We start from the raw sequence: 70,727 nt of genomic DNA on the forward strand, positions 1-70,727 counted from the left end.
CCTATTGCGTGGAAGCATAGACACTGGGACACAATTGACAGATAAGTTACTTTGGTCTGAATTGTGCACAGGAATTAAGTTTCGCTCTGGTTGCAGAAAGAAGGTTTTGAAAAATGTAAAAAGACATATTGTTGCTTTTTGGGCATAAATACAGGTTGTTGAAGAAGAGAGGGGTTTCATTTTGTTAGAGAGGAGGTTTAGCTTCCTTTCTTTATAATCACTGTTGCTGTGAAATGACAAACTCTAGTAAAGTAATTAGAATAATCGAGATTATTCTTACCGTCTCCCTGGTCTAGTTATCCAAAGAAAATCCTTCTTGGACAAAATGTTGAGACATCCAGATGGTTTGACTGATTGGAGCTGTGAGATCTTAGCTTTAATGATGGTGCTGTTAGCTTTCTGACTGCGTGACCTTGAGAAAGGCAAATGTACAGTGTCAAACTTTTGCAGCCATTGGAAAGCATTACCCCAAATTGGTAACCATGCCTTCATTTTTTGTCAGATCTGAAAGGAACCCAAACGCAGACTGGATGAGTGCGGTGAAAATCAATTTAATATGAGTGTAGTCGTGGGCAAGCAGAGGTTCGGTACACGGGCTGGCGGCAGAGGTACAGACAGGGAGTAAGCAGAGTAGTCGTGGGCAAGCAGAGGTTCGGTACACGGGCTGGCGGCAGAGGTACAGACAGGGAGTAAGCAGAGTAGTCGTGGGCAAGCAGAGGTTCGGTACACGGGCTGGCGGCGGAGGTACAGACAGGGAGTAGGCTGAGTAGTCTTGGACAGGCAGGAGGTCGATACACGGGCTGGTAAAGGTTGTCAGGAGATTCCTACAAACACAGGGAAACAGAATTAGCAGGATCGACACGCAAGTATCTCAGGGATTTGGTTGTGAGCCGTGACACATACGGATGTGGATCAATGATCCGGCATGGACGGTTCGTCAGGGCTCCTCAGATATACAGCCGGTGATGAGTCAAGCGGGAACAGGTGTGTGATTGGGGATAGGGAACAGCTGGTACCGGCTCTATTCAAAAGAGTGACGCCACGCCCCTTAATGCGTTGCCCTGACAACCTGGAGCAATCCAAGACAGAGCACCTCAGGGAAGGGAGGACATGACAGTACCCCCCGCCGACGGACGCCCCCCAGGCGGACCACCCGGCGCACCAGGATGGCGCAGGTAAAAGGCGCGCAGCAACCCGGGGTCCAGGATCTGGCGCCGAGGCAACCAACACCGCTCCTCCGGCCCATACCCCTCCCAATCAACAAGGTACTGGAAGCCCCGCCCCCGCCGGCGGGCCTCCAGGATCCGGCGCACCGTGTAGACTGGACCCCCATCGACCCACCGAGGGGGGGGCGGACGAGGAGGAGGAGGCAGCAGAGGACTGAGGAGGACCGGCTTCAAGCAGGACACGTGAAACGCAGGATGGACCCTGAGGGACCGAGGCAACTTGAGCCGAACCACTGCGGGGTTGATGACCTTACCAACCACAAAGGGGCCGATGTATCTGGGCGACAACTTCTTGGAGTCGGTCTTCAGTGGCAGGTTCTTGGTCGAGAGCCATACCTTATCACCCACGGCGTAGGCGGGCGCTGGGATGCGGTGGCGGTTGGCATGCCATTGGTACTGACCCACCGCACGGAGAAGTGCCGCCCGGGCCCTATGCCAGGTCATATGTGATGCTGGACGGATGGAACGGCCAGGTCCTTCTCATGGGAGGGAAACAGAGGCGGTTGATAGCCATAGAGACACTGGAAGGGGGACATACCTGTGGCGGCCGTAGGGAGAGTGTTGTGGGCATATTCCACCCACGGCAGCTGGGCTGCCCAAGAGGTCAGGTTGGTAGAGACCAGACAACGTAACGTGGCTTCCAGCTTCTGATTCGCCCGTTCGGCCTGACCATTGGTCTGGGGGTGGAACCCGGAGGATAGACTGACCGTGGCTCCGATTGCGGTGCAGAAGGCTTTCCAAACGGCCGAGGTGAACTGGGGACCCCGATCGGAGACGACGTCACAAGGCAACCCATGGATGCGGAAGACCTCCCGGACGAGCAGGGACGCGGTCTCCTTGGCTGTGGGGAGTTTAGGCAGGGGAAGGAAGTGGGTGAATTTACTGAAACGATCGACCACGGTAAGTATGACGGTATTACCCTCAGAGGCCGGAAGGCCGGTGACAAAATCCAGCGCCAGGTGCGACCAGGGACGACGAGGAGTGGGCAGAGGACGCAGGAGGCCCGCACTGGGCCTGTTGGAGCCCTTGTTCCGCAAGCATGTGGGGCATGCTGCAACGTACTGCAGAGTGTCCTTCCCCATCGAGGGCCACCAGAATCTCCGTCTAAGGAAGGACATGGTCCGTGCCGTATCGGGGTGACAGGTCAGCCGGGAGGCGTGTGCCCATTGCAGCACCGTCGGGCGTACGGTGTCAGGGACAAAGAGGCGGTCAGGAGGACCGCTGCCCGGACCCGGGTCGGTCCGAAGAGCAGCCAGCACATCCTCCTCCACCTTCCAAAGCACTGCCCCGATTACGCGTCCCTCGGGCACAATGGTGTCGACCGGAGCGTCAGCATCCTCCCTTTCCTCAGTGAATGCGCGAGACAGAGCATCAGGCTTCACATTCCGAGAGCCGGGCCTGTAGGACAGCGTGAAATTAAAACGTTCAAAGAACAAAGCCCACCTGGCCTGACGGGAATTGAGGCGTTTTGCCGTTCTCACGTATTCCAGGTTTTTGTGGTCCGTCCATACCACAAACGGATGCTCCGCCCCTTCCAACCAATGCCGCCACTCCTCCAAGGTGAGCTTAACGGCGAGCAGCTCCCGATTGCCCACATCGTAATTAGCCTCTGCGGGGGAAAGCCGACGAGACAAAAAGGCACAAGGGTGAAGCTTACCGTCCTCAGCCGTTCGTTGGGATAGGACAGCCCCCGCCCCCACGTCCGACGCGTCTACCTCCACCACGAATTGCCGGGACGGGTCAGGTTGGGACAGCACGGGTGCCGTGGTGAACCGGTTCTTGAGATCCCGAAACGCTAGTTCGGCCTCAGGGGTCCAGACGAAGGACCTGGCGCTGAGGTGAGAGCGGTTAGGGGGGCAGCCACACGACTGTAGTTCCGGATGAAACGTTGGTAAAAGTTGGCGAACCCCAAGAATCGCTGCAGTTGTTTCCTGGTCTCAGGTCTTGGCCACTCCAGCACGGCATCAACTTTTGTCTTATCCATCCTCACCTGTCCCTTTGACACAACGTATCCCAGAAAGGTGACGGTGCGGGCATGGAATTCGCACTTCTCTGCCTTACAGAAAAGCTTATTCTCCAGGAGTCGCTGGAGGACCTGCCGGACGTGCTGGACGTGTTCGGCAGGTGTTTTGGAGAATATCAGGATGTCGTCCAGGTAGACGAACACAAAACGCCCCAGCATGTCCCCCAGCACGTCGTTAACCAGGCATTGGAACACTGCAGGCGCGTTGGTCAATCCGAAGGGCATAACCAAATATTCAAAGTGACCAAGGGGGGTGTTGAATCCCGTCAACCATTCATCCCCCTCCCTGATCCTGACCAAATGGTAGGCGTTACGCAGGTCCAATTTGGTGAAGACTGCTGACTCCTGGAGCAGGTCGAAGGCAGTGTTCATCAGGGGCAAGGGGTATTTGTTCCTCACGGTGATGTTATTCAGCCCTCTGTAGTCAATGCAAGGCCTAAGGCCTCCATCCTTCTTGCCTACGAAAAAGAACCCTGCGCCCAGGGGGGATGAGGAGGTACGGATGAGCCCGGCTTCCAGGGATTCCCTGATGTATTTTTCCTGCGCCTCCCTTTCAGCCTTGGAAATGCTGTACAGACGGCCTCGAGGGTAGGTGACGCCGGGCAGTAGCTCAATTGCGCAGTCATAGGGTCGGTGAGGAGGAAGAGAGAGAGCCTGTTGTTTGCTGAATACTTCGCTCAAATCGTGGTACTCTGCGGGAACTCGGGACAGATCTGGGGGCTGTGCATCTTTCCCCGGCGGGCGCTTTGACGGGGGACAAGCCGACCGGAGGCATTCGGAGTAACACGCCGTGCCCCAGGCGGTCACCTTCCTTGCCCTCCAATCGATGGTTGGGTTGTGCCGTACTAACCAGGTGTGCCCCCGGATCAAGGGGATCCGGGGGGAGTGGATGACGAGGAACCCGATGTCCTCAAGATGGTTGCCGGATAAACGGAGACGCACGGGCCTGGTCCTGTGCGTAACCCGTGCCAATAACCGGCCATCCAAGGTGGTTGCGTCAATGACCTCCTCCAAACGGACAGTCGATAGCCCCAGCTGAATCAATCAGGGCCTGGTATTGGCACGTGTGGCCACCGACGGTAAGGGTTGCGTGGAAGAGTGTGCGTGGTTTGTGGCCTGGGAGGTCGTTGTTCGTGTGGCTCGCTTGGACGCCTCCTATGTCTAGCGAGCCCGTCGGTTTGACGGCCGCTGGGGACAGGAGGCGAGGTAATGACCTGAACGACCGCAGTACAGGCAGCTGTTGCTGTCCCTCCGTCGCTGTTGTTCTTCCTTGTCTATGTGGTAGCGCCCCAACTGCATCGGTTTGGGTTCCGCCGGCGTCGCCTCCCTCTCCATGCCCGGAACTGCTGGTGGGCCGTTACGCCTCTCCTCTTCGGGGTGTCTGGAGAGTGGTTGCAGGGGACGGCCGCCCCGCTTTCTTTCTCTCCTCCGTTCCCTGATCCGATTGTCCACCCGCATGGCCAGGGAAATAGTGTCATCCAATCCCATGGTCTCGGGATATGAGAGGAGTTCATCCTTTAGTTGTTCACTGAGGGCGTTGTAGAACCCAGCTTGCAGTGCTTCTCCATTCCATCTGCTTTCCTCAGCCAGCGTACGGAATTCAACCGCGTACTCCGCCACACTGCGGACCCCCTGATGGAGCGAGTACAGCCGTTTGGAGGCATCCCTGCCACGGACTGGGTGGTCGAACACTTTCCTCATCTCGCTTGTGAAGTCGCTGTAGGTCTGGGTGTACGGACTCTGTCGTTCCCAGATGGCTGACGCCCATTTCAGCGCGTCGCCTCGGAGTAAGCCTATCACAAAGGCGATCCTGGACTTCTCCGTGGGGTAGGTGCGGGGTTGTTGATCGAATACGAGGCCGCATTGCAACAGAAAGGAACGACAGAGCCCCATATCTCCGTCATATCTTTCGGGCGTGGGAACCCATGGTTCCCTATCAGGGCATGGAGCAGGTGCTGGCGCCGGGGGTTCTGGTGCGGGTGCTGAAGCAGGGGCCGGGGGCGGCTATCCAGGAGTCGCTCCTGGATAGCCGCCACGCTGGTAGACAGGCTTTGCAGGCCAGTCATTATCTCCTGAAGCGAGGTGCTGTGGTGTCCTAATAGGGTGCCCTGCATCGACACAGCCTGACGGACGGCATCCAGATCCGCTGGGTTCATGATGGCCGGATCGTTCTGTCAGATCTGAAAGGAACCCAAACGCAGACTGGATGAGTGCGGTGAAAATCAATTTAATATGAGGGTTGTCGTGGGCAAGCAGAGGTTCGGTACACGGGCTGGCGGCAGAGGTACAGACAGGGAGTAAGCAGAGTAGTCGTGGGCAAGCAGAGGTTCGGTACACGGGCTGGCGGCAGAGGTACAGACAGGGAGTAGGCAGAGTAGTCTTGGACAGGCAGGAGGTCGATACATGGGCTGGTAAAGGTTGTCAGGAGATTCCTACAAACACAGGGAAACAGAATTAGCAGGATCGACACGCAAGTATCTCAGGGATTTGGTTGTGAGCCGTGACACATACGGATGTGGATCAACGATCCGGCAGGGACGGTTCGTCAGGGCTCCTCAGATATACAGCCGGTGATGAGTCAAGCGGGAACAGGTGTGTGATTGGGGATAGGGAACAGCTGGTACCGGCTCTATTCAAAAGAGTGACGCCACGCCCCTTAATGCGTTGCCCTGACAACCTGGAGCAACCCAAGACAGAGCACCTCAGGGAAGGGAGGACATGACATTATTTTCTTTTTTACATTGAAGCACTTTTATCTCTCCTTCTAATGCTAGAAGCTTTGGACTTTTCCTTCTGTTTTGTTTGACAGGCAGAACCTGGATACTGTTAAAAATGCTTTCACTCATTCAAAACACTGTTCTCCTCAACCCAGTCACATGACTGGTGAGTCCATACTAATTCACAGTAATCAGTGAGCATTGCACAGATCATCTGACCTATAAATCACCTCTGACTTCAAAGCAAATGGGCTTGAACGGGTCCTTAGAATATAAACATTGGCAAATCTTTGGTCACCTAGCTCAGCTTGTCCACACTAGCCAGCATTCTGGCTTGACAAGAGTTACTTCAGCTCAGGCTTCATCCTAAATGTCTCTGTTCTTTGTGTAGTGCAATGCTTTTCTATACCTCTGCACACATCTACTGTGTCCTAGAGGAACTTAGAACCAAGAGATTAGAACTTTTATTAGGCCTCTATCTCTTCTATTATGATCTCCCTTCACCTTTCCTCTCTTCCTCTATAATCTTTTCTAACACAAATAACATATGTGACTTTAGATGCTAAACAAAATGTAATCCAGTTCTCCCACTATCCAGAATCCTATCTCCTAACAAAATGTTCTCTGTTTGACCTAAGCCCCAGGTAAAAAGCAATATTGTTTTTTCTTGCTATTCCTATGACTCAGCCAATTCTGAGAAATTTGGTAATAATCTTTTTGTTTTGGAATGATTTCAAGATAACGTTGACATAAACAATTACTTTATCTAAAATATCATTAAATCATTGTATTGTCTATTCTATGCCTTGATTTTTATATAGAAACATTGTGTAAAGTATAACCAAATGAATGAAACTGGATGGTGGGAAAACCCAGACAGAAAGCATGCAGTTACAGATCAAAGCCAAGCACAGTGAAGCAGGGAAGTTTCCATTTTAGGGAGAGAGAGAGAGAAGCCAGTAGAGGGATGCGATGTCTCTCAACACTTCACTTAGCATGCCAGAACAGACAAACAGTCTCCAGTGTCCCTATTGGTGCAGAAAAAAGAGAGCTTGAATGTTCTCCTGCTTTTTTCCTTCTGCAATCTGCCCGTCATCTGCTCACAGACTGACAGCGATGGGAGGCAAAAACGGTGATGACGCACACTAGCTGGCCTATCAAACGTGGTGGTGAAACCGATACGGCTATGCTACCCCAAAAAAATATACTAAATGTTCCAGAACATCAGCTACTTCATTACTTTTTTTGGACATCAGTATAAATTGCACTTAAAACCAGATTATTACAACATTGTTACATACCCTCAGTGTTCTAATTCTGGTCGTGGCCTTCTGACAATGCCCTGGGGTTTGTCAAACTGTCTGTACACCATCTGTGCGGTTGGGGGATGGATGTCAGAAAGGGTTTCATTGTTTTGTTGCACTCTTAGATGTTGAACCGGTTGAACGCCTTCAAACGTATCCGTGGAAAATGTTGTCAAATTTAGGTGACTACTACCATGTAACGCCAAATGATACAACCCAAATCATCAGTTATAAACACTTGCTTTTCTGTTTTGGAATGCACTGAGGCTGAAAAAACAGCTTTGCTGGCTGGTGTTTTACCGGGCCATGGCTTGTGCTGGTCTGCCAAAAAACATTGTCTAAATCTGTCCTATTCTGTCCACAAACAGTACTAACGGCCTTCAAGCCAACTTAAAAAAACTGAGGATAACATGAAGGAAGTAACTTTTTATTTTACTCTATTAATCTTGTAAATGTGTCCATGATGGCAACATCTGAATGCGAGATAAGACTATGAAGTAGGATTCCATACATCACCTTTCGTATGGCATCAAGTTTCGTATGCACAAATGTTTATTTGGTAGCACCTACAAATTAAACAGTATGGACTCTTAAGTCTAAGTTTGGTATTTAGGCACAAATACCCATAGTTAGATTTACGTAGATACAATTTGTAGGTATCAGCATACTGTAGCATACCGAGGTCCTAAAAGTACTTTTTATTTTAAGCTAACTTATTCAGTTACTCTTGAATGATCATAAGATGGATCATTTAACAATTGTACTGTATTTTATGAATTGGTCTGATTTGGTCTGTGTGGAGAAATATAGATATTCAAAATATGTATCATAAAAAATTAAGTTAACGCGTCTTTCCAATATCAGGCCACAATTACATATACACTAGGAATACCATACTAATACTGTGTTTGATTCAACAAGGTGCTGAAAGCATTCTTTAGAAATGTTGGCCCATATTGATAGGATAGCATCTTGCAGTTGATGGAGATTTGTGGGATGCACATCCAGGGCACGAAGCTCCCGTTCCACCACATCCTAAAGATGCTCTATTGAGTTGAGATCTGGTGACTGTGGGGGCCATTTCAGTACAGTGAACTCATTGTCATGTTCAAGAAACCAATTTGAAATGATTCGAGCTTTGTGACATGATGCATTATCCTGCTGGAAGTAGCCATCAGAGGACGGGTACATGGTGGTCATAACGGGATGGACATGGTCAGAAACCATGCTCAGGTAGGCCGTGGCATTTAAACGATGCCCAATTGGCACTAAGGGGCCTAAAGTGTGCCAAGAAAACATCCCCCACACCATTACACCACCACCAGCAGCCTGCACAGTGGTAACAAGGCATGATGGATCCATGTTCTCATTCTGTTTACGCCAAATTCTGACTCTACCATCTGAATGTCTCAACAGAAATCGAGACTCATCAGACAAGGCAACATTCTTCCAGTCTTCAACTGTCCAATTTGGTGAGCTTGTGCAAATTGTAGCCTCTTTTTCCTATTTGTGGAGATGAGTGGTACCCGGTGGGGTCTTCTGCTGTTGTAGCCCATCCGCCTCAAGGTTGTGCGTGTTGTGGCTTCACAAATGCTTTGCTGCATACCTCGGTTGTAACGAGTGGTTATTTCAGTCAAAGTTGCTCTTCTATCAGCTTGAATCAGTCGGCCCATTCTCCTCTGACCTCTGGCATCAACAAGGCATTTTCGCCCACAGGACTGGCGCATACTGGATGTTTTTCCGTTTTCACACCATTCTTTGTAAACCCTAAAAATGGTTGTGCGTGAAAATCCCAGGACTTGTGGCCTTCAAATGACTGCTCTAAAACTTGTGTGCATCACAAAGAAAGGACCAACACCTCTGAGATTTGAAGATTCTTCTGAGTGTAACTGGTGTGGCAATATGTTTGTGGCCCAAACTGTTTGATGTGCACAGTCAGTTTTGTAAGAAGATGGACTTAGGACGAAAGTCGATGGCGTCCAGAGATTACATTTGATCTCACAAAGTCAATGAAAATTACAAAACAAACAACTACTAGACTCTGCTTTCTTTTTATCTCACATGCTTTGGGTTTTAAAAACAATTTAATTTCTGGAATATTTTACTTTGATAAACCACTGCAATTTGCAGCTGGCATCAAGGCTATGTGCAAATGCTTGATACCAACAGGTATTTTAGTGAGACAGTCAAATGAATGGTCACTGAATCTAGTCTCTTAGCCAACTAAGTAAAAAAAAAAATATTAAACCAAGCAAGCCAGTTAACATTAACTGCCCCAAGGTCAATGCTATAAATGAGAATGTGTTCTTAGCATATATAATTGGTCAAATAAAACCCAAACAGAACTACATAACAGAATTCATAGTCAGTTTGACAACTTCAATGGATGGTAACTTCATAGCTGTAGACTTCAGAAACTGCACTAACGAAGTTATTAGGCAATTGAGCAACAAAAACCAAACGGTTCCCTAAGGTAACCTTGACAAATTCTTCCACAATAATGCTTTTAGATAAATACAGGTTAACAATCGTCTTCCCATGTCCCTACAAGTTTTCTACAGGTTCCCTACATTTCTATGCCACTAGAGGATGCAATTGTATTGCAATATGCAAAGTTGTGTATAACCAAATTGAGTCGTGTCAATGGAGGTCATTACATTACAAAGAAACACTTTACTACAGCACAGGAAAGTTTCTGGGAACGAGAATGAAAATAATATGACAGTAAATTATTTGAGCTAAATAATACAGTAGCTTTAATAAGCTTCGATGCGTTGCTAAACACAAAACATTCAATACGTTTCACGTTATGGCCAATTTTCCACTCTATTTAAAAATAAAAATATATTTGTTAACATTTTTGTATAAGTTTTCTAAGCATTGTTGTGCGGGATTTTTTATACTTGAGATTTGAAACTTGAAACACAAAAAACGCCCAGATAGATGTTTTAGTTATCCAATCGGAGATTATTATGACAATGGTGGCATCTTACCAATCATAGCAAAGGGGTTGGTACCTCGAGTCAGGGGCGCGAAGAGTTTGAGAAAAGAAGGAAAATGGCGTATCTTTAAATTAAATGTTATGGAAGAAATAAAGTTTTAAAGATAATGAAAACAACAACCGTGTAACCATTTTGGGATATATCGACTTATTCTGCACGTTGTACCTGTGTCGACGCTGGCGTCTGCTCATTCCTAAACCTTTATGGTAAACAATAAACTTCATAAACAAAGTGTTTGCGTTAGCTTGAACCAGCTAGCAGCTACGGTTAGCAGCTGTTGTCTCTGAATTTAGCATTAACCTAGCCGGTTTACGTTCTACAAGCTACTGTGGCTAAGACGGTAAAGAATTAATTGGCATTTGTGACAACTATACTTGCGGAACAGTTATATGCTGTGTTTTTTGGTGTCGATGGAGCAGAGGACCCTTTCCAGCTAAAGTTATGGCGTTGTATAACTTAGTTTTTGTCATTGATGTGGATTATTTGCCAGCAGCAGGACACGATTGTGTAAAGAATCTCCCACTAAAACAGGGCATTCTTCGAATTCTACTCCATTTCGGATATAAGTATGGCTTCGAGAAAGTTCGATGGGGTTACAAATTCTGTCAGTCAAGAACTGCGCGCAATGCCAATCTCATATCCAGGGGCTCTGATTTTAAAGAACTGAGAGACAAAACTTTTGAAGACTTCGAAGTGGAACTTCAGTCAAAGTTGGATGGAAGAGAAGCTTCAATTCAGGCAAAGAATCCATCCTCCAGTCCTGCTGTTTCCATACATAATGCATTAAAAGAAGCTCTGTTGGACTTCCAGTGGGACAGACCAGATATCACCTCTCCCACAAAACTGGCACTGAGACCGAGGAAAGGTCAAGCTGGTAGAGGTGCCCCTCCACCAGATGATGAACTGTCAGCTTCGGGGAAAAATGTGCTATTCCTCCTTTCAAACTGTCCACACTCCAGGGCAGATTTAGGAGAATACTTGACCCTCAGTGGTGACAATCACTCAGACGTTTCGGACCGTATCCTACCCAAGGGACTCGTTGAAATGATGGCACAAAGACAAGTTGTCCTTCACTGGCTCGACAGCACTTCATATTTCCAGGTAAATAGTGACACTTTCAACCAATTGGACACTCCACCAATGTCACTGTGAATTTGCTCTGAGTTGACTGGCTGTCCTGTTTTTATTGCAGGTGATGAAAGGTGAGGAGTACTCTGGCTCAGAAAGGCTTTCTGAGGTGTTGAGGCAGGTGGGCGGTAGAGTGATCCCCATGCAAGCCCTGCTGAACCTGTGCTGTCCTCACAAGACGTCCTCAACTCAGATCGTTTCGGACTCTGGCCTCTGTTCCCCTCCTGCTCCTATAATGCAGCGTGAGGTGTTTCCACTCGACTCCAGCATCGAATACCTGTTTTCCTCAGAGCGACTGTACCGCCAGTCTTTTCCACTCCTGGGGGGCGTTCTACGATGGTGGCAAGGTTTGTGACACATACTGGACTTCAAGTTTCAAATTTCCCTTTGGACTTTGAATCAGGCTAGTGTGTTTACACCTCTTTTACCAAATAAAAAAAAAAGGACACTTGCAATGTAGTTGGGAATTTTGGGGCAGATGGGCCAGTAACTGGAAGGTGGCTAGTTGAAATCTCTGGCCTCGAAGAAAAAAATAGTTGTGCTTTAAATGGGAGCTTATGTGAAATGACTGAATTATGTTTGTCATTGATATTGTAGTTTAACTGTGTTTAACTTGGACAAGCTATATTTTTCCCCTCTGTTACACACCCAGGTGAAGCGTCACAGAACTGCCTTGTGTCCTTGGAGCCGGTGGCCCGCGGACAGAGGCTCCTGCCGGCCCCTGTGGAGGTGTGTCTGAAGGGAGTGTTACACAGCTGGGATGGCCACTCACTCACCGAAGGTTTTTCCTCCTGGTTGCTGCAATGTCCCGATGACAACCCTACAGGCCAAAGCCCGGCTGCCTTCCAACAACTGCTGAGTGAGCTCTCTGCCCAGGCTCTTCACATGGTAAAGCTCTCTTACTCAGGGAGGGAAGCAAGTCACCTTTCCTTGAAATTCACTGTTTTGATCTTGAAATAGGCCGTCCATGTGAATCGTGTAGACCTGAAGAGAGAATGTGTGTGGGTTGGGGTGGGGCAGGGTCTATACAGGAGTATTTCAGAGTTCTGAACATGGTGCCAGATACATATCAAAGTGCATTGACTTTTATGTGGGATTCATCCACCTAAACACACAGACGGGGTCTGTCACCGTCACACACCCCTAAACAGCACAGCTTCAGCATGAAGCCAAACATCTCGCTAACCCTAATACCTTGGCTACTCTCTCTTTAGATTCACACATGCATTACAGATATAGCGATGTTTCATTTTGTCAAAATATCTTGTTACGTTATTAATTAACCATAATGCCGTTTTTTGGGATGAAGGAGCCTGCACTCCGACACACTCTTATGTCACTGTCTTTATTGCATTGGTAACCCATTTATAATGGCAACTGAACACCTTAGTGGTACATGGCTAATAAAACAGTTAAGGGCGATGCATCATTTCAAAGAGCGGCTTTGAGTCAGGGTATGTTGGCCAAATACCCCACCCCCAATGTATCCCCATTTACCAGGCTGATAAGTATCATAACAATGAAAACGTTAATGATTCTGAATATTATTACTGTTCTGCCTTTTCTTCAGTTTGCAGAGGTTAGTGACGGAGGAGACCTGCCACGCTCTGCTGTCCTGTCACCCCTCTCAGCCCTCACAGCTCTGCTCACCATCCTCGATCCCGCCATCACTCACAGCAGCTCCTGCATGAACTTGTATGGGCCGGCCGAAGCAGCGGCGGACACGTTGTCAGGCCTGCCTGAGGTGGTCAGCAGCGTCCTGGGGTTGGCTTATGACGTGATGGAGGAGATGCGAGATGAGGGGAGTGCAGGTGAGATTCTTTCTCATTCTTTGTGTACTCCAACTTGACACTTCTAAGGCTTGTTTGTCACTGTTGGTAGCAGTAGGAAGAACAGCTCCAGCTTGTAGCTTTTGAGCTGTGTCCTTGTTGTAAGCTTTTCAACCAGGTCTTGACTTTTTAAACGAAAAACCAAAGTTTTAATGTACCTGCTAATATTATTTATTTTACGTTTAAGTCGTTGCACTTATCCAGAGCAACTTACCGAAGGGGACTACATACATTTTTATAGGTTTTGGAACTTTTTAATAAAGATGCATGGGGGAGTATGTGAGTGTTGGGCACTATTTTCCATAGGTCAAATTATTGGAATTGACTGGCTCTGTGGTATGTGTTTCGTACTTCCAACCTGGCTATTGCTTTGCCCCATGTTGCAGTGTTATTGTAAAAGAGATCTATCTTCCTTGCTCCAGCTGAGCCTCCTCTTCCTGAATGGGCACAACAAGAGCTTACCCATCGGTCCACCCAGCTGACCACTGGACTTGTGGAGGGTTGGTTCCCCCATGCTGACCAATCAGGAATCAGCTCCCATCTAATGGAGTCCATTAGGTAATATTTGCCTTTCAACATTAACTGACATTTATGAAATTTAGCAGTACAACCCCTTAACAGCTGTGAGTGCAAACATTTCATACTGATTGATCTGATTTTCCACTATGCTTTGCCAGCGTTCCTAGAAGTCTTACAGTGTGGTGCAACCAGGTTTAAAAACATTATGGCTCAACCACATCACCTCGACCTTTAAACCATTTCTCACTCTGTCTCTGTGTGGGTGTGTGTCCAGGCTGATTCATGCTGTGTCAGAGGAGGAGGAGGATCAAGGAGAGGACTTGTTGGGCCCCCAACAGGACCTGGTCAGCAGCTTGGCAGAGCTCTACCAGGGAATGACCTCACAGGCCAGCAGCAACAAGACGAGGAAGAAACGTAAGGCACATTCCCCAAATATAGTTTTTCCCTCCTTTAAATCGGGTGCTTCACGTCAGCTAATTTAGTTTGGAATGTATTTACTCAAAGGCTCACGGCTCTAACATGTGACATGTACACCACTTACAGTAATTAAACGTAATTACAGTAGTTACTAAACTCCCCCACTGAATGTCCGTCCACCCCTCCCGTCTGCAGGTGGAGCCCAGCGCACGCCGGTGAGGCAGAAGATGAAGACAATGAGCCGCTCGCTCCAGATGCTGAACGTTGCCCGTCTAAACGTGAAGGCCCAGAAGAACCAGGCCGGGGAGACGGAGGGGTTTCCATCCCTGGGGGCCGAGGGCAGCCGGGGACAGGAGAGGCTGGGGAAGAGACGCTCAGGGGACCGGGCCAAGGCTGGACTCGATGGACAACGTGAGTGTATGACCCTACATCTGCCTAACTCTCACCACCAGTATAGTAGTTACAGTTCTCATAAAGTAGTTATGTAACTTAGTTACTTTAAGATAAGTCTTTTGAGTGTATGTTGGTCACATTTAATGGGTTATCATATAATTACATCGTCAGTGTCAGTCACCAGCATATAACATTAGCAATCATTATACAGCAAGAGTGACCGTTCCTGTTATCTCAAGTAATCATAGACCATAATGAGAAACAATATTTACATTTAGTTGTTTAATTAAGAATCTCTTAAAAATCTGTAAATAATTTTTGTATTGCAAGTGCCTCCACATTTTCAGACCAGGCTTATTCAACAGCCTTCAATAGTAGATAGATCCATTGCCGTGAACAGCGAAGAACATAAAAAGCTGTAGCCTTCTGATAAACATACCTTCTAAGAAATGCTGTAAGGCACTTTGCAATTTGAAATCTCTTTGCAATAATGCTCATAATCCAATAATGTTTGACTATTCAGAGGTGAAAAATTACTAAATCTGTTTTGAAATGATTCAGAATAATCACGTTTAGAAACAGAACGTGTATTTAGATGTTCATTTCCGACCAACTTTACACTTAATGGCCCTCATTTATCATACTTGCGTAGAAACGGGCGTATATGTTGGCGTAAGATTTTGCTTACACTCCTCTCACCGCCTGATTTATGAAGCTGTGCGTACCTTTAAAATCCAGGTGTACGCAATACCTGCCCTTGATAAATGCAGTGGCTGCAAACGATCGTCATTAGAATAACACGCCCCTATATATTCAAGTCTCCGCTTCCCCCACACCCTCATTTTACACCATGGACACACGGAAGACGGCAAAAAAGAGAAACTTCTCTGACGTGGAGATTGAGACCATCACCAGGGAGGTAGAAATAAATACAATTGTTTTATTTGGCAGTTTAAAAAGCGGAATAAAAGATGATGTGATGTGGAGTACCATTCATTCACATTAATAATTGCATGACAATTTGTAATATTCGTCTTATTATTTTATGATATTTATTATTAATGACGTTTATTGTTATTTAGAAGAAGAATGTCATTATTTCTATTATTATTATTATCGCATCTGAAGGAATACATATAAATCAAATGCTTTGGTAAAGTCACACAAATTAAACATTGAATTCCATGTAGCACAAAAATAAACACTGAAGTTTATAATTATGTTTTTTTTTTTTACAGTGGGTCATAATATATCTTATCTTTTAGTTTGTCAGTGCGTTAGGATTTTTTTTTCTGCGCATTTCCGCACTAACTCAAAACGTGCGTACACGACCTCCTGAGCTGGCGTAGGATTTGAGAGTGCCGTACGCCAACGTCCATATTGATAAATCTCAAAGTCACCGTAGTTTTGGGTGTACGCCAGGTGTACGCTGGAAATTTGGTGTAAGCACTTTTGATAAATGAGGGCCAATGGGAGCTGGGCGCATGACTTTTGTAGGTGTATCATATGTTTTAGCAGGAAGTGCTGGTGCTGCCGCCTTTGCGTCCTTTGGTTGCCACTTCCTACAGGAGAGAATAAACGCTACGTGAAGCTATGGTGGTTGCACTGAGGGAAATTGAGTAACGTGTTGTTTATTTAAAAGATTAACTAGTAAGGGATTGCTTAAATTAAATAACTTACCCACAAAAACAGCACAGTGCTGGCTGTTGTTCATGGTGTGTTAAACCCCTGTCTGATTCATGCCCTCCTCAGGCTGATGCATTGCTTGCTGGGAAAAGGTGCTGCATCATAAAAAGCCAGGTGTATGCTGGGCCTTTGGACCATGATTCATTTTATTTCCACAGTTTTTGTGTTCAAATTTGACAATTACTCTGAATTCACTTTCCCCAACAAGCTTGATCTCATTAGAATCTGACTTTCATCCATTGAAGAAGGGAGAGACATTTAAAAAGCATTGTATGTACATTTATAATGGACTATTATCATAATTGGCCCAAATATGTGAATTTGGACACACTGACTCAATAGTGGATTGAAGGACAGAGGATTCAGAGTTGTTTATTATATAAAACAGATTTGTTTCTCAGTCTTGTAGCAAAGGGAACTTTGTTTTTGTCTTTGACGTTTCTGAACATTGCATCACACGCCTCAATGCATTTTGTCCTGTTAGACTTCAAGAGCGAAGCGGAGCTGCTGTCCCACCTGAATGCCTGCTATGAGAAGGCAGTGGTGGAAAAAGACTTCTCTCTTCTCACAGGGGCCCAGCACCTCCTCTCTGTTGTCAAGACCTTCTTAACACCCAACACAGATCTGGAGGTAAGACAGAGGCCCTGTAACAATGAGACAATCTCATTTTCATACTCCTCACATTCTCTCTCTGCAACCCAAACAATGAGAAACCCAGAAGCCCCTGCCCTCTGACCTTCTCCTTCAGTGGATCTTAAGAGGATGCACTGAGTATGAAATTGAGCATTCTCTCCTTTTTCTCTTCCTTAGATCTGTATGTGATTGGATAGAAAACACTACTCTAATTCACAATCCAGAATGTAGAAACATTGTTTTTCAGGAAGGTTTACAGACATGTCAGAGAAGAATATGTCAGCCAGAATATGCTTAAAGGGGCCCTGAAGAAACGTCCCTCTAAAGTTAACTGAATTTAAACAATAACACGACTGGTTTCCTCTTTTACCGAATGAGATCAGAATAGTATGAGTTAGTTCTAGGGGTGAGAACAAATGGCAAATGACAAGTTTGGCATTTATCGACAAGTTAATCTAATTTTCGAAAGGTAAAAAAAATCTGTACTACTGCTTGACTTACTTGCTGTCAGTAATGACGGGATGTATTTTATAGACTAAACAAATCTGGCTAACGGCCAAGTACAGGACATTATCACGACTAGCGTAAGCATACCTGTGCATCCCGGTAACATCTGTACAGGCTGAAAAGGTTTTCTTGCCTGTGGACATGTAAGCCTACTCGTCGACTCCCGGAGGACGTGGACAATTTTTCTAAACAATACTTAATTATCATAATAATATAGATGTTGCCTAATGATTCTTAGGCAATGGGTGAGGTCAACTATTTGATGACATGCTGAGGAAGTATCTGTAGTGAAAACTTGTCATGCTCATCCCTAGCTAGTTCGGGGGGGACTAAATGTCAATGCATAATGGTAGATGGACCTACGAGAAAGCGTTAATGGGGAATATCTTGCACATGGCCGCTTTAAAATCAAACATATGGGACATTTAATTTGTGACGTTGTTTAACGTTGTTCTGGCTTGTACTTGACAGGCGCAGGTATTAATTTTCATCCAGAAGAACTTGCTTAAGTCCAGCAAATGCATCCGTCAGTTCTACAGCAACGCCTCCAACACAGATGGTAAAGTCAGAGAGTGAGTACTATTTACTGATAGAGCATTCTAGTCTGTGGCTTCAAACTAACACTATTTTGAATGAGTTCAAAATAAAAAATGTATTGATGAATTTAATTATGTTCAGGATTTTGCCAATGAAGCCCTTTACCTACAGGTTTTTTTTTCTCCAAAACTAGCATTGTATCAGTGGTTATGTTCTACATGGAACCAAAATTTTTTGTAAACAATGCACTACCCCAGAACATCTGTAAACTTCTGCACTCGAGCTAACAGCGCTGTGTGTGGGAGCGGTGCTTTATAAAAACACAGTTGAACTACGGATCTCGTTGGAATTTACTAGCTAGCAACAATCAGAATTAGTGGGAATTTATCACAATGGTTTGACCATGTGTGGTTCCCAATTGTGATAATGAAATGAAATCTAGCTCAAGGATCACTTAACAGGATCCGTTCTCCGACCCTGAATGTATGAGACTTTTGCTCATCATCCTCCAGATTGATGTAAACACTCCAGTCGAACAACTTCGCCTGGCTGACCATCGGATTTGCGGGGAACATTTTGCTATTTCTGACTTCACTAAGAATATTCAACAAAAAGGGAATACTAAACATAGTTGTTTTTAAATATACGCCTGTTCCGCATGTTGGACCTGCAGCCGAACCAAACAACCCTGGAGTATAGTTATCTGGGGCCAAATCCTATTCATTACCCTACTATGAAATTAAACCTACTTTGGGAAGGCAACATTTTATTTTCATTCATTGCACTTATCAGAGGAGCCCAAGGTTTTTCGAAACACTGTAGGAAAATAACTGACATGGCCGTTCCTAACAGGAGAAACCGTGCTAATGCTAGGTAGTAGTCATCATTTCAGTACCTCCACATACCAGTGCCTCAGGACAGGGCTTATGACAGTATTATCCAAATCGCTATTAAATGTCTACTTACAGATTTGAGAGTTGTCCGTTTGGTCCCTCCAGCCTCTGCCTCTCCTTCCAATCTATTTTGGGAACGTGGAAGAAGGTTTCCAAAACAAAGTCGTTGCCATTTGCTGTGCACGCTGCAGCCGATTGAGACTCATCCACAGACACATCTAGGTTCTCGATGGCATTAGGTAGCATCAAACCTGTAGGCATTGCTGTCAAAATAGTGGGCTTCTTCAGGCATGCTGTCTTCTTTGTGATCCATCATTCGTCAAACAAAAATGACAAGTTGTATTAGTTGCTGGTAAACAGACGCGAATAGATTACTAGCTAATGTGAGCCAGATATAGCCTCCTCGCAATCACATTCATCTGCGCGGCATTAGCAAATGCAATACATTATCCAGAAACAATAAGCTGCAATAACCATTGATAAAATGCTTGTTTTGGCACAAATAGTTTTTTGAGAACATACGGAGAGCTATGTCAATATAGTTCCCGTTTAGGAAAAACTAATATATAATTTTTTAACACTATTCACTTCCATTGTAGCCCAGAGAGAGGCTTCCTTAAAAAAAATGTTTTACCCAAAACTGTATTCATGAAATGTCTCTACAGTCCAGGATTATGCTAGACATTCTGAATTAAGCCCCCTATTAAAAAATAGCAAACATTTCCTTTAAGCTCCAGAGAGACTTTCAGAAACACTCAGTTTAGTTAGCTTATCAAGTTATTTTACCCCAGTGCCCCTTGCTGAACACAGCTCATGACCAGTATTGATGGTCGCTCTGAGAACATCATCCCTGGCATGGATACTCAGTGGACCAGGACGGCTGCCCTTTCCAAATGACCAGGTCAGACATCTGTAAAGCCCTAAAAAGGATTAACACCCGCAAGGCTCCTGAACCAGACAGCATCTCAGGCCGTGTTCTCAAGGTCTGTGCTGACCAACTGGCTGATGTCTTTACTGATATCTTCAACCTATCGCTACATCAGTCAGTGGTCCCCACTTGCTTCAAAAAGTCCATCATTGTTCCTGTGCCAAAAAAGCAAAAAGTCCTCTGCGTGAATGACTACCGCCCTGTAGCACTAACACCAATCATCATGAAGTGCTTTGAATGGCTACTTAAAACTCACATCACAGACTCCATGCCTGCAACACTTGACCCGCTACAGTTTACCAACAGACAAAACAGATCCACAGAGGACGCCATCCCTCTGACCCTCCACTCTGCACTCTCTCTCTCATTTGGACAAAAGGAACACATGTTAGAATGCTGTTCATTGACTACAGCTCAGCCTTCAACACCATTGTGCCCTACAATCTGGCGGTGAAGCTCAGGGATCTGGGTCTCGACCCCACTATGTGCAGAAGGATCCTGAACTTCCTGATGGCCAGACCCAGGTGGTGCAGATGGGCAACGCCACCTCCTCCTCACTGACTCTCAGTACTGGTTCCCCCCAGGGCTGTGTGTTGAGCCTGCTCCTGTACTCTCTCTCTTTACCCACGACTGCCTGGCAATTCGCGTCTCCAACACCATCGTTAAATTTGACACCACCATCATATGGCTGATCTCTGACAATGACGAGTCAGCCTATAGAGATGAGGTAAGGTCACTGACATCATGGTGTCAGGGTAACAACCTCCAGCTCAATATCAGCAAAACAAAGGAGATGATTGTTGATCACAGGAAGCAGCGGCGGGGAGACCACGCCCCCATACACATCAATGGGTCTGTAGTAGAGAGAGTTCACAACATCAGGTTCCTTGGTGTCAACATCAGCGATGACTTGACCTGGTCTCATCACTCTAACGTTGTGGTGAAGGAGGCCAGGAAACAGCTCTACTTCCTACGCAGATTAAGGAGATTTGGGATGGATTCCAGGACACCAATGTCTACAGATGCACTATCAAGAGCATGCTGTCCGGCTGTGTCACCGCCTGGTATGGCAGCTGCACCGCACTAGACAGCAAAGCATTTCAGAGGGTGATTAAAACAGCAGAGAGCATCACAAGGTCTGACCTTCCATCCCTGCAGGATCTCTACACAGAGAGGTCTAGGAGGAGGAGCAAACGGATCATTACAGATCCCAGCCACCCATGCCACGGACTGTTTACCAAGCTGCTGTCAGGCAGAAGGTACAGGAGTATTCAGTCCAAAGCAAAGAGGCTACGGGACAGCTTCTTTCCACAGGCTGTAAGGCTGCTCAATTCAGAAACCATCCATAGTTCATGCACACCTGTCACTTTATATCATGCTCATCTACCAATTATATCATGCACACCTGTCACTTTTAACTTGCACTACGGTTGTGTGGTTGTATAGTTATTATTATTGATGTGTGTTTTTGTGTAGTGCTATTCATGATTGATTGGATCTTCTTATTTTTTTTAATTATAATTACTGTTTCTTTTTAACCTTTAACTGCACTGTTGGGAGTAGGAAAACCAAGCATTTGATTGCCGTAACTTGTTATTGCAAGTGACAAATAAACCTTTGATAAATTGAAAATGGATACAAATTGTGTCTCAGGTGCCAGCTGCAGGCAGTGCTCCGGTTGGAGATGTGCCGACTCCACCCCAATGCACAGCAGGCAGACACATTGGACATGGAGCAGATTGTGGAGGAGGTAGGAGACTGGATAATGCCTTATTAAAGCCACCTCCAAAGTCTGTGAATGTTGTACCTCCGTGTGGGTCTAAAAATAAGTAATTGAGAGACCTTGGTTTGTTTCCCTTGGCACAGGTGGCTGACATGTTGAGGATCATCTCTCTCACCAAAGACCCGGTGTACCTGGCCAATTTCCTTGAAGACGAGGTTCTCACCGGGTGAGTTTCTTCCCCTGGCTTCTTTCTGAAAGCTTCAAGGCTGTTTGCTGTTTAAGGAAGTGGATGAGAATTCCGCTGTTCCCCAAGGTCTTCATACTAAACGATGTGGTGGTGGTGTGCTGTGGTCAGGTTCCTGGCGGACATCCCTAGGGTCCTAGCAGAGGTCTACCATAGCCTTGGCACCCAGTTGCCTGCCGCCCTATCAGCCGTGCTGCCCTCTGACTTCTTCAGTGATGAGTCAGTGACCAAGGACAGCGGCTCCCCCTCGCCTCCCCTATCTACAGCCCTCAGCATGGCCTCCGACTGCGGAGAGCGACTACAGGAACTCCGCGACCGCTCCGCCAGCAAGAGGAGGTGAGTTTAACCAGGCTTTATCTGCTGTGTCCACACAATAGAATAACCATCCCAAGTTGTCTCCTTGGTAATATAGTAATAATAGATGCCACTCATTTACCACAGGACCACAGTAGCTTTGTTAGAATATATTGTACTTGTTGTTTAGGGTTGTGAGGGGTGTTGGTTAGTGTTTGCCTTGTTAAATGGTTGAATGCATGTTTGTTATTAGCCTTCCACCCTGCCCTCCTCAGGTAAACCCTGTTGTGTTTCAGGAGCGGGAGGCTCACTCGCCATCGCAGCATGACTGAAGCATCACAGTGTCTTCGCCAGATCGAGATGCCCAGGAAGTCAACCAGAACAGTAACATAGATTTCTTTTAAAATTATTTTATAACCACTGTAGTCTGATTTTAAAAGGGTTCAGAAATAATTACATCCAACACTATGGCTTCATTCACTGGGGCAGTTTAGTATATATCTTGTGTTAGTCTGTACATTGTACTGTACTTGTACTGTTCAATGACAAAGTTGAATCTAATCTGGTCTAATCAGTCTGTTGCGCAAAGCAGTATGAAATTACTTATCACCCAAAACTCCATCTTTGTTTTGCTTGAACAGGCCAAGCCGAAGCTCTGCGTTCCAGTGGAGAAACCAGCTGCTGAACCGTCCCCACCCAAAAAGCAGACTGCACAAGGTAGTTTCAAATAGATGTTAAACGATTAATCGGCCTGGCAGGTTAATTAGGACTGATTTGAGGTTTTCAAAATAATCAGTGATCAGCGTTGTTGTGTGCTGATTATGGCCGATACTTTTTGGGGGAATGCATGCATGTGTTCAAATGACTTCTTTTTTTACGTATTTGTCTAAAAGACACATCTTAGCAGGCAGTATTAACAAGGGACATTATATCAATTCTCTGGAATAAAGGCTGGCACTTTTGGTGGTGTAAAGAATTTACATTCATAATTATGAAATACAAAAGCAGTCTGTACTGGATGATAGTCGTCTAACTGGAATGTTCATTGGCAAAATGTCTAAGTCTTATTCATTGTGAGCCATAACAACCCACACTTTGAAATATGAAAATGATTAAAGATGTTGGGGATTGTTACAATGTGAATTTCCTGTGGAAAATATAAAGTTATGCTTACTCTGCTTTTGTCAGGCAAAACCAAAGAAATTAAGCAAGTGCTTTCTGGTAATTAAGCTGGATATGCGTGCACTGCCTTTCTGCACCAAAACCAATTCGTCATTAATCGATTTTGTGTGTTGGTGTTCATTGTTCATTCAGTAATGTTGTGCATTTTTTATAATGAATGCATTAATCGGTATCAGCTTTTTTAGTCTCCCAATAATCTGTATCGTGTTGCAAATTAATAGTAGGTCAACTTCTAATTTCCCTGCCTTCCTCTGAATCCTTTATTTAATTAACAAAATCTTGTCTCATGTTGGGATTGTCAAATTATGATAATAAATAATTTGGTCCACAGAGGTCACAAAAGTCAGGAGGAACCTGTTCAACCAGGAGATGATTTCCCCCTCTAAGAAGGCCAAGATGCCCAGGAGCCAGTCTGTCTCAGCTGTGGAGGGACTGAAGCGAAAACGCACCGAGACAACAGAAGGTGGTGGTAAAGAGACACTCCATTAGTGCTCAATTAGTGCTGCACACGGCTGCTAGAATCCTAACTAGAACAAAAAAAATTGAACACATTACTCCTGTCCTAGCGTCCTTATACTGGCTGCCTGTTAGGGATATAGGCTGATTTTAAGGTTTTGCTTTTAACCTATAAATCAATACATGGACTTGCTCCTACTTACCTTGCTGAAATGATCCAGCCATACATACCTACACGTAACCTACGATCGCAAGATGCAGGCCTTTTAATTGTACCTAGAATTTCTAAACAAACAGCCAGAGGCAGGGCCTTTTCTCATAGAGCTCCACTCCTGTGGAATGAACTGCCAATTAAGGTTAGAAATGCAAACTCAGTGCAAACTTTCTGTGTACTAAAAACTCATCTCTACAGCACGGTTTATAATTAGGTGTAGCCTGGCCTGGGGGCGTGAAGGTGACCAGTAGGCTTGATACTGTCCACCCTTGCTGTCTTGCCAGGTGGGCTCTCGTCGCCACTGGGATGCCCTCCCTCCAATGCCTTTCGGGGGAAGAGTCACTGGCTTGTAGTTGACTCTCTGTTGCGCACTTGTGCAATTGGGCTGTAGGCTGCTAGCAATACTCTGCCCTCATTCAGGGGGGTTGCGGTTGGTGGATGTCCCTTTGGTTGATGCCTGGCAATGTGGGTGGATTGATTTCCTGCCTGTTGGGCCCTGTCCGGGGCCTCCCCCATCTCAGTTTCAAGGTCTTATGCTGCTATACTATTGTGCTGGGGGATTGGGTCAGTTCTCCTTCCCCACTAAGTTCTCCTTCTCCACTATAAATCGTTGTTGATATGAGGAATGTATTTTCTGAATTTTCCCAGTCTTCTCCCGTTTTAAACTTTTAGAGGACATGAGGTCCTGGTCCACACCTGCAGAGTACCTGGTTTGGGGGTCCCGTTGCTGTCTCTGTCCTTGTCCATCTGGTCATACTTCTAAATTTAAATAGACTCTGGATTTAGCCCAGATAAATGTATTAATTATTCAAATTGGACTCTTAATATCTCACCTGGCATAGCCAGAAGAGGGCTGGTCACCCCTCTGAGCCTGGGTCCTCTCTAGGTTTCTTCCTAAAATTCGGCCTTCTAGGGAGTTTTTCCTAACCACTGAAATTCAACACTACTGTTGTTTGCTCTTTGGGGTTTAAGGCCAGGTGTCTCTGTAAAAGCACTGTGTGACAACTGCTCTTGTAAAAAGGTCTTTATAAATAAATTTGATTGATTTACTTAGATGAGCAACATTTAAATGGAGGTTGTATTTGGTTGCTGGTATATGACAAAGTTTCCTGTGTTCTGCCTTGCAAGCATGGATTGCCCTTATTCTGGAATGTTTGCAAACACAAGGGTAAAGAGCGTTTTATTTATCTTGGAAAAGGCACTTTAGGTTTGATACCTATTTTACAAGGGGGTCTAGCAAGATGTCAAAAGGAAGAAGTCAGCATGTACATCCAACTCTACAAAACAGTAAAAATAATAAATAAATAAAGTATTTTGTAGTTTTTTTTCCAGGACTAAAGTGCATTATAGGAAAAGGATTGTTTCCCAGTTACTGTCATTGCCTGTGAAACTGCTTAACTAACTAGGGTAAAGGTTTTGTTAGCACTTTCACTGAACGGAAATCTGCTGCCCTTACAGATCGACATGCCCTCCTGACCAAAAAGGTGACGGAAACACCCATACACAAACAGGTGTCTAATCGTCTCTTGCACAGGCAAAAGATGGGCAGGTGAGTTGGACATGATCTTTAGTTATAAGATCTTTAATAAAAATATTTTGATTTGTCACATTTTAAGAACTGTCATCTTTAATTTATTCAGAATCATATGAAAAATGAGAAATTCACCTAATTTACCTTAAAGTATGTAATTGTTTTGTTTTACATTATAATTTAAAGTTATTGCAACTAACTGAAGTTAACGCAGTTCACCATAGGGGGGGGGTAAAGGATTAGAACATTCTGAAAGTTTGACTGATTTGTCAGGAGGTCTGTCCCGGTGGAGGAGAGCATTGTTGAGGAGTCGCCAGTGAAGCCCCCAGAAGGTGAACATTTGAGATACTAATTTTCAACTACTATCCAACAAAATTATATGTATAGGTTGGTCAATTGAGGATTTATTTTAGTTTTAAAATCACTGTGAATGACCAGAAATATTCTTTCTTGCAGACTTAAGGAGGAGCCCAAGGTTGAAGAATTTTGCCAGAAGACATTCCAGCTTCTACTCGAGCTCCCAGCCTCGCTCCCGCAACCTGGACAGAGCTCTATCCTCCTCCCAGCTTCCACTCAGCGACAGCAAAAAAGGTAGGCGGAGTAAACCCATCACGAACAGTATCACAGTAGCTATAACCAATCTCTGTTCTATGGCTTTCAACTTCTATGTTTTGATTATGCAATTGTTGTATTTGCAGTAAACCTGCAGTCAGTACAGTCTCCGGTACGACTTCTGTTTGGAGCTACTCAGTCCCCTACTACCAGGTCCAGCCGGAGGCAGCTCTCGAATAACTCAGTCTTTGAGGTACCTGGTTTCCTTTTTGAATTTCTTTTATGACATTGATTATATTTGATTTCCCATGCTAAGAATAGCAATGCTGATTAGTTTGGTACTCACTGGAAATATTTGAATGGTTTTCCCTTCAGAGTCCAAAGAACATTCCTAAAATGTCACCCGGTAGACACAGTAGGTCTGTTCATGGGAACCGAACCCTCAGAAGTCCTCAAACCCCCAGAACACCCAAGACCCCCAGGTCATCCAGTATCCAGGGCTACTCTGTTACAGACAGCCCGGTGGCAGGACCCTGTCTTACGACTGGCAGCATAGCTTCAGTCAGATCACCAGCTAGGAGGAGCCTGGTGCTTGATACACCACCCCAAAAAGTGAGCCCTCTGAAGGGCATCCTGAGGACCCCAGTCAAGACCTTACCGGAGTGTTTGTCTCCCGCCGGAGCTCGCCTGCTTCAGAGCCCGCCGAGCTCCAGAACACCCAGGAAAAGCGTCACCTGGTCACCTTCTCCAATGAAACCTAGAGACAAAGAGACTAATACATCATTCAAGGTGCCAGAGTCACCTCACCGTACCACCCGAAGCTCTCCAAGGCTGTTAATAAATACATCCAGAAAGTTCTGCAGTCCGCTGAAGAGTCCTAACTGCAAACAGATTATATCTAAGAATTCAGAAAGCATTGTCCTGATGATGCAGAAAAATTCCCCCCAAGTGAATCTGTTCAGGATCCTGGAAAATCATTCTGTGGGTGGCGCTGAGATGACAACCCCCGAAAAAAGGTCTTCTGGGTCGCTTGTTGAAAAGTTCAACACAGCTTTTAAGGCTGAGCAGGACCTTGCTGATAGTCCCCCGAAACCGCCCTGTTCTGCGTTCACACCGCCACCTCTCCACTTTTCTCCAAGCACTCCCACCAGTAAAACCCCCAGGAAATCTCTAAGCCCTGCCCGTGGCATGCTCACTCATTTTGCAGGAACACCTGTTAAAGACTCTCTCTCCATTTTTCCACACCAAAGTATGCTCACACCAACAAAAGGCACCTCAATATTATCAAGGACTGAAATGTCACCAAAGGCTCCTGTTACCACCCATTTGAATAACATAACAGATGCCACCTCTCCAGCTAAACGTTCATCCAGAACTAGCTCTCGTCCTGATGTCCCAACCAAAACCAGACACAACTTAAGATCCCAGTCAAATGAAAGTTTAACTTTTTCTGACCAGGGTTTGCCAACTAGGGTTAAGAAGAACCCGAGATCCCAGTCCAATGAGAGTTTAACTGCATTTGCAATGGATGTTATGAGTGAGGAAACTGGCGATACCATGTCCAGTGGAAATGTGCCATTAGACTTTCAGGAAAGGGAGGCATCGTTTGAATCTTCCAACTCCCAGGCCATGGTCAAGACCAAGCTCACCGAAGGTCTTAAGATGAACATCTCCTTTTCTAGGAAACCCTCTAAATCCGGTGTTTTCCAGTTCACCGGATCTTCCCCAAAACCACCAATGCCGGCTGAAATAACCACACCTGGGAAAAGCTACGGTTTTCGTCGGACCCCTGACCGCCAGCAGAGGGAGGCAGCAGCCCGTTTGGGGTACTCCACTGAACCATGCCGGTCTACCCCCAGGTCTTCCGGAACCTTTACCAGTCGCAAGAAGGGGCTCGTCGATCACAAGCCCCTCACATACCAAGTTGAGCTGGAGATGCAGGCGTCTGGTCTGCCAAAGCTAAAATTCAAGCGCACAGACTCCTTCAGTTCAGGAGATTGTGCTATAGGATCCCTGACTCCCACTTCCAGTATGAAACCCCCCTTGGTGGACAGCCCTCTCTCCCTCTGCTCCAAACATAGAGACACCGTTTGCGTCTCACCATCGCTATGTGCCCACGGCACTCCTGCCAAGGGTACACCAGGGAAAGGTGGCTTCCAGACGTTCATCTGCCAGTCCTACACCCCCACGCGCCACCCCACAGGGACCATGTCACCCCTGGGTACAGCAGACCTCATCCCCTTGACCCCTTCCCCACAGAGAATAGGGAGGTCTGCCCCAGACAGCCTCAACAGCTGGCCCCGCAGAAAGAGGGCTCTGCCTGGGGTATTGGTTGGCAAGGAGCGGGGCCTAAAGGAAGAGCGCCTGTTAGAGGAGGCAGAACTAGAGGGAGTCTACAGGCTGCAAGAGACTGAAGAGACTGATGCCCTTCCAGCCAGCAAATTTCCTCTGGACCAGCTGGAGGACATGGAATGGATGGAGAGCATGGTTCCACTGGATGATAGTGCTGAGCCTCTAAATGGGGAAGGCTCTATCTGGGCCAGTGGATCTGTTCACTCAGGTGAGTCTGTATTAAGTCAAAAGACTTAACATTTTCCCCTTGTGACACTAATGTTTTCCAGTTGGTTCTTATCATCCACAAGTAATGTGAAAAGCCTTATTTTCAGGGTTTGAAATTAACACTCGCCAAGCTTCAAATGCGGGTAGATTTTAGGTTTGGCGAGTAAATCTCAGAAGGCTATCCGCTGCTACAGTGCGGGGTAAATGTTGGTACCCAATGTTTCCCTGTTATTGTAATCAAAGCAGCGCTGCTAAGTTGTGATGCGCTGCAACAGAAAAATAATATTTTTATGACACGTTTTTTTGTTTAACCAAGCTTAGCGCTGTTTCCACTGCGCGTAGTTTACTATCGCATGGGCATCAGAGCTAGTGAGTGAGGTCAGAGCAAAGTAACTGGCTGTGTCTGGGCACGCGCACGTTTGTGTTGAACTGTCAGTAAGTGGCTGTTGATGAAAAGGTGTTCAGCGACCACCCAAGGTAAAAATCTAGCTAGATAACTGTCACAACTCGATAGCTACAATTGATTAGCTTCATGCCGGGCAATATTAGAGATTCAGCAGCAACATTAAGAGCTCCGGTTTTATATTTTGCCTTCAAAATATGTCTGCGGTGAAACGTTATAGACCGAATAGTCGACGCGCCATAATCCTCATAAAACCTAGCGGGTACTGATATACTGGCTAGTTTCCGGTTCGTTTCGCATTTTCCCCATTTTTCCCACAACATTTTAGAATCGCTTCAATTAAGGTATGTATTTCGTGTAGACTTACACCACCTTGTCGTTTTGATAACCATTTAAGTCTTGTCAGAACAAGGTGACGAATGTCAACGTATTTGCTTAAAGTGCCCCTACATAAGTGTACAAGCCTAATGTTGGACTACAATTCCCTGAAGTTAACTTGTCTAGGTCATTTCTAAACTTAGCTAACGTTGACTAGCGCGCTCATTCCGAAATCCTTGTGCTGCTGTGTTGAAATGAGGCGTTACATATCTTCCGTCCTCTTTCTATGCTAGTCATTGTCATTAGCGAGCTAGCAGTGCATTAATGAATACATTTTGGTTTACTAATCGAAATATTACTGATAGCTTAGTTTGTTGACGTTACTGACAATTTCAGACCCTAATGTCATTTTTATGGATGAACATTAAAAGGGCAGAAGACCCTTTTATTGTTGTTTAAGTGTGGACATGACCAGAAGTACAGCAATAAAGAAGGTTGCTGTAGAAGTTTATCCTGTGTTTCTGAGTGTAGCTAACAAGATACAAGAAGAGAAAAAAAACAATAGAGATATAATCAATAAACATATTAGCCTGGATGCTACATTGGACACCATTATTATTTTTAATGCTGTCATTATTTACATTCTGAATATAATTTTCTGTTTACACACCTAGCTTGTATTGTATGACAAGATATTAGAGGTTTGGGATATTGTGTTAAATTGCCAAGCTCATAAATCTGGCCATGCAGCTGCACTGGCTATTTTTGAGGTGCATAAACGTGCAAAGAACTCCCTTCGATGAACCTTGACTTCACCACACGACATCAGATGTACATGTGTCAAAGAACTCCTGTAGATTAACCTTGACTTCACCACGCTGTTTACTTTATTCCAGGCACACATTTCAGTACCATGATAGAAAAATACATTCCCTATTAAGGAGGGGCTCAGGTGGGGCGGGTGGAGTAAACTATCAATGCGATTTGGTTTTCCGTTTGGTAGTAAAATAAACAGTAATGCCATGCTCAATTTGTTTTACAATACAGCGTTTGAACTTGAGTAATAAAACACATTTCTTTCTCGAACTCTTGCGACCGGCTCCTTCTCCACCTACACTCGACACTGCAACTAAACCAGTTTAATAAGTATTTTGTCAAAACTATCTATCTTTTAATAGAAGGATTTGGGACAATTCTGAAGTAATTCTGTGTTGTTATAGGTTCTGTTGGATCCATCTCGGTCTCAGTGCTCCGTTTTTCTATAGTCAGTGGCAACGTACCGCCTTCGGTCGTTCCAACTCTTTCCGTTCTGAGCCTTTGCTTCCCTCTACTGTTTTATCAGGGATCTGTTTGTTAGTAACCCTAAAGCAAACGATACACATCTCTATTCGACTAACACAACATTCCACAGCACGAAACGTGTCAACCTGCAAACCGCGCCCTAAGTCCTAAAGTCAAGGACTTTGTACCAGGTGAGAGCCAGGCTACTCAGCCACGGCCTAGTGGCCAACTGGCGCCGGCCTGTGTCAGTGGAAACAGAAAATGTTCTGGATAAAACTCCAGTGTTTGGCACCACAATACAGGTGCTGGTCATAAAATTAGAATATCATAAAAAAGTTGATTTATTTCATTAATTCCATTCAAAAAGTGAAACTTGTATAATGTATACATTCATTTCACACAGACTGATGTATTTCAAGTGTTTATTTCTTTTAATTTTGATGATTATAACTGACAACTAATGAAAACCCCAAATTCAGTATCTCAGAAAATGTGAATATTTCGAAAAGGTTCAATATTGAACTGGTGCCACACTCTAATCAGCTAATTAACCCAAAACACCTGCAAAGGCCTTGAAATGGTCTCTCAGTCTAGTTCTGTAGGCATCATGGGGAAGACTGCTGACTTGACAGCTGTCCAAAAGACGACCATTGACACCTTGCACAAGGAGGGCAAGACACAAAAGGTCATAACTAAAGAGGCTGGCTGTTCACAGAGCTCTGTGTCAAAGCACATTAATAGAGAGGCGAAGAGAACGATAAGATGTGGTAGAAAGCAATAGGGATAACCGCACACTGGAGAGGATTGTGAAACAAAACCCATTCAAAAATGTGAGGGAGATTCACAAAGAGTGGACTGCAGCTGGAGTCAGTGCTTCAAGAAACACCACGCACAGACGTATGCAAGACATGGATTTCAGCTGTTGCATTCCTTGTGTCAAGCCATTCTTGAACAAGACACAGCGTCAGAAGCGCAAGCCATTCTTGAACAAGACACAGCGTCAGAAGCGTCTCGCCTGGGCTAAAGACAAAATGGACTGGACTGCTGATGAGTTATGTTCTCTGATGAAAGTAAATGTTGCATTTCCTTTGGAAATCAAGGTCTCAGAGTCTGGAGGAAGAGAGGAGAGTCACAGAATCCACATTGCTTGAAGTCCAGTGTAAAGTTTCCACAGTAAGTGATGGTTTGGGGTGCCATGTCATCTGCTGGTGTTGGTCCACTGTGTTTTCTGAGGTCAACGCAGCCATCTACCAGGAAGTTTTAGAGCACTTCATGCTTCCTGCTGCTGACCAACTTTATGGAGATGCAAATTTCATTTTCCAACAGGACTTGGCACCTGCACACAGTGCCAAAGCTACCAGTACCTGGTTTAAGGACCATGGTATCCCTGTTCTTAATTGGCCAGCAAACTCGCCTGACCTTAACCCTATAGAAAATCTATGGGGTATTGTGAAGAGGAAGATGCGATACGCCAGACCCAACAATGCTGAAGGCTACTATCGGAGCAACCTGGGCTCTCATAACACCTGAGCAGTGCCACAGACTGATCGACTCCATGCCACGCCGCATTGCTGCAGTAATTCAGGCAAAAGGAGCCCCAACTAAGTATTGAGTGCTGTACATGCTCATACTTTTCATGTTCATACTTTTCAGTTTGCCAACATTTCTAAAAATCCTTTTTTGGTATTGGTCTTAAGTAATGTTCTAATTTTCTGAGATACTGAATTTGGGATTTTCATTAGTTGTCAGTTATAATCATCACAATTAAAATAAATAAACATTTGAAATATATCAGTGTGTGTAATGAATGAATATAATATACACGTTTCACTTTTTGAATGGAATTTCTGAAATAAATCAACTTTTTGATGATATTCAAATTTCATGACCAGCACCTGTATGCCGTCTATGGAGATGTACGTGGCTGAAGACTATAACCCTATGTCCAAAAAAGCCACAGAGGAGGATCTTCAGTGATTGATTGAACTGTCTCTGAGGCAGGTTTACAGGCATGGCAGGATTCCTTGAACCTGAGCCAGAACAACTGGTACCCTCGCTGTCTGTACCGGGCATTGTTAAAAACCAAGGTAACCCGGGACCTGCATGCATCCTGGCTGGCATGGTGATGTCTCTAGAGCAGCAGGAGGCTATGGCCAGTAACAGTGGGTCAGCCCACCAACCCCTTATTGCACATAATGTGGAGTGGGAGGTTGAGGGCCAACAATTTAGAATTTGTTATTATTTAACTGCTAAATAGAGTCCTTGGTACACAAGTGCTCGATGGGGTGTAAGTCTGTGAATTGGGGAACAGACAAATGGCTACTGGAAAGGATATGTGCAGTCAGGGCTGAAATATATTATTTTTAAATACTACACAAAAAATAAAAAAATAGCCTGGTAAAATGCATTGACAAAATATCGTCACTTTGATTCGGTGAGAAATTTTGCATACATGTATAGCTAATGTTTGCTTAACTAAGTTAGTGACGTACATAACCAAGTTCTCCAAAACTCTAAACATGATAGCACGCTAGATATCATGTTCACATTTATATACATGGCATGCTGTAAAACCTAATTCCACACTGTACATCATTAATATATATTAATTAATTCGGTTATCTGAAGTTTTGCGACAAATCGTGCAAAGTATTTTTTGCCGCTAACACATTTTATTGTATTGTACCTTGTTAACACATGGCTCCAGCGACGGCTCTCCCTTGACGAGGTAGAAAAATGGTAAAGATAAACTTATTAAAATGAGAAACTAATAAGGATGATTTTGGGAGAAAAGGCATAACAATCAAACCATTCTTGTTGTTTTAGATTCTTCTGTGTGGGAAACGGATGGTTTTCCAGCTACCACAGGCTGCACTTCCAAGTGTAGTTCAGAGAGAGTCACAATAATGGCTAATTAGCTTTCCGTTGTTTTTGGCTACATTTGATTACATTTAGGCAAATATATTGATATGTCACCTTGTTTTATATATATTTACTCAGTTATCAAAATGACAAAAGGGTGTAATTGTACACGAACCACAGACCTTATTTGAACTTGATCTAAAAATCCTCTATGGGAAAAATTAATGGGGAAAATGCCAAAAGAACTGGAAAACATTGAGACCACAGCACATTTTTCTGTTCTTTCCAAAAAAAGTTAAAAAGGAATGTTTTGAGTGAGGAGCAAAATGGTTAAAATGAAGAGACTGCTGCAAATTGAATATTCAATACTTTTCAACTTTTTTGGAAAGGACAGAATAAGGTGCAGTGGTCTTTTTTCCGGAGCTGTATATTCTTTCAGCACCAACAATAATAAGACTTTTTTGTATTTTCTCTTCAAAATAAATATCTGATTTGTTGTGTGTTGTGTACATTTTCAAAGGAAAAACTACATGGGGTAATATATACATTAATGAAATGACTATTTGATTAATGTTATATAAGGTAAACAAAATTATAAGTTGGAGCACCTTGAGAAATGGTTAGTACCTTTCTAATATTTGCTTTTGCTCATCAGCTTCAGAGAGGAATTGTTACAAATCTGAGATGCAATTCATGAGCAATTTGCTGATTTTTGTTTGTGTGTGGTTATATTTGGCAGTGGTGACACCGCCCAGCTCTGCGGTGAGGAAGCCAGTGTCAGCCAGTGGGATCCTCACCCTCACCCAGTCACCCATGTTATTCAAGGGGAAGGTCGGTTCTGCCACCAAACGAACCCCTAGATTTAAAGGTAAGATTGGTTTTACTGTGCCGTCAGTAACTTAGCTTAGTAAATTACGCTCTGTCCAGGCTGAATAAACAGTATGTGTAAGTGAATTGATGGTTACCTGAATATATATTTTGTCTTTTAGATGAACCTCATTCTCACAAGAGGATGGAGTTTGAGATGTCTCCCTTCAGCCAGCCACCAAAACGGTCAAGTACAGAAAAGAACTACAGCAGGAAGAGACTGCTGGACTGACATGGAATGGCCTGGACCAAATGATTATGTATGAAGCATCAGTCTTTATATTTTAAGGTTTTGTCGCACCCTATCCTGAATGAAAATATTGGGATACTTTGGATACTTTCCTACGTCTTGTGTATGTGCTTAAGCCAAAACTAAAGTGTGTTCAAAAGGTCAAGTACAAATACAAACTTTTTTTTTTTTTCTCCAGAATGTCACAATCAAGTCATCTGAATTTGAAGATTATGGTTTCCTAATAATTTATTTAGTTAATTTGTTTTTGTCATAAAACTAAGTTTAAATGCTAATTGTAGGTGACCCTCAATGTACATATGTTATATACTGAAATTAATATGTAAATAAACTATTTTAAACAGAGCAATTAACAGTGCTAATATTTATTGATTATGTAAACATTTCCTGTTTTTGTCTATATTTTCAGATGAGTTGCTTACTTGGACCTTTTGTGAAATTTTGACAATCATCTTTGTTGTCATTCATCTTTCAACCAATGAAGAACTATTACTTCAATCTGGATTGTAGGCCTTTATGTTTGTATGGTATACATGTTGAAAAAAGGTTTAGACACGGATAACAGCCTCAATTGGAACACAGTGGCTGTTTAGTAATTTCTTATGCATGACTTCACAACTCGAAATCTCTGCAATAGACAGGGATTTGTACCTGTTTGGAAATAAAATGGTAACACTCTACAACCTTGTTTCTACCAAAATTGGGATTGCTGTGTAAAACGCAAATAAAAACAGAATGTAATGGTGTGCATATCATGTATCTGTATTCAATTGAAAATAGTACTAAAACTACATATCAAATGTTGAAACTGAGAAATCTTTTTGTTTTTGAAAAAGAAAAAGCTCCCCCATTTTTTATTTCATAATGTGCCAAATGTTTTCAGTGGATGATAGGTCAGGACTGCAGGCAGGCCAATTTAGCACCCAGACACTTAGTACAGAGCCATGCTGTTATAATACATGTAGAATGTGGTTTGGCATTGTCTTGCTGAAATAAGCAAGACCTTCCCTGAAAAGGATGTCTGGATGGAATCTGAAAGCTAACACCTTGAACTCATTGTGTTCCTCAAACTATTCCTAAACCATTTTTGCTTTGTGGCAGTGTGCATTATCCTGCTGAAAGTGACCAATGCCATCAGGGAATACCGTTGCCATGAAAGGGTGCATATGGTCTGCAACAATACTCAGGTTGGTGGTATGTGTGACCGTAACATTCACACGAATGGCAGGACCCTCTGCCAGCTTGCCTTCTTTCCATAGTGCACCCTGGTGACGTGTTCTCTTGGTAAGCAACGCACCCGGTCATCCACGTGATGTAAAAGAAAATGTGATTCACCAGACCACTTGCTCCATGGTCCAGTTCTGATGCTCACGTGGCCATTGTAGGCGCTTTCAGCAGTGAACGGATCAGCAAGGGCACGCGCTGTGTTTTGACACCTATCAGTACCAGCATTAATATTTTCTTCAATTTGAGCTATAGCAGCTCGTCTGTTGGACCCCATGTACATCAGTGAGTCTTGGCCGCCCATGACCCTGTTCACTACTTTTCCTTCCTTGGACCACTTTTGGAGATGCCCACCCCTTGTTAAATAGGCTCCGGAACAACAGGTCCTGCATTCGTCTCCCGTACCTGTCAAAACGCATTATGCCTGAGGTTCAGGACAGAAAAAACTTCGCTGGCTACAACTTTACGTAGCTACGTTATAGGAAGCCTAAAATAAAACGGTTCTGGTGGATATTGTGATTTGTTCAGGATAGACAAACACTTCGCTGGCTTCACGAGTCCCTCGTCTTTTCACTTGACAAAAAAGTTACCGTTAGTGATGGCCATCCGAGGCTTCTTTAACGTTCTTCTAGCACAGGATATTATGATAGCAGCATAGGCGGAAATCCCGGGGGGAACATGACCCCCCCCCCCCCACCCCAATATAAATGTAAACATAACGATGTAAATTCAATAATAGTAATAAGACGCAATGAAAGAACTTGTGCTGAATATAAAAACTTAATAGCGGGTTTAAATCCCACACACCCGCCCTTTGCCTCACAGTGGTTTGATCCACTGCCCCCCTGCCCTCAGCAGAGGCACATCATGCAGGTGCGGTGCATGTGTGGGATTCTGACAGCTGTAATTCTTCAGATTCAAACCCCCTCCCAATGATATTTTCACATGGACATTATATAGTATTTTGTGTTTTTTGCATATAATGTGTACTAACCCTAACCCTTGCACAGCTGCCTGATCCCGCCAGCTTACATTTAAATGCTACACGGATATCGATCTGGTCAGGCTGGGATCAACTTGGAAAGTGGAACTGCCCATATTTCACTACCTTGGAACACTGGTCACGTGACCCATTTAATTTTACCAAAGACGTTTAAAAAAAGGACTGGTTATGGACATTTGCAATGATCAGTCAGCAAAGCTATCAAGTGATTGATCACTATCACGTTCGTGGAAGTAGGACACAGGCGCAGAGACAAAAGCACGGTAGTAATCCATACTTTCAATAAAAATAAACAAAAACAAAGCATTAACCAGTGACGTTGGGCAGCATGTACAAACATAAAACCAAAATGATCCACCACAGCTGTGGCCAAACAGTGAACATTAGTAGGATTCCGAATTGGAAGCAACGATCTACACCTGCCTCCATTGGGGAGACCAAAATGAATAGAGGTGCCTAGAGGTACCACCTTCAGTTCTGTCTTGACTATGGCCTCAGCCCAGCACAGAGATGGCAAGGGAGATAGCCAGCATCGTGACAATCAACTTCAAAGCTGGGAAATAACTATTGCAAATGTTGATATATTGGAAAAAAGCAAAAGGTTACAAGGCTGTGTACCTTTCAGAGTGTGAGTAGGAAAATTAACTACTTATCCCATCATACATTGCGTTCTGTAGTTTCCAATCACCAACTAAATACAATCAATGTATTTATAAAGCACTTTTTACATCGGCAGTCACAAAGTATGAACGGTGCAAGAGACAAGAAAATCTAGAGAGTGCATTTCCTTAGAGTTATAAGGATTTACAGTGGAGAAGGAGAACTGACCCTACTCCTAATATAGCAGCGTAAAACCTTGGGGCTGAGACGGGTGTGGCCCAGTGACACTGTGACCCTATCCGGGGGAGGCCCCGAACAGGGCCCAACAGGCAGGAAATCAATGGACCCACATTGACAAGCATCAACCAAAGGGACTGCAAGTCACCTGGCCTATCTCCTTGCAGAGCATGCAAACACTGATTTCGGGATAACTAGCATAACTTTGGTAACTAGCAGTGGTTATTTTGTGCCCGGATCCTACTGGAACAAGATCCAGCACCTCTCAGATTTTCCTCAGTTTGTTCCAGCCCCTACATTTCACAGATCCGATCTGCTGCGCATGACTTTTGCCATCATTGTGTTCGCTTTGCACTGTAAACATTCTACTAAAAGCAATCAGAGTTCATAAAGTTGCTTATTCCTGCAGCATCTTGTAGCCTCAGCACTGCCTGAAAAGATAGTGAAACTTTTAGCTTTTAGTTGTCCACTATTTGTGCTACCGATGTACTTTATTCATGCCGATTTGTCAACCGGGTCCTCCTGATTTACAAATTAGAATTGGTAACTAGCTATATAGTTATTTATACACAGTACACAGTCATGGTTCAGTGTTTTGTGCTAGGGTTGAATCATCACTTTGGAGTGAGTAAAACATTTTTACCGGTTTCCCAACAACGAAGCTAAGAAGCACCTGTGGATCAGACTGATAGGGTAAATAGCTAGGTACCTAGCTAAATGTACAGCAACGTTATACTTCAGTAATAGCTAAGACAATGTGTCCCTAACCTTAGCTACTAGGCTAAGTCCTGCTTGTAGCTGGCCATCCTCAAAACCACCAGAATCAATTAGCTGATTTAGCTACTTCTTTAGTTAGCTCTGAATATAATTAGCTAATGCAGTGCTGCTAAGGCTTGTAGTTAGTGTAGATGTTTTGGCTCTTAGAAAAATGGAACTGAAGATAAAACATTTCTCAACACAGGTTGAAACAATTACAGCCAATTGCCATGGACATATGAATTGTTTCAGCATCTTGACAAAGAACAGAACATTAATGTTGCACAGTAATATAGGAATATTTTATATCTCTACAGCTCAAAACAATAGATATTTTACTTCCGGAACCTCAGTTTCCAAGTCAATTCAAACCATAGGTGTAGGCCTATGGGGCGTTTCCAATGGGGGTTCAAATGTGATTAAATCAACCTTCAACTAATCAATCCAATGCACGTGACGTAGTTCAAAACAGCATTCAAACCAGCAGATCAGTAAGTGAAGCAGATTAACATGAGTCATGATTGATTTGTTGAAGGTCGATTTAATCGCATTTGAGGTTACCTTTTTTCAACACCCATTGGAAACACCCCATAGGCACAGTTTCATGACTGAAAACAATTATTGCCTTCTTTGTCACGAACATGTGCTCATCAAAGGCACCTTAGGTACAGCAAATAAAATATTAGGAAAAACTAAAACAGCAAATTAAAACAAGAAAAAACAAGAAAAAAAAACCCATTAAGTTTAACATTGCTGGTTCCAGAAAAATTCATTTGGGTTAATACTCGTCATCACCGCACCTATAATTCATGAAAGTGCACTGATTGGACCGATTAAACGGTAGATGGTTCCAAAGTCTACTCACCTTCACCAAGCTGATATGCCCGCAGCTTTTAAATGTGAGCTCAAGTAGCTATGCAAGGCTATATAATGTGTAGGCCTATATATGTTTCTCTGAAAGCGTAACAGCCTACTGAAGATGGCAAGCCTAGTTAGGCCTGGTGTGTGCCCTTTTTGTTTTCTTGGTCTTTTGATCCAATTCCAAAAAACAAAATGTCTGCTTGTGCTTGCAAGTCAATACAAACTGATAGACTGGCTGGTGAGAAAGTTTAAATGGGGATTATGTCAGGCACCCAGATTATTTTTGTGGAAAATTCTTATTTGATACATTAACTTAAAATATTGGCTTACTTGTTTACTTTTTTGTTTGTTTTCACATATTGCCCCTTTAATAATTTACCCATAATTCACCAACTGTTTCACTGATTGTTACTATGGTTATCTATTATGAACTCAATATTCCAGTAAGATATATTTCAATTAAACCCTATCAGTAAGCTACTATTAGGCAGACAATTCATCCCAAGTTTGTCTAGGTGTCACTGGACACAGTAGACAAGCATTAAACTTCGAACTGCTTTTAGAGAGAGCTGGCTTTTGTGCTTCCCTTATCAGCAGGTATATTTGATAAACAGTACCTGATAGTCTTTGGAATCACCCGCTCCTGTTCAAAGGTCAGAGCTGTACGGATCAAGACTTCAATACGCTATGCACTATAGCCTGGGATCGAGGTTAGCGCTGTAACAAAACCCTTCTTCTTTCCATCTGTGGGCCTGCATGGAAGACAATCAAGGGTATGATAAAGTGTAGTAACTTCCAACATCCTAATAGTTATCTTATCCTGAAATATAATACCATTATGCAGATCAGTTAAGTTCCATGTACTGGATGAGGGTTAGGTTACAATATGTGTATCAGGTGCTCAGGTAGGCACAATCAGCCCTGCAATAATATACACCACGCCTCTTACAGGTCTCACAGGTTGAGCCAAGGCGTCAGTAGAGGCAGTGCCACCCAGAAACAGGGTACTGCAACAAGGTGAGACTATTAGGTATATTTTCCATTTGTAGTATGTATAAAAATTATTTGCTATTTTTTGTATATCTAATTAAATCATTAATTGCAGTAATGCTATGTCTTTCAGTAGTATAGACTACTGATATATTATAGAATTCTTCCCCAGACAGATTAACAACTTGATTAACAACTTGTATTGTGTTATAAGCATATTTTATGTAATAGGCTACTTCATTCTTCAGTGAAATTGCTATAGGCATGTTAAAAACATTTAATCATGAATTCCTGTGGACTTGGAGCAGACTTCCTCGTTCCGATTTTGATCATGAATTGTCCCCTTATACAAACAGCCCTACCTTCAGACAAGTCTTTGTTTTCCACAGTTTTCTACGTGGTTTCGTTTGGTCCACGTGATGGCGTTGACTGAGGGATTTCATTTATTAAAGCCTATTAAATACCAGAAATGTATATCCGAGGCATAATAAGCTATTCCTGCAGTCATTTGACTTGACTATTCATAGTTGAACTACACGTATGGCTTAACAGTGCGCATTTCTAGGCATCTCTATACGTTTTTGGTATGAAAAGCAAGGTATTTAGTTATTATAGATGCCACTGTAGTCACTTCAAAAATTCGCTTCACCGTTCTAAACCTTTGGTTCCAGCGTTCCGTGCTGATCATCCAGACTTTTGCGTAATTACGCATACCCAAAACCGCAACCGCAACATCCATGGGTAGTTAGCTTGATTTTATAATATTGTTTATTATCTAACTAATATTTGAACATTTTCAAACTATTGGGGAACGAATTTGATAAACCAATTAGACAACTCTGCCATCGATTTGATCAAGATTCATATTTAATAATTCAATCGTTAACGCTTAATATGCCCATCTTTCTACTTGGATCTCCATTTATGGGGGACGTTTTTCCATTAATATGTACATATTCACATTTTTTAGTTTTGAAAGGTGTGGGGAATACTGAGACAGATTTAATCTAATATGCTGCCACACGCCTAGTTTAGTCACTGCGCTTCGTACTGCTTAAGATCCCTCAGCATTCATACCACGCACCGTCTCCTCTATCCCAGTCATACATCGACTCTGACTGATTTCATCCTTTCCTTTTAGACGAGTAGCACCACCAAGGATACCTTTTTCATTTATCCATACATCCCCCTTAAACTGAGGAACAATGGCAAACAGTTTCACCAGAATTTTGTCCTCCAAACGAAATGTGGGGATTCTGTCATTGGTTGGAGCCGGGTCTTTGACAGCGGGCTTTCTGCTCAAACGGGAACATGTCACCGCGGGAGCTAATGTACGGAGAGTGTACCCGGCCAGGTAAATCCACGCCCTTTACCGCATGGATCATATGAATATCATTGCATTGTTATGTCATGCAATTGTTTAGTACCGCAATTTCAATGTCCAGCTATTTCAGTTGTAAGAGCGCACTCAAATATAAGTATATTATGCATGCCGTATACTACATTTAGGTTGATTTATCTATTAAAGAGACAGGTATAGATGTTTTTTTCAACTAAAATATGTACCAGTGATCTAGATTCTACAATGTCCTTATGGCCTGCACGGGGACAGGAATAACAATATTTTATTTTGTATTTAATTTATGTATTTAATGGACAGAATTCACCAAAATCGAGTAGTGAAGGTGCTGAATGCAAAATGCAAACCTTAAATAAATATGGCATATAGGCTATTGTATGTCATTGAAATATGATATTCTGTTCCTGAAAGCATAGCGGAAGACTGCTCTACGTTTGTTGCGAGCAGATTGTATCATAGGCTATGGCTACCCTATTGTGACGTTAGCGCCCGGGTCCATATAGCGCAAATGCAATACATACCAACACCCTGCCTGTGGTATGTCGAGGAATATCACAAGTATAGTCAGTATCGAATAGTCATGAATTTCATTTATTTTAGTCGTTAACTATTATCCAGTCTACCCACAGAGCAAAATTATTTGAAAGACGTATTTTCAGTTTCTTGCGCTAACAGAGGAGGCTACAACGCAGTGCTAATATTCTCGGTCATCATATTTATGAACTGTAAGCCTAATCAAACTGGCCTATAGCATTTTTTATTTACTGTTCTTCTCAAAGGGGGCAACTCATAGTCTTAATTTCTGTGTGTGTGACTGTCCTAACAGTGCAGAGTACCCTGACCTCCGCAAGCACAACAACTGCATGGCCAGCCACTTGACCCCTGCCATTTATGCAAAGCTGGTGGATAAAGCCACTCCCAATGGGTACACCCTGGATGAAGCCATCCAGACAGGGGTTGACAACCCTGGGCACCCGTTCATCAAGACCGTGGGAATGGTGGCAGGGGACGAGGAGTCCTATGAGGTCAGAGACTGGGGCATTAGTTGAAGGTCAATGTAGTAAAGTAATTTGTGTGTTTGTTGGTCGGGGTCTAAGGTTCTTCCTTAGTCTCACAGTCTCCAGTGAGTGTTGAAAGGAAGGGGAGGAGTTAAGGAACAGGCACACAAGGAGCTCAGATTTGAAGGATTGTCAGATTTTCAGATGGGCACTAGTGTCTAGATGTATGAACAAAGGTCAAGTGTTCGGCTGCATTTATTGACCACACAAGCAGTGGCTGTACAGGATTGGCTCCATGCCATGTTATGGTTTGTTGCTAAAGCAGAGTAAGATCAATTATTGGACATTCTTGAAGCCTAGTTTCCAATGCATTATCTTGCGTAATGCCACTTTGCCCATGTGAGATTGCTTGAAGTAATAAAAACACTGCATTCATCTCTGTGATGATTAGAACGAAGCAATGCTCATTATTTTTAAACATTTGACACCTGACACAAGGAGGGACAAAAGCAATGGCTCATGGAAAGATTCTGTTATAATCAGCCACTCTGCTTAATCTAACAATGAAGAACTAGCACACCCCACCCTAGACCCAACCCCCATCCCGATTTAGACTGAGGCCAACTACCAAGGGCTTCTGCTTCTAGGGTAGAGGAGACATTCATTTGATGTATCATCAATTGGCTATCGTTGTTTGCTATGAACGTGAAAGCTCTTGATGTATAAAATCATTATTTTCTAATTCAGAAAAGGCAGGCAGTTCTCTGTCAAGTCATATAATGTATCATAACAGTATTGTCTCATACTGCTGCCAATTAGGCGGTACAATAGATATCATAATAATATATCAATATAAAAGCAGCAGCAGCAGCATATTTGAAGAGTGTAAAAGTGTGCATGTTTGGTGTCTTATGTGGAGATGGGTTATACATTTAAGGGAAAAAACAGTGTCTCAGTAAATATATTCCTTCATTTGGTGTTTAAATTATGGTGGTGGAGAGCGCTAGCTAACGCTCAGATTCTTCCCGCATGCATCAATCCAAAATCAAGGTCAGCTGTGACTGTTAATTGTTTTTATACTTGCCACAGAGCAGGATAGAATGTTATTTGCTTTATTGCATCATGCAGTAAACCTGTATGGAAGTATTCGTTATGTTCCTACACTAATTTATTCATGTTTTTCCTTTAATTGCTTACCTGTCTGCAGGTGTGATAACTATATGGTGGCTGTTATGATGTTATCTGGTCAGACATCTGATGTTATACAATCGGACATATAATGTTTATATGGTCAGACGTATGATGTTTTTATGGTCAGACATATGATGTTTTTATGGTCAGAGATTTTATGTTTTATCATCAGATGCCTTATTTTATATGCTATGACATTAGTTGTCTGATGTTACACTATCACAAATCTGATGTTACATGGTCAGGTGTCTGATGTTACATGGTCAGGTGTCGGACGTTACATGGTCAGGTGTCTGATGTTACATGGTCAGGTGTCTGATGTTACATAGTCAGGTGTCTGACGTTACATGGTCAGGTGTCTGACGTTACATGGTCAGGTGTCTGACGTTACATGGTCAGAAGTCGGACGTTACATGGTCAGAAGTCTGACGTTACATGGTCAGAAGTCTGACGTTACATGGTCAGGTGTCTGACGTTACATGGTCAGAAGTCGGACGTTACATGGTCAGAAGTCGGACGTTACATGGTCAGGTGTCTGACTTTACATGGTCAGAAGTCTGACGTTACATGGTCAGATTTCTGATGTTACATGGTCAGGTTTCTGACGTTACATGGTCAGTTGTCTGACGTTACATGGTCAGAAGTCGGACGTTACATGGTCAGGTGTCTGACGTTACATGGTCAGAAGTCGGACGTTACATGGTCAGGTGTCTGACATTACATGGTCAGAAGTCGGACGTTACATGGTCAGGTGTCTGACGTTACATGGTCAGAAGTCGGACGTTACATGGTCAGGTGTCTGACGTTACATGGTCAGGTGTCTGACGTTACATGGTCAGGTGTCTGACGTTACATGGTCAGGTGTCTGACGTTACATGGTCAGAAGTCGGACGTTACATGGTCAGGTGTCTGACGTTACATGGTCAGAAGTCGGACGTTACATGGTCAGAAGTCGGACGTTACATGGTCAGGTGTCTGACGTTACATGGTCAGGTGTCTGACGTTACATGGTCAGGTGTCTGATGTTACATGGTCAGTTGTCTGACGTTACATGGACAGGTGTCTGATATGGATGTGGGGGGGTTCAGGTGTTTGCAGATCTCCTCAACCCAGTCATCAAGGAGAGGCACAACGGCTACGACCCAGAGACCATGACCCATCCTACCGACCTGGATTCCAGCAAGGTACACTGTCATTAAGAATAACAGTATTTCCCTGTCCTAATACAGAACACTACCATGGCCGTGTCCATATGGCTTAAATTAAAAGTAGTGCTCTCTGTAGGGAATATGGTTCCTTTGCGCCACAGTATGAACGTGACAATGTGGGTTCTCAACAGTGAGATTTTCTATAACTACCAGGAAGGGGGATTGTAATAAGTAATGTCTTACTTCACGTAAACTGCTTTCTCCTTTTGGTTAACTTTTGTGATTCTATGTAATAGTTTCCTACATTCCATTATTCTTCTTTCTCTTCTGCCAGCTCACGTCAGGGCAGTTTGACGAGCGCTACGTGCTGTCGTCGCGTGTCAGGACGGGCCGTAGCATCAGGGGCCTGAGCCTGCCGCCAGCGTGTACCCGGGCAGAGCGCCGGGAGGTAGAACGAGTGGTGGTAGACGCGCTGGCCGGCCTGAAGGGAGACCTGGCAGGGAAGTACTACAGCCTGACTAACATGACAGAGCAGGAACAGCAGCAACTCATTGACGTGAGTAGTAAGGAAAGTGAGAAGAGAAACAAGAGCAAAGATATTTGGTTAGACGTTGACATGGCTCACCTCTCATTAACACGTCCTTCCCCACTCTACTGGGTTGACATAGGACCACTTCCTGTTTGACAAACCTGTGTCCCCTCTGCTGACCTGTTCAGGGATGGCTCGCGATTGGCCAGATGCACGTGGAATCTGGTGAGCAGTTGGTTTTTGTGAATGTGGGGATTTGTGAGACTGTTTTACTGGTATTGTGTGAGGCTGTTTTACAAGTATAATTTGTGGTATTGTTTCACTGGTGTTATTGGCGGGACTTTTTCACAGGTATAATTTGTGGGCTGTTTCACAGGCAAGAATAGCGGGTATTATTTGTATGATTGTTTCCATTAATTCTAGCATGTTCTCTGTGCCACACATCCCCTTGTCCCCTCTCTGTGGAGATTTCCTTATTACAGAATACCCACATGTTGGTAGCTCCCTCAGAGTGCATTAATTATGCACACATTGTCCTCTCCGTATATTGAGTTTCAGCCGGTGCCAGAAACATAATGCCAACCACTCACCTGGGAAGATCTCAGTTGCATACCGAAGTGTCTCTTCCTGTGGGTTTTCATATGGAGATGAGGAGAGAGGACACGAGGAGTACGCAACTGAGATCCGCTCCTGCCCCCCCCGATCCCCCCGCAGCATGCCAACATCTTCCTGTCCCCTATAATTCTCTCTATATTTCTCTGACAAATCCCTTTATTTATCTTGCCCTTCACTGGCCTGGCTACAGATCTATCCCATTCCATTCTCTAATGTTTTTCAGGAAATCAATGCGGTTCATTATAATGTGTTGCTGTGAGATTATTGCATACTGCATTACATTTACGTGCATCCACAGCAATGTACAGTAAAGGGAGGGAATGCAGACATTCTCCTAGTGTTTATTTATTCTCTCTTAGGTAAGAAACTGAACTCAGAAGCCTGGCCTGTACAAACTATTTCCATGAATGGTAAAATGATCTCTGAGTCATATATTGATATTTTCAATCCAGTATGGCTGGGGCCCTTAGCGCTGTATTTCCTTTTAGACCACTCAAACCGACCAGGTTGCCAACATTAAGGAGAAACAGAGCCTTCTATTTTGGAAATGACCCTCAGAGTGAAATTATCAAAGGTTGACGAGATCAGCTCCTCCTCCAGAATAGTCTGCGTTGGCGGTTGGAGAACACGCCATTAAGAAGGCGCTACACGAATATTGATTGAAGAGCGTTATTTGCGTGTTCTTTTTAAATAACCGCAGGTATTGATCTTAAAGTGTGTTTGGTGCCTCCTGTCTCCCCAGGCACAACAACACTAAGACATTCCTGATTTGGATCAATGAAGAGGATCACACCAGGGTCATCTCCATGGAGAAGGGAGGCAACATGAAGAGAGTGTTTGACCGCTTCTGCGCAGGCCTGAAAGAGGTACGCACAGTGGCGTGCACGCACACTTTAATTATTTATCTAAGTGTTCCAAGTTTCCCATTAGAGGCAAATGCAGGATAAGCTATAATGTCAAACCGATGCAATGTTATTGACCGGTAGCAACAGCCAAACTGTAGCTATGACTACACCAGACACGCTTAGAAACACACACACAGGATTTTGAAGACTTTATATGGACTCTCAGTTAAAACATAGCAGCAGGCATGTTTTTTTAACGTCAAAGGCCTCGACCACCCCCTACACACACACACACACACAGCTGCTGACTGGGTAGTGTATGTTTGCGAGACTAATTGCATCTCAAGGGGAAGTACAGTTGTAATCTAATGTTTTCTTGTAATCTCATTGTAATGTTTGGTCAGGTGGAAAGGCTGATCCAGGAGAAAGGCTGGGAGTTCATGTGGAATGAGAGGCTGGGCTACATCCTGACCTGCCCCTCCAACCTGGGCACTGGGCTCCGCGCTGGAGTACATGTCAAACTGCCCAGACTCAGCAAGGTCACGTACACACGCACTACACACACACAAACACACACACACACACACACACACACATATCTAGAAAATCAACAAAGACAGATCACACTCAGGCCATCTTTGGCCCTCATAGATTGCAATCGCTACCTTAAACTTCTGTCAAACTACACGAGGAGACATGAAAACGGTAATCCATGAAAACGGTAATCCATTTGTGGATGACCATAATAGCTTTATTACCAATATCTTCCATCCCACTGCAGGACCCTCGCTTCGCTAAGATCCTGGACAACCTTCGTCTGCAGAAACGAGGCACCGGAGGAGTGGACACTGCAGCCGTGGGCAGCACCTTCGACATCTCCAACCTGGACAGATTGGGCCAGTCTGAGGTAATGGGAAACATATAGCGGCATTTCCCTAAGACGCTGATCTGGGCTCAGTTTGGGATTTTGAGGGAAAGGGGAACATGTGGTGAAGTTTCTCTTAGACGCAGATCTGGAATCAGTTGGGCATTTTCTCCACGAATAGATTCAAGATACATTCCGGGGTCTTAAGCACACCACACACACGCCCACACACAAATAACTTACATATAAGTTGTATAGGTTATCATGGCGCTCATAAACCAAAACAAGTTATTTATATACCATGTCATCCAATTGTGTAAAACATCACCCATTTTGTTACAACCTTCACAAAATTATATATTTATATATTTATATGCTCAAAAAAATAAGGGAACACGTAATCATCACAGTATAACACCAAGTCAGTTAAACTTCAGGGACATCAATCTGTCCAGTTAGGAAGCATAAGCGATTGTGAATCAATGTCACCTGTTCTGGTGCAAATGAAAGTGACAACAGGTGCACCGGAGAGACAAATGCAAGACAACCCCCAAAAAGGGAATGGTTTTGCAGGTGGTGGACACAGACAATTGCGCTCTCCTTATCCTTCCTGACAGATTCTTCTCCAGTTTTGCGTTTTTCTAGTGTCCTTGTCACTACTGGTAGCATGAGGCGGTACCTGCAGCCCATTCAGGTTGCACAGGTACTCCAGCTCCTCCAGGATGGCACATCCATACATACCGTCACAAGAAGGTCTGCTGTGTCTCCCAGTACAGTCTCAAGAGCATGGAGGAGATACCAGGGGACAGACCGTTACATGAGGGGAGCAGTACAGACCCGTAGAAAGCCAGTAGCAGGACCGGTATCTGCTCCTTGCTGCAAGAAGGAACAGGAGGAGCACTGCCAGAGCCCTAAAAATTACCTCCAGCAGGCTACTGGTGTGAATATTTCTTACTAAACTCTCAGAAACAGACTCCATGAGGGTGGCATGAGGGCCTGACATCCTCTAGTGGGACCTGTGCTCACAGCCCAGCACTATGCAGCTTAATTGGCATTCGTCAGAGAACACCAGAATTGGCAGGTCCGCCATTGGTGCCTCATTCTCTTCATAGATGAGAGCAGGTTCACACTGAGCACATGTGAGAGACATGAAAGAGTCTGGAGACACCATGGTGAACGCTATGCTGACTGCAGCATCATCCAGCATGACCGGTTTGGCGGTGGGTCAATGATGGTCTGGGGAGGCATATCCTCGGAGAGTCACACAGACCTCCATGTACTAGCCAACAGTACTCTGACTGCTGTTAGGTACCGGGATGAAATCCTCAGACCCATCGTCAGACCTTACGCTGGTGCAGTGGGCCCTGGGTTCCTCCTGGTGCAGGACAATGCCCAGTCTCATGTGGCCAGAGTGTGTAGGCAGTTCCAGGATGACGAAGGCTTTGACGCCATTGACTGGCCCTCACGTTCCCCAGACTTGAATCCAATTGAGAACCTTTGGAACGTCATCTATTGGTGCATCCGACACCGCCGTAACACCACAGACTGTCCAGGAGCTCACTGATGCCCTGATCCATGTCTGGGAGGAGACACCATCCGCCTTCTCATCAGGATCATGCCCAGAAGTTGTCAGGAATGCATACAGGCACATGGGGGCCGTACACACTACTGAGTCACATTATGAGTTGCTGTGATGAAATTCATGCAAGTTGAAACAGCCTGTGGTTTAAATAGTTTGCTTTCATTTTCAGTGTGAGCTTGAATCTAGCCCTCAATCGACTGGTGATATTTGTTTCCATTGACCTTTGTTACATCATTTTGTTCTCAATGAATTACACAATGTACAGTAAAGATTTTGAGCGTTAATATATTTCCTTCATCGAAACCCGATGTGTGATAAGTGTTCCCATAATTCTTTTAGCAGTGTATTAATGCTAATGTATCCAGGATTTTCTGTAATATAACACGACCCCTCCGGCATACCTGCTTCATTAACCCCCATGAGGAAAATAATTTGGTCACCGCAACTAGTGAAATGGAGGACATTTGTTGATAGCCTAAGCCGTTTGTATAATCCAGGGCTTAAGTCAAGTCGAATTTACAGATCGGACAAGTAAAATAAAAGGATGCAGTGTATAAAGTATTTTTAGATTACGGAGATGCTGCCATGGATAGTACTTGAAGGCTTGAGAAATGTCTTGAGGAGAGAGACGGTCTGGGCTCTGATTATGGATCCCTCGCGTGAGTCCAGTCATGCTGTCATGCCTGAGTTGGCGTAATAGACACATTGACGAGAGGACAATGGAGCTATTCTCCATTGTGTGTTGTCCCCGTTGCCACTCACCCTTGAGCCTTCTTCATGACTGCTCCTGGAAAGCCCCAGTGTGTACAGGCTTTTGTTCCAGTCCAACTCCAAGCATTTCAATGTAACACAGGTTGGAATTTGGAGGAGTTGAGGGAGGCACAGAATTCAGCCAATCAAGATATGGTTGATTTTTTTAATCAGCTGTGAGGCGTTACAGTGCTGGGTCAGTCATGAACCAGGTAGTGATGGGTGTAGGAGGAACAGGTAAGAGAGCCAGACAGAGGGATTCATCTCGACCAGTCCAAATCACTTAGTCGGCATGCTTGAGGAGGTTCCGATTGAACTGGTCTCAGACTTCAAATCAATATTTTGGTTAACATCAAGAGTTGCTAAAAAGTATGCAAGAAGAGCAGTGATTCTGCAGAGTTTAATGCGATGGTCTCAGACATGAACACTGGGCTTTCTCTCCAGGCAGACTACACTGTAGGTGTGGCCAGTCCATTGACAACTAGGCAGTCGGCCATCACATCTTATGATGTGCTTATCTGAAATATTAAACACCTGGGACACAGTTTCATTTAATGAATAATGATCTTTTCACTTAAAAAATAACGGCTCACGATTCTTTTAAATTATATATTTTTGACAAATTGAATGATTTCACTTCTCAAATGTGGTATTTGGTTTTCAATTTAATTACAGAGATTCAGATCATGGGATTTGGAAAAAGAGAGTTTGAGAATGACAAAAGTTGCCCCGGTTGTAGGTTTTCATACAGCGCCCAAGAACACTGAGTTTAATTGGCCACTAGAAAAGGAGCTAGTGACTGAATACTGCAGCTTATGGAATCGAGCCATTGAGGTTGTGTGATCTGGCACTGTCAGCAATGCAGTCCATCTCCAACACACTCTGTCTCTGTGTTATCAGGTTCAGCTCGTGCAGACAGTGGTGGACGGCGTCAACTACCTGATTGAGTGCGAGAAGAAGCTGGAGAAGGGTCAGGACATCAAGGTCCCCCCACCAAACAGGAAGTAGACTGTCCACACCCCTCAAAACCCAGATATTCATACAGACCTCCCCATCAGAGCCATAGGTAATGTACAGATTTGGTCCAACCACAGTTTGGATTGTTCCAAGAACATTACAAAGTTTCCAAGAACAATACGTTCTGGTAAGAACGCACATTTAGAATGTCCTAGCCGTTGTGACGTTTGGAACCAAAATAGCCGACAGTCAGCTGAACTCTGCGTACCTATGGCTCTTTTTGCAATGGAACTCCTGCTACTCAATAACCCCAAATAAGCCCTAAACCTGTTACCAAACAACAGCATGTCCTATATGTCTTCAATACGCCTGATACTGCTACTTCGTCGTCTCCTCCATATCGGCCGTGGAGGAACATGGCTATCTATTACAGAAGTACTACAGTAGTCAAATCAGTCCATTTGTGGTAGTCTACATCCATGGTAGATTGTGTAACCATGTAGTGAATGACAACTTGAATGTGGCTCACCAACCATGCTCTTGAAATGACCATGAAATGAAATGACTCCAGGCCCTTAGGGGTTTGTTGCTGGTGTTATGAGACACGGCTTACAGGAAGTGATACTAATAATTATTCTCGCTTAAGTACTGTGCTTGGCGCAAGATGTATGCGTCAAGCAGCAATGTCATTTCAACATAATTCTTAATGTCATACTCAAATACATTTTATTAAAGAAGCCATCGATTTAATCCTTTTTTAATCTCATTCTTCATCAACAAAACCTGACAGGGTTAAAATGTTTGTGTGCATGAATGTGTGTGATCCAAACAGTTTTTTGCCCCACCATGAAAAAGGCTATTTCCAGGTTAGGAGTTACAATTGGGCATAGAGTTTTAATTTAGATTAGTTTTAGATGTAGGCATTAAGCATTAGGTTTAGGTGGTAAGTGTAGGTATGAAGGTTAGGTTACTGAGGTTAGGTTTAGGATAAGCTTAGTGGATATAGAAAATAGGAAATTATTTTCCCACAGTGAGAGACAAATAAACATGTGTGTTTTCTTACCACTATGAAAGATTGGAATGACTTATTTACATTAGGTGGGCACCATGGTAACTAAGCTCTGAGTGCCTGATTGTGATCAGGTTGGTTGGGTTTGGTGTCATGTGGAAACACTGATCCTCATAACAACACTGCACTGTGAGATAACAACCTCTACTGTACCAAGCCTTGATTTGTTTTCGGCAAAACACATTTGTTTGAGGAAACTATGATATTGTGTTCCAAATTCAGTCCTGTCTCATGCAGAGTAAAGCCTTAATCTGAGAACCATTCACAATACTGCTCAATTAGCCTACTGAAACACTGGTTAAGAAATAATTAATTGGCCAGCCTGGTCCAGTCATCTAAGCTGCTTCCATATGCTGACAGTAGAAGTTCTAACAAGAGCACAGCCTCTAACTATATTTCAGATCTGCCAGCAAGGCAATTCGAAATTGTAATATAATCTCTTCACAAAAACTCCGGGAGCAGTTTGTCTTGTTCCTAATGCTGAACACAGATGTTGATTCAAAGGTGCAAAACCATAAGATATTTTACATGTTATCAGGTTTATGGGATCTCTCTATCCAACAGCTTAAGGTCTGTTTGATAAACATTGGAGAGGCATGTTGTGTCACTGAAATATGGGTTGTGGTCATTAGAGTTTACTGTAATAAAATGTTTTACTACTGTAAATGAAAATGAACATTTCTTACTGGATGTATACAGAAGTTCACGTCTTCTCTTTGGTGCCTGCCAACACGCCACAAAGAGCCAGCCCCAACATGCTTTGCGCTGACTTTGTTCCCATTAAATCCAGCGAGGAAATAAATTATATGTTGCCATGGCAACTGGTTCACAAGGAATGGCAAGTAGGGGGGGTTTAAACAGCCAATAAATCCTGACAGGCAAAATGACAAGCAAGAAAGCAGACGTATCATAGCACAGAAATGCCCCGTTTATGCCCGGTGCCAACATGCGTATTGATCTTGTTCAAATTCTGATTGTACTGACAATTTTAGACTGATATCAGCAGCTTTTTTTAAATGGATTTCAGTGGTCTTCCAGGCCCCCTTCTAATGGGGGTCTTAATAAAACCCCAAATACCTGCTGATCAGAACATGGTAACCAGATTTATTCAAGATGCAACCAAGATGATAAATATATTTTCGATTAAGAGCATTGGCAAGACTAGTGTCAATCAATTCAATCAAACCGCATTGCAGTATTTTCAATTTATTTCCCCCTCGGTCGATTGAACCCACAGACTGGAATTGAGTACTGTATACACTTACAGCTACTGGCAGAGCAGCCCGGTCTGCTTTTGCAGAATTAGATGTGGGTACAGGATGAATATTATATAGATAATAAGACAAACATTGCCTCTGCGGATTTCCTTTATTAACAATATGACCCATATATGTTTTTAAGGACATAGAAAAGAGTGTGATTAAATAGCAGTAGGCAGGATTCTAACTCTGCTTTTCTTTGTATGAATTAGTTTACTGGTTTATTGCAATGAAATTGACTGAAATTATCTATTACTAAGTTGTGTGGTTAGCCCTCCTAGCTATCCTAAAACTAATGCACTCATGTTAGTCACTCTGGATGAGAACGTCCCATTGCACATACAGAAGCACTAGTAAATGGTGTATGGGTCAGAAAGATCCTTTCAAAATGACAGAATACAGATTGTGTGCTTTCTATGGTTTATACACTCACCTAAAGGATTATTAGGAACACCTGTTAAATTTCTCATTAATGCAATTATCTAATCAACCAATCACATGGCAGTTGCTTCAATGCATTTAGGGGTGTGGTCTTGGTCAAGAAAATCTCCTGAACTCCAAACTGAATGTCAGAATGGGAAAGAAAGGTGATTTAAGCAATTTTGAGCGTGGCATGGTTGTTGGTGCCAGACGGGCTCGATCTGAGTATTACATGATCTGCTCAGTTACTGGGATTTTCACGCACAACAATTTCTAGGGTTTACAAAGAATGGTATGAAAAGGGAAAAACATCCAGTATGTGGCAGTCCTGTGGGCGAAAATGCCTTGTTGATGCTAGAGGTCAGAGGAGAATGGGCCGACTGATTCAAGCTGATAGAAGAGCAACTTTGACTGAAATAACCACTCATTACAACCGAGGTATGCAGCAAAGCATTTGTGAAGCCACAACATGCACAACCTTGAGGCGGATGGGCTACAACAGCAGAAGACCCCAACGGGTACCACTCATCTCCACTACAAATGCACGAGCTCACCAAAATTGGACAGTTGAAGACTGGAAGATTGTTGCCTGGTCTGATGAGTCTCGATTTCTGTTGAGACATTCAGATGGTAGAGTCAGAATTTGGCGTAAACAGAATGAGAACATGGATCCATCATGCCTTGTTACCACTATGCAGGCTGGTGGTGGTGGTGTAATGGTGTGGGGGATGTTTTCCTGGCACACTTTAGGCCCCTTAGTGCCAATTGGGCATAGTTTAAATGCCACAGCCTACCTGAGCATTGTTTCTGACCATGTCCATCCCTTTATGACCACCATGTACCCATCCTCTGATGGCTACTTCCAGCAGGATAATGCACCATGTCACAAAGTTCGAATCATTTCAAATTGGTTTCTTGAACATGACAATGAGTTCACTGTACTGAAATGGCCCCCACAGTCACCAGATCTCAACCCAATGGAGCATCTTTGGGATGTGGTGGAACGGGAGCTTTGTGCCCTGGATGTGCATCCCACAAATCTCGCATCAACTGTAAGATGCTATCCTATCAATATGGGCCAACATTTCTAAAGAATGCTTTCAGCACCTTGTTGAATCAATGCCACGTAGAATTAAGGCAGTTCTGAAGGCGAAAGGGGGTCAAACACAGTATTAGTATGGTGTTCCTAATAACCCTTTAGGTGAGTGTATATTGCCATCTACTAGAAAAGTTGCATTACATTTTGTTTAGCTAGTAAGAGGCTATATCGGCATTCTTTTCTCCCTGTGTTTTATTCTTTATTGGGCTGGAAAGTGATGAATGATAGAATGTTGCTGAGAGAACAGCAGGTTGGATTTGAACCTGGGCTGCAGCTGTTCATGTCCACTGGAGGCAGCGGGTTAGACCACTGGACTACATTTTAATTACTAATTGAATAGGTCCCTTCATATCATGTATACTTCAGCCCATTAAAATCAATTGGAGTCAGCTGTTCTGACTCACACAGGCTTGCACATTCAGCTTTACAACTAAATATACATATAAAATGTCTGCAGCATTTTGACCTCTTTTGGGGTGTTTCTGACTTCAGTCTCCTATTTAGCAAGTGAAATGCGTGTTCAATCGGATTTCAATCAAGAGATTCACTTGACCAGTCCAAAACGTTGCATTATTTTGCCCTCCTTTGAGTTGTGTTTTCGGTCATTGTCCTGCTGCATTTTCAAGCACCACCCTGGTGCTTCAGGTTACTCTGGTGTCATTTTCCTGTACATTGGCAGCCTAGATTGGTTACATCGTCAATAAAGGTGAGTGAGCTGGTTCCAGAGGCTTTGGATAATCTGCAGTTCCTTTTTTCTGTTCCAAACCTCTACTGGCTTATCTCTATACTTCTTAGCAAATTCAAATCTGGCCCTTTCTGTTATTGGTGCTGATCTTTGCATCTTACAATGTAGCCTTTGCAATTCTGCTGTAATTCTGACACTTAGTATTCTGGAGGTTGTTGGGGATTTCACAGACACTTATTTTAGGGTTGTCAGAGCTCTGGTTTTTCTTCTGCCATCAACTGCTGCAGTTTTTCTTGGCTGACCTGGTCATTGCTGAATGATGAAGACACCCGTGTTTTTTTCCCCTTTTTGAGAACATTCCAAACTGATAATTTGTCTATGCTCAACTTTTGTGCTATTGTTCGAAATGAGTTCCTCTTTTCTTTTTGGTTCCAAATCTCTTGCTTTTCTATGAAAAACAGCTACCTAATTAATCTTCATGTTGGATTATGCCTACTGACACCAAACACAGACTACAAAGGCAAAAGCAATGGATAGAACTGAGACTACACTTTCACAGAACAATCAGTCAATGCAACAGGAAACACCGGATCAATTAGAAACACCTGTGAGTGAAAGGTTCCAATACTTAATAAAATGGGGAATGGAACAATCACAGTGCTGTTATTCTTAGTTGGTATAACATAGGTGCTGACGCACACAGAAACCAAAGGGCGCCATTATGTACTTCCTATTTGTCTTCTAATCGTATTGTCATATGCCTTGACTGTAGAGCATTAATAGCAATTTTGACTTAACTGTCCTAATGCTTATGGAGGGCACTGTATGTATTGCTGCAGTGTGGGTTCAATTCTGGCCTAATGCTCTTTCAGCAAAAACACACCTCCGTCTTTGCACATTCTGATCTAATAAAGCAAAACAAATGCCTGGAAAAAAATATATATATTAAAAATACCTATGATTGACCTTATAACACATTCAAGACAGGTTGATTGTCCAATTATTTTTGATCATCCTATAACTAAGTGGAAAACCCAGAGCACTTAAGCACTTGACTTGTATGGATGTGAACGGCTGCCGGTACAGAATCACAGCACTGCAGACTGTCACTGGGATAGACCATGAACAAACATCTTCACTGGTCTTCATTATTCTCCACTAATCTAATTCATTTCTATTGAGAAGTTAATTTCCTCAGCTTCACTTTACAGCCAGTGGGCTGAAGCCGGATGGCCTATTGAATGTAAATACATTAGAGGGAGTTATCTACCAGCAGTGGAGAACAGGTTATTTTTCATTCAAGCATGCAATGCAAAATGTTTTACAATGATCTAAAACATCTTGCAATGTAAATTAGTGTTTCCTATTGGATATTTCAAGCAGTACGTCCTTGTTTTTAAATTCCTAATGAACAGTCACGGTTCTCAAGGGTAACAGGACACAGGCACAGAGGTGACTTACATAGAGGTGCTTTAATTCCACAAGAGACTTCTTTAAGAGGCTCGACATAAACAAATATAACATAGACCACAACATCTCACAATGACTCACAGGAAACACTAGGGCAGGAGGAACTTAAATAGGGACTTAACTAGGGGTAAACAAAGAACAGGCGACAAGACTAAACTAGACAGGTGAAACCAATAGACGAAGGGGAAATAAACAGAACATAGAAATGAAGAAACTAGAACTGAACATAGAAATGTCCCAACCGGCACGTCAGAGGCCATGTTACATGAACATGACTGAGCTGAAAAGAGAAGCATGACTACTCTGAGAATCAAAACTGTGGCAGCATTGCATAAACATATTTCTGTCATGTGCCTTTGTGTGAAGATTTGATTTGATTAAATACACTTTAAAAGTGAATGATATTTAGGTTGATTCAACATTAACTTTAAAACAGGAGCAATCTTACAAAACAAAAACTGTATGAGTACACTTGGCAATTTAGATTTTCTGATATAAACCACAGCTCTGAGTCAAACATTGTGAAAGGGGCATCTGATCTGGACTCTTCAGAGGCTGATATTCCTCATGGCCCTGGCATTTTCTGGTAGGTAGTCATTTTCTACTATATTTTTCTGGTAGGTAGTAATTTTCTACTATATTTTGCCTTCCTTTGTGTCTCTAATGTTGTCTGTGAAGAGTTCATGGGGTGTTCTGCTGGCCTGCAGGACCTCCAAAATAGACCTTGCATTTGGCACCCAGCGTGACCATACTGTAGACGGCACTAGTTTGGAAAGGGTTGCGTTTGAGTTTTTCAGAATCTGTTTTCATAGCCAAGATTTATTTATTTTATTTTTACAAAACATGTTTAAAACAAGGAAACTATGTTTGTATGTAATTAACACTTTTTAAATCCAAAAAATTATAGCAACTAGTAACTGGAAATCCATAATATTTTTTTTGAGTTTTGAGTCATTGAGTTTTGACTGGACATAGTATCTAGAGTTGAAGGACTAATGTCAAGTCTGCTTGTTTGATTTGGCTGGGTAGATAATAGATAGATGAGCGATAGATATAGTAGATAGATAGATAGATAGATAGATAGATAGATAGATAGATAGATAGATAGATAGATAGATAGATAGATAGATAGATAGATAGATAAATTGACATACTCTGTGGAGGAGTATGAATTATTGCTAATAAAAGGTTGAGCTGAAGTGGACATCAAGGTCAGCATGCTAACTCCATCGCTGTCCTCACTCTGGGGAAGCCTCTTCATCTTTTATACATAATATAATCAAATAAAAAATGAGAGCATCCAGAAAAGAAGGGATTCGATTTTTACATTTCTATAACAGCATTTTGCTTTCCATTCAGCCATGTGAAAACCTGAGGTTTCCCAACACACAAACCAAGCAATTGCCATGGTGAGGAGCCCCCCCTGCTGCTTAGTCACAGGTATTGCAAGCACAACAGAAATTGAATTTCTGTTGCAATTATTATACACATGATATAATAGATGTAATACACCACACACAACCTGTCTGCACATCTGGCTATTTACAAAATGTAATTTTTTTCAAAATGATGACACATTTGTGCTACCACAGCGAACTACTTAGCTAAGACAGCTTCAGTCAGTGGAAACAAGCAAAATGAATCGCTTTTCGCAGAAGTTTCTTTAAGTTTAAAATTGCAAAGAAATCCATTGATGAAGCATAAAATATTTCTCCTTGTGATACTGCCCCTAGATCAACTGGTTGCAGCAGCACCATTAGCACCGACCTACCGGCTAACGCTACAGCAGCTAGATCAGAGGCTGCAGACATCTTGTCTGAATCATTGGATTAACAAACACGGTGATAAGTAAAACTGCTCTTTCTCTTGGATGGCCCAGCACTATGGACAGTAAAAGCTTACCTACCATGAAAATTGTCAGTTGATCAAAAGGAACTCGACATATCAATTAAGAATTCTGACTTCCCACAAAAAGATGACATTGTCCCATATTTTATTGGACAGAATTACAGAGAGAAAATATAAAACTGAGAGAAAATCAATTAGAAGAACAGTTGAAATCTGGCAAAATAAAACAATTACACGGCTCTGGATGTGCAGCACTGGACATACCTACTTCTATATGTTTTGAGAATGTCTGAATGGTTTAGCAAATTAACTCGGTTGAACAGAGGGTCCAAAGATCCTTGAATATGAAAAAATTGAAGTAAAAATGTCTGGAAGGTAAGAAAATGTATTTCACTCTCCTATTGTAGCTTACTAGCAAACACTTTAGTTCAAATGAACTGGCGATACTGTCTCCCATTCATGCATATAATGACATTGGACTTCGGCAGACACTGGTGTATGTGTTAATGCTGAATTGGTAGTGATATAGGTGAGGGCTCCTACAATGAGGTTTGGTTGGGGCCCCAAAATGAACATACCCGCCCCTGTCTGCCCTCCACATTATCTAGAACTCTTAAGGTCAAACTGTAGATTCATCATTGAACATGACTACAGTCCATGGCAGATGAAAGACTTGCTTTATTTTTCTTCAAAATATGCTGGATCGTAGGAACGGATGGAGATGAGGATGATGAGTCCTATGTGTCGTGAAGATTTAGCCAAGCCTGGACTGTGTCAGAAAAGACAGGAAGAGAAACAGTGACAGAGAAAACAGTGTTGACTCAAACTGTCACTATTCATACATGACACATTTTTAGGTCCAGTCTACGAGTGCAATGTGTGTAATTCAATACCTGCCACGTTCTGCAGCCTCTGTCTCTCATCCAGGTTGTGCTGCAGCATCTCCAGGAGCTCAAAGTACCTGAAGAGGGAGTCCCGGGGCCAGGTCACCTTCTCGTCCTCCTCCTGCTCCTGCATTACTGTCATGTTCTCCTCCACATACAACTCCCAATCTAACGGAGGGGGTGGATAGAACAGCAGTACATTAGAGCATATAACAACCTGCTACTGGTTTGTGATGGAAAACAAAAATGATTGTTTCTTATTGGACATGTCTGGGTAGTCCTTTGTTTGAGTCTGTTTAGTGTTTGGTGACCCAGAAGTGTCATGCCTTTCTTGTGTGTGTCATAACAAGTAGTGTGAACTCAGATGTTACTGTTCAGGGCATGTTGGAATGTTCTCTGTGCTGTTATTCTTAACTAGTGGATATTGTATCAAATATCATTACACAATCCATATGTACTCCGTAATTTATGCAGTGTCAGCCATGTTCAAGAAAACTGTGTCTACCTCTGGGGTAAATACTGAGTGTGTAACTGGGAGGTCAGAAATAAAGTCAACGCCTTTCAAAGTTTCACTTGTTATAATGTAGCATTGTGTGAAAATGCCTTTCCATATTGTCTTACAATGCATGAAGAGTGTATGATGATATCTCAATGCGCCATTGAAGTTAACTTGCCTTTTTCAGGAATGTTAGAGCTTCTAGGTTTGAGAAGATCCTCAGAGGAAAGTGACTCTTCACAACCATTTGCCACCTTGCTCAGTCTAAGTGTAAATGAATATATTAACATTTTGATTAAATAAACAAATGCATAAAATTGTTTTACACATATTATGAGATGACAAGGAAAATGGTCTTACCCAGGCAATTTCAAATGACTTATCCTCCTACAAACAGCAAAGAAAAAACATTTGTCAGATAACACAGCTCCAGAAAAAATGAAGAGACCAAAAAGTTTGAAAATTAAGTTTTGAGTGAGGAACAGAAGCGTTCAATTTTCCTCACTCAAAACCTTCCTTTTTTGGATTTTTTGGGAAAGGACAGAAAAAGTTGTAGTGGTCTCTTCATTGTTTCCAGAGCTGTATTTCAATGAAATCCACATAAATGTTAACAATAGTATTAATTTTTAAATACTGTAACTAGGCCCGGAAATTCACAGAGAACATCAAATACTTTCTTTATTCTAATGAAATTATTGCTTTACTGTAGCTGCACATCTTAAAAGGCCATTGTAGAAGTCTAAAGCATCAAAAACACCAACATCCGCTAGCAGGGACACCAAACAAACACCAAAACAACTTGGTTGACAGTACGCCGATGTTTCCGTTATGTCACCTTATTCAAGTTAGATATAGATTAGTCTTACTATGCAGTAAGCTTGATGTAAGAGCTTACTGTACATTTGGCTAATGTTGATGGGGCATGTTAACCTGTTATTACTCCTGAATGTCTATCATCCCACAGGTTTTTATAGAGTGGACTTTTATGCAATGCGATTTACTTCAAAGTGAGTTCACCTGTGGTCTGTGTGGTCTTATAGCTACGATCATTGACCCAAACATACGCACAGTATTCCAGAGTTTGCATGGGTTTGAATCTGTCCCAGTGCTCTTTGACTCACTACATATGAGTAAAGTTACCTTAAATAACTTAAAATGTCAAATATTGATATATGTGACATTGAGGTGAGTCTCACTGCAGGTTGGGAACCCAGGCCGCCAGAACCAACGACAAAATGGCTGAAACACTCTCCTAATTAAGAATGTCTCTAGGATGTCTGCTTGTTGGACCGGTATAGTGGGGCCTGGTCCAGAAGAACCTCTACCTCATCTTCCCTCTAAATACCTCATCTTCCCTAGCACACTTTGAAGTGAGTCTCTGCTCTATTTTAAGTACACACAAGACATTTTATTGGGGTAACTGTGGTAGTTTGCAGTGCCTGTTTGTAGTAGTTTGGGGTCCCTGTTCATAGTAGTTTGGGGTAACAGTGTGTGCTAATTTGGGGTGACTGGTAGTTTGTAGTTAGTTGTTTGTAGTGCCCACTCACCTGTTTATGATCTCTGCTTTAAAGTGATCAGCTTTGGCCTGGATCTCGATCTGATGGACCTCTTTAGAGAGGTCCCTCCGGATTGCCTGGAAGTTATTCACTGGACAGTTGAAAGGGAACAGGCAATGAGGTCAAACATCTAAGCAATTTCCATCCAAACAATTGTGGATTTTCTGCCTCTGGGCGGTCCCTTTCTCACAACTAGACACTTAGACAAGACAATCAAAGACGCCCCTATTATTTTGGTGCTGGTCTTATTGCCACTCCCAGATGTTGTCATGTCAACACCACAGCTTGTGCTGAATCACAATCAAGGAGAGCTAAAACGTTAGTGTATTAACACTGGGTAAACTGCTAGTTTTACATTTCTACGCTTTTAATTTTTTTTTTATAAATCAAACCAGCTAAATAAAATTTGAAACAGTAAATGTATTTCCATTTTCAGTTAGATACAATACGTTTTAAACAGTGAGACATGCCTGGCAGCAATGTTTTTTCATATTTATTACTTTTCTCAGTTTGATGCACTGATCGACTTCCAGTTACAACACAAGCTCATGAACGTCATACAGGAACACTAATCAATACAGACACTCGCATGATCACGTTGAACTGTACACACATAAACCTTTTCTAGATGACCATTCTCAGATAGCTTCCTGGAGAAACCTTGTTGAAGTGGAAAGGTTCTGCTGGTGTTTCAAATTTTAGAACCCCCAAATATTCCACAAGACACCTTAACTGAATGTACTCAGAACCGAATGATTGATATACTTACCCATAATACCCACAAAGATATTACTGAACATGAAGGAGCCAATGATGAGCCACAGGATAATGTACAGGCCACTGATGGTTTGGTTCAGTTCAGGAACTTTGCGGGTGTCTGCGAGCAGCGCATACCAGTGATCCGTGGTAAACAGGATGAAGAGGGTGATGAAGGAGTTATACAAATCTCTAGGGGGAAAATAGATGTAAAGGTATCAAAACCTGTGAAGATGTAGCATACCTTTTCCAAAAAATGTGTTTCGTAATGGAAAAAGGTTCTGACTGTCTAGACCATATGGAGCCTTGCACTTAAAAAAGGGGTTCCATTTTGTTTATTCTGCTGTCCTTGTAAGGGAATAATTTTTTGTTTAATGGAGAACTCTTAAGCTCCAGGTAGAACTCTCTGGGGTTCCAGATAAAACCTGGCCAATTTAAAACTGTACCACATGTAACCCTTTTTTCTGTGTCTGTAATGTAATATTAAGGCATTAGACGTTTGAAATTTGATGTCCATTTTCCTGAAGGTAGTCTATAATGGGTGAGGTTCATTAAATTGCTAAATTAACTCAGTAACAAATGTAATCACAAATGCCACACACTTGAAGTACATGTTGTAGACCAGGCCCTCCACGTTGGAGCGGCTGTAACTGTCGAACAGGGCGACTCCGAACACAGCGAAGATATAAGCAAACATCAGCAGGAGTAAGAATATAAAAGTCATGGCCTGTCAACACAGATAAACATTTTGTCATCTTCATTGTTTCAGAGATACTTCACAGCAGTGGGCGCATTGATACATTCATTGAGATCAGAAGAGTCAGTCACATTATTGGAGACATTGATATTGATAATCAAAATACTATCAAATAAATAATAAAATGTACTCTTATTTGACACATTATTTGGTATCTAGATAGTCTTTAGAGTTTCTACAGTTGGACTAACTACAGACTATCAGTAACATTTCAGCTATCTATTAAACCTAACCTGGCTATATGTAGAGCATCAGACGTATTGGCTCCTAAATGCAATATATTGACAATATACCGAAGCCCCTTGTGCTTTACTGCTTTGCTATTTGTATGTGGTTGTTCCCTACCTTGAAAGCTTTCAATGCTGCCAAAATGATAAGACGAGTTTGTCTGAACTTTGAGACAAGCTTCAAGGAGCGGAGAATCCGAAACTTTTTCAGGAGGGTCACAATCTCCAAGTTGGCAGTGCTCACTGATTTGAAGAGCTTCAGGATCTCTGGTATAATTGACTGGGGGGCGAAAATATGCAATGTGAGTATTGTGACTGTGATTTGGAATAATTTAGTAATGTAATTCAAACTGTTTATTTGTATAGGCAAATGCCAATTATTTTGGGGTATTTTTAAATGTCTGTTGGAAGGTTTCACAGTCACAGATTAAGTCTAGTTCTGGACTAAACATAATCTGTGGTTGGGAATCTGGTTTTATGAGGTCCAAAACATATGTAATGTAGTTAGGCCCTTACATAGTGCGTAGGCCAATACTTCGGTTGTTTTGTATGTATCTATTCAATGACATTAATCTACATCCCTTGTATGAAACTAAATTCACATTGAGGCATTCACACACTCGCTTTTCACTTCCTTCTTGGTTTGACTCTAACCAGTAAGGTAGTGGCCAAATCCAGAATATTCCAGGTGCTTTTCCAGAAGCTCCAGAAGTCATCCATCCACTTCAGTATGAACTCCACTAAGAACATGGCCAGGATGTATCTGTCCATCATTTCCAGGATTAGCTTCAGTATCTCCAAATTGGGGTCCATGTTGTCAAACACCTCTGATGCACAAAGAATAGTTTGGTTGCAAGATCTGCTTCCAGTCAAACAGAACCAAGGATAAAGAACCTGGCTTAAAGGAAAACAAATCACGCAGACCTAGCAGTCAAACTACAGTAAGTTATGACCATATGTTGAGATAGACATAAAACACATTTAAAAAGTAAGATAAATACAATCATCTTTCTGTAATTTATGCATTAATTAGTAAAATATGTTATTACATTTCAGTCAATGCTAAACTTCTTTGTTCTACATTCATTTAGACCAGTCTTTGGAAATGTGTGGATATAATGCAGAACCAGTATTAACAATCATATGACATTGATATAAGGTGAGAGACATCACCATTTTTCACCTGCTTGTATCTCCAATACAACGGTGTTTAGAATGATGAGAATGACCATCATATGCGTAAATATTTTACCTAAAGCCTTCTGTCAAGGTTTCGTAAATGTGCTACAATATACAGTGGTAAAGTAGCAATGGGAGAGAAACAACATATTAATTTAATATTAATCAAACTAAACAATAGGTAGAGTCAAATTAATCAAGTTATATGACTCCTTCACGTCATTCCTGTTCCATAACATCTGAAATCCAAGGCTTTGATTTTCCATTCAGGATTTCGCAGAAGGATACTCTCTAGAATCCAGTGGGCGAACATGTTCAAGGGCGGATATTTGGCGTAGCGGGTCTTCAGTCGTCCCTGGCGACGGCACTCCATCGTGATGGTGTGGCCTCTTCGGGGGGAGACCTCAAAGCGCACCAGCTGATGTGAGTCTTTCCCCATCAAACTGGTGTACTTCTCCTTGTCTGACTCACACACACACAATTAGTATTATTGTCAATATGCCATGTCTCCAAAAGAAAACAATGCAGTTTATAGTGAAAAGTATGTGCCTACAAACATTTAGTGTATTCCACAGTAATCTACGGTGTAGACCAAAGCAAGCAGGACTATCAACTTGAAGAGGTTAATAATCTAAAATAAACATAGTACTACGAATTTCTCTCAAAACTCTTGAGGCTGCTCTCATTCAGAGCAATGATTGAGCTATGTTAATGTGAGTTACCTAAAACATCACTGGTGCAGTATTTAGGGCTTCCTCTCTGCTCTTCCTGTAACCAGTCTAGCAGATAGAAGCTCTGGATGAGTTTGGACCTGATCACCTCGGCTCTGGGAAGGAACTTCTCTTTGGTTGGCTTGCCCTTTGAAGTGTGGCTGTTGTAGGAGGGGGGCTCCTGGGAAATAACCATGCAGATGATCAGACTGTTCATCTGCAACTGTTGTCACTGATTCATTGATGTGTAATGTAGTGTATTAGGAACACCATCATCTCTTACCATCTCTTACTGACGTCCACAGAAAACAGTACAGTACAAAACAAAACAAAGAAACAAGCAAAATATAATTTACCTCGAATTTATAGTAACGTTTTAAGACTGCCATTAATATGAAAATGGGGATTGCTATTTTTTCACAACATCGGTCCTTGTTAAATTGTTACTTACCTGCATCCCCATTAGTCTTTATGTGTTAAGTTGAGGTAAGCAAAACCAAAGCGGGTTTGAAATAATTTCACTTGAGCACTTTCTTTTTATGGAATGTGTTTATTTTGTTACGTCACAACATTATGACTGAATATGGTTAACACTGTTCGACTGGATTTTGATGAATTTGAGTCATTGATCCATTCCATTATCCATACGATATTTTCGATTCAAGGATATGAATGGAGATGGGCAATGAAGAAAATAATGTGTGCCTGACTCTTATTGGCTGATTGAGACATCATGACGCTTTTCAAAATCCAATGGTGAGATGCCACACTTTGGTTAGTAGAAGCCCCGGTAATGCACATCCTCCCCGCCGCCAAACCCTTTCTCTTTCTTTTTCGAACAGTGGTTCCAACATTGGGCCTTGTTGGGAAGCTTTGCACTTTAGCATTTTTAGGAGTGTTGCTAAAACCCGCAAATACATTTTAAAGAGCATTTTTGACTAAATTGAATACGTTGGTATTCATACGTGCGTATTTACAATGTTGTCATTGTTTTTCTTGGTTCTTCTTGTTGGGGTTGCCCGGGCGAGTGATGTGATAGAATTCTCGGATGACGATTTTGACAGTAAAATTGGAGACCACAGTATGATTCTTGTGGAATTCTTTGCACCCTGGTAAGTTTTACAGAAATACGAAGCAAACTCTATCCAGTTGCCTTCTGATGCTTAACAATTTATTTTAAATTTCCAGCAAAAACACCGTACGCTAGCTAACCTGTAGTTAGCTTTAGTGTGTTCAGTTACGGAAAATGAATGTATCATACTGTAACATTGACATGTACCCTAATTATTTGAACATTGACAGAATCCAATGAATTTGCCAGTTTGCTAGCTCTTTGGCTACTGTCTACTAGCTAGTTACTGTAATACGTTTAGTATTCAAGCGAGAGCCCACATTGTTTGCCGACCTGAATATCTATCGTCAACTTAGCTAGCTAGTTATGTTACCTCACATAACGATTGCTAGCAAGGTAGGAAGATAATGTGATTTGTTACTGTACTTCATGCGCTTTGCTTGTTGTTATCAAACATTATAGCTATGTTAAGTCTTTGTGTTTGATGGACAAGGCCAGTAGTACTGTAACTACAACAACCTTTACCTAGATATTTTGGAAGTGGCCCAGCGAGCCAGTTTCATGTTCAAAATCTTTTTATTTAATTAGTTTGAACGTGCATTTTCCAAAAGTGGACTTGTTTATCTCTCAAACTCAACCATGAGGCTTTTAGCTAGCAAGCTATAGTTCAAATATCAAATAACTATGAAAGGAGGTTACCCCCAGAAGGAAGTTGGAGGCTTGGCCTGCCCGTGTTGTAACCTTTTTATTCGCCAGTAAAGTTTGGGTGGCTACTCCTGATTGGTCCCCAGAACAGTTAGTTTGACAATTGTCAAACTGGAGCAGTGCGTCCTCTGAACAATCAATCATTGAAGAAATGATTGATTTTATAATTGAATTCACAGATTTGTTTGTTCCAAACAGTATCCCTTTTTTCCTTTAACTTTCTGTTTGTGCTCTTGCATTTGATCCATCCTGGTGGTATCAAATTGTAACTGGTTTTAACTCCCACCACTCTTTAGAAGTGAACCCAATGGCCTGAATGGGTTACTGCTGTTGAAGGCAACTTGCTTTTACTGTTTTACCGATATCAGCTTACATCACTTGTTTGTCCTTCAGGTGTGGCCATTGTAAACGGTTAGCTCCGGAGTATGAGGTGGCAGCCACACGTCTAAAAGGCATTGTCGCATTGGCCAAGGTACTTCACTCACTTAATTAATCTTGCATGGTAACGTTCGGTAACACCTGGATTACAACAGAGTTAAAACATTTGTGTAAAATCCCCATACTCCTGTCCACATGGTGTCTAAGCTTAGCTAAGGGCCAAGTTTGTGCTCCTGGTTTCTTAGTATGGCACGTGTCTTTGTGCTTTAGGTCGACTGCACGGTCAACACCAATGTATGCCAGAAATACGGAGTCAGCGGTTACCCAACACTGAAGATCTTCAGAGACGGAGAGGATGCTGGGGCCTACGATGGACCTAGAACCGCTGGTATAGACACTTCATTTACCACATTTAGCAGTTAAACCCATTCAGGGTTGCCACTGTGGGCTTGGATACAAAAGCATTATCACTTTCCTTTATCCGCCCATTTCATTTTGTTTGCCTTGTCTCTCTATCAGATGGGATTGTCAGCCATTTGAAGAAGCAGGCCGGGCCAGCTTCCGTGGAGCTCAAAACCGAGGAAGATTTCACCAAATATGTCGGAGAACGCGACGCAACTGTTGTGGGTACGTTTGGCCTTAAAAAAAGTTGATATGCAAAAGGAATCAAAGTAAATGAGTTAAAAGGGTTAGGCTTATCGACTGCTTTTGCATTTGATATCAATTCTCTCTTGTTCAGGTTTCTTTGCTGATGGTGGAAGCACAGCACAAGCGGAATTCCTAAAGTCAGCTAGTGCCCTCCGAGAGTCCTTCCGATTTGCTCACACCAACTCAGAGGAGCTGCTCCAGAAACACGACATTGAGGGAGAGTGAGTGCTCCTCTTGTCATTGCCCTTTTCATGTTTTTAAAAGGATGGTTCATTCAAAATGTACCGTATGTGTTGGGTGCATAACACATTAGGGTGTCCACTTATGGTGCTCAGACGAAGAGATTTAATTAAGATAATTGTAATTGTAATTCATCTTAACAGAATATTCAACTCCTGCCATAAAGCAGCTAATGATGTCAATTTTAAACAAGAAGCAATTTAAGGTAAACCGCCATTCTAGACTGTGCATCCACGGTGAGCCGTTTCATGTGATAGAGCTACACAAGACAGGGAATCTAAAGACTTTACAACTAAGATATTTTGCTAATATTACTTGTGAAAATTAGTTCATTAGAAAACCAGTAGAGGGCCAGAAATGCAGATTTTCTTGGGCATTTGAGGACATCTTCACAACATTATTGCTTCCATGTTTCTATAAATCAGTTATGACTAGGATACTTCATATCAGGTTAATAAGTGTTTCTGTTAATTCAATATTTTTTAAATGCATCCTGCCTTCAAATCACATTGCATAGTCATTGGTCATGTACTTATGGCTAATTAACAGTAGAGAACTAAACATGTATTTTATAAAAACATATTTGTAGCAATTTCCATGTTTTGACAGACAGTAGGGAAAACATCCTTGCTGAAAGAGTGGTTGGCCAGATTTCAGGCCATGATACTGGCAAATCTAGACATTAAACATAATTGAGCAGTTTAAAAAAAAATGCATTGAACTTAAATAGATGATCAATGGTTTGCCCATAAGACATTAAGAGAATCCCTGAGTGCATGTGCATGCCCAGAATTACATTGACTATTCACATCAACTGGTTGGCATACTCTACCATGCTACAGAAGCAGCAGTTCTTGTACACTTGAATAACTATATCCAAAACCTCTTAGATGAGGTTTTTAAGAAAATCAAAAAAAAAAATTTAACCACTTTTTTTGCATATATGAATACCTAAATGTGTTAACAGGGAATTGTGTACAAAATTGATCTAAATCTGGCAGAAATAAAAGCAGATGCTGTAATAAAATGATCCACCCGTTATGCCCATTTTAATAAGGCTCCTTGTGTTTGTGTCCTCTTTGCTTGTATTATTGCAGGGGAATCATTCTGTTCCGTCCGATTCGTCTCAACAACAAATTTGAAGAGAGCAGCATAAAGTTCAGCGGGGACAAGTTCACCAACGCTAACATCAAGAAGTTCATCCAAGACAACATGTGAGTTTTACCCCCTTTTTTGTTCTCTCGACTAAATAGCTGGTATAAATTTGTTTTCGGCAGGCTACTTCATTTCTTGATGGAGTGGGACATAAGCCGTATATCTGGAGGTTTAAGTAGGGCTGGATGTTTTGGCGTGATGTTCCAAATGCCCATATCACTGTCTATTGGACTTGCATGTTATCAGTCTCCTTTCCTGCTATGTTCAAACATGTCCCATTTACACACACGCACTCACAACTAAGATAAAAGATCTCTGACTCTGATAGCATGTCGTTTCAACTTGATGTTTGCATGGTCAGGTTTGGTCCATCATACATGGTCGTATGGAAACGCACATTAAGATGTCACGTAACAGTAATAGAGAATTATGTAACCTTTTGGTTTAAAACCAATGTTAATGAAAATGCATCTGAAAGGGGAAAAAACTAGACACATTATGCCAAATATTTCACTATTTCTTAACCATCTGTGTTGTGATTGGCTTTGATTTCTTGATTCCTCATTTTGAGTTAAAATTTTTCACTGTGTGATAGACAATACATCACACACTATTTCTTTGTAATGAGTTGAATTTCTGTGTCTCATCAACATCAACCGAGCAGGGAGGTCACGTTGTGATTGCTCAAGGCCTTTAATTCTTAGTTGATGCCTCGACCACTCAACCAGTTTCTTTGACACATTTTTGTCCAATCCTGTCGTTGAGAGGGGGGGATTTATCACATTAAGGAAGTGGTCCTACTTCAAGCACCTTTTTCCTCTTTTCTGCCATCAGCTTTGGAATGTGCCCCCACATGACCGATGACAACAAAGACCAGCTGAAGGGCAAGGACCTGCTGGTGGCCTTCTATGATGTAGACTACGAGAAGAACCCCAAAGGATCCAACTACTGGAGGAACAGGTGAGGTTCCTGCGAATGTTAATGAACTAAAATAACTCTGGAAGGGGGAAAACATTAGAATAATGTGTGGTAGTTAACCCATTTTAAATGTCCTCGCTCATTTGTTTTGGATGTGCATTTCATCTCCTTTTTGATCATACTTAAAAAAACGTGAACTTAAAATTT

The 70,727-nt window shown here is 42.8% G+C and overlaps 4 protein-coding genes across 12 annotated transcripts in view; 3 read left to right on the forward strand and 1 right to left on the reverse strand.

Annotated features, from left to right (window-relative positions):
* The first annotated feature begins 10,280 nt into the window (after window positions 1–10,280).
* Window positions 10,281–35,218, forward strand: ticrr (TopBP1-interacting, checkpoint, and replication regulator). Of its 4 annotated transcripts, none has more exons than XM_029115315.2 (23): window positions 10,281–11,373; window positions 11,465–11,747; window positions 12,053–12,288; window positions 12,971–13,211; window positions 13,652–13,787; window positions 14,023–14,162; window positions 14,361–14,576; window positions 16,729–16,874; window positions 17,856–17,956; window positions 21,396–21,492; window positions 21,609–21,691; window positions 21,821–22,045; window positions 22,300–22,387; window positions 22,645–22,720; window positions 23,517–23,654; window positions 25,314–25,404; window positions 25,660–25,718; window positions 25,843–25,977; window positions 26,085–26,191; window positions 26,314–28,498; window positions 34,101–34,229; window positions 34,351–34,488; window positions 34,888–35,218. In XM_029115315.2, exons 1-22 carry the CDS (start codon window positions 10,714–10,716, stop codon window positions 34,458–34,460), a joined length of 5,682 nt encoding a protein of 1,893 aa, XP_028971148.2. In that variant the 5' UTR covers window positions 10,281–10,713; the 3' UTR covers window positions 34,461–34,488; window positions 34,888–35,218. The 4 variants fall into 4 exon arrangements, with proteins under 4 accessions (XP_028971148.2, XP_028971146.2, XP_028971145.2 ...); XM_029115313.2 differs by lacking the exon at window positions 34,888–35,218 and adding an exon at window positions 34,657–34,823; XM_029115312.2 differs by lacking the exon at window positions 34,888–35,218 and having other exon boundaries at window positions 34,351–34,823.
* A 4,620-nt stretch (window positions 35,219–39,838) lies between these two features.
* On the forward strand, window positions 39,839–51,739 carry ckmt1 (creatine kinase, mitochondrial 1). 2 transcript variants are annotated; one of them, XM_013139102.4, is made up of 11 exons: window positions 39,839–39,932; window positions 40,111–40,189; window positions 41,291–41,503; window positions 42,336–42,534; window positions 44,787–44,882; window positions 45,181–45,402; window positions 45,515–45,600; window positions 46,733–46,856; window positions 47,240–47,374; window positions 47,617–47,742; window positions 50,933–51,739. In XM_013139102.4, the coding sequence occupies exons 3-11, from the start codon at window positions 41,355–41,357 to the stop codon at window positions 51,038–51,040; spliced, it is 1,245 nt and encodes a 414-aa protein (XP_012994556.1). In that variant the 5' UTR covers window positions 39,839–39,932; window positions 40,111–40,189; window positions 41,291–41,354; the 3' UTR covers window positions 51,041–51,739. The 2 variants fall into 2 exon arrangements, with proteins under 2 accessions (XP_012994556.1, XP_012994555.1); XM_013139101.4 differs by having other exon boundaries at window positions 39,840–39,932; window positions 40,111–40,176.
* A 7,228-nt stretch (window positions 51,740–58,967) lies between these two features.
* Window positions 58,968–66,106, reverse strand: LOC105028554 (cation channel sperm-associated protein 2). Of its 5 annotated transcripts, none has more exons than XM_020040462.3 (14): window positions 65,856–66,105; window positions 65,688–65,692; window positions 65,417–65,585; window positions 64,983–65,156; window positions 64,699–64,767; window positions 64,170–64,342; window positions 63,634–63,795; window positions 63,134–63,258; window positions 62,545–62,723; window positions 61,767–61,866; window positions 60,580–60,606; window positions 60,398–60,483; window positions 59,733–59,891; window positions 58,968–59,608 (listed from the first exon to the last, which is right to left on the reverse strand). In XM_020040462.3, the coding sequence occupies exons 2-14, from the start codon at window positions 65,688–65,690 to the stop codon at window positions 59,577–59,579; spliced, it is 1,458 nt and encodes a 485-aa protein (XP_019896021.1). In that variant the 5' UTR covers window positions 65,691–65,692; window positions 65,856–66,105; the 3' UTR covers window positions 58,968–59,576. The 5 variants fall into 5 exon arrangements, with proteins under 5 accessions (XP_019896021.1, XP_019896019.1, XP_019896018.1 ...); XM_020040460.3 differs by having other exon boundaries at window positions 65,688–65,696; window positions 65,856–66,104; XM_020040459.3 differs by lacking the exon at window positions 65,688–65,692.
* Window positions 66,107–66,211: 105 nt separating this feature from the next.
* Window positions 66,212–70,727, forward strand: part of pdia3 (protein disulfide isomerase family A, member 3) — a 10,710-nt gene continuing 6,194 nt past the window's right edge. The window contains exons 1-7 of the mRNA XM_010901367.3: window positions 66,212–66,516; window positions 67,575–67,653; window positions 67,830–67,947; window positions 68,079–68,186; window positions 68,299–68,428; window positions 69,545–69,661; window positions 70,437–70,562. Coding sequence (XP_010899669.1) covers window positions 66,383–66,516; window positions 67,575–67,653; window positions 67,830–67,947; window positions 68,079–68,186; window positions 68,299–68,428; window positions 69,545–69,661; window positions 70,437–70,562 — 812 coding nt within the window. The 5' untranslated portion in view covers window positions 66,212–66,382. The remainder of the gene's footprint in view (window positions 66,517–67,574; window positions 67,654–67,829; window positions 67,948–68,078; window positions 68,187–68,298; window positions 68,429–69,544; window positions 69,662–70,436; window positions 70,563–70,727) is intronic.

This window comes from Esox lucius, chromosome 19, assembly GCF_011004845.1.
Source record: "Esox lucius isolate fEsoLuc1 chromosome 19, fEsoLuc1.pri, whole genome shotgun sequence".
Classification (NCBI taxonomy): Eukaryota; Metazoa; Chordata; class Actinopteri; order Esociformes; family Esocidae; genus Esox; species Esox lucius.

What these genes read in the sequence shown, in the direction of transcription:
- LOC105028554 (XM_020040459.3), bottom strand. An exon ending in CAGCATTGAAAGCTTTCAAG is followed by an intron (nt 63,259 to 63,633) that starts GTAGGGAACAAC and finishes CTGTGTTGACAG; the next exon opens with GCCATGACTTTTATATTCTT. An exon ending in CTCTAACATTCCTGAAAAAG is followed by an intron (nt 59,892 to 60,397) that starts GCAAGTTAACTT and finishes CCCCTCCGTTAG; the next exon opens with ATTGGGAGTTGTATGTGGAG.
- ticrr (XM_029115315.2), top strand. Translation starts at nt 10,714, where the DNA reads ATGGCGTTGTATAACTTAGTTTTTGTCATTGATGTGGATTATTTGCCA. An exon ending in CAAAAAGCAGACTGCACAAG is followed by an intron (nt 22,721 to 23,516) that starts GTAGTTTCAAAT and finishes TTTGGTCCACAG; the next exon opens with AGGTCACAAAAGTCAGGAGG. An exon ending in CAGTGGATCTGTTCACTCAG is followed by an intron (nt 28,499 to 34,100) that starts GTGAGTCTGTAT and finishes TATATTTGGCAG; the next exon opens with TGGTGACACCGCCCAGCTCT.
- ckmt1 (XM_013139102.4), top strand. Translation starts at nt 41,355, where the DNA reads ATGGCAAACAGTTTCACCAGAATTTTGTCCTCCAAACGAAATGTGGGG. An exon ending in CCGACCTGGATTCCAGCAAG is followed by an intron (nt 44,883 to 45,180) that starts GTACACTGTCAT and finishes CTCTTCTGCCAG; the next exon opens with CTCACGTCAGGGCAGTTTGA. An exon ending in ACAGATTGGGCCAGTCTGAG is followed by an intron (nt 47,743 to 50,932) that starts GTAATGGGAAAC and finishes CTGTGTTATCAG; the next exon opens with GTTCAGCTCGTGCAGACAGT.